At 31.2% G+C, this 72,089-nt stretch overlaps 1 protein-coding gene across 1 annotated transcript; it reads right to left on the bottom strand.

The window, feature by feature from the left end:
- Positions 1 to 27,956: 27,956 nt before the first annotated feature.
- On the bottom strand, positions 27,957 to 68,701 carry LOC129216356 (lachesin-like). The gene is made up of 9 exons (XM_054850569.1): positions 68,632 to 68,701; positions 64,353 to 64,474; positions 50,833 to 51,043; positions 48,015 to 48,185; positions 45,128 to 45,256; positions 35,013 to 35,300; positions 31,374 to 31,442; positions 29,604 to 29,693; positions 27,957 to 28,057 (listed from the first exon to the last, which is right to left on the bottom strand). The coding sequence occupies exons 1-9, from the start codon at positions 68,699 to 68,701 to the stop codon at positions 27,957 to 27,959; spliced, it is 1,251 nt and encodes a 416-aa protein (XP_054706544.1).
- Positions 68,702 to 72,089: the final 3,388 nt, after the last annotated feature.

The raw sequence follows: 72,089 nt of genomic DNA, 5'->3' as shown, positions 1-72,089 counted from the left end.
GCGAATCCCCACGTAGAATTTTCCCCTTAACTCATCATCAACCCCTCCCTGCTCCTTTTCATTCGATATAAAGGTTCTGATATAAATGCGCCATTCACAGTTCTATTTGCATAGGTGGTACATATGAGGGGAAGCAAAGGCTTCGAGCATAAAGTTTTCGCTCGGTAGTTTAATTGCTTTTTTTTTCTCCACCCCTTCTTGTAAATTTCTCTTTTCCTACTTTCTTTGCACCTACTTTCTGAGCTCAGCAGCTAGCTTTAGATTTTCAGAATTTCTTGATTTTCATTCTCCTTAAAAATATTTCAGGCGAGGAATTAGAGGAAGAATTCCGGGAAAGGTGTAGATTTGTTTATTTTGTGTTTCTTTGTAATATGAGCGAAGTTATGTTTCATTATTAAGGGTTTTTTCCGATGAGAAATATTTACACATCAATTTAATTTTATCAAAGCAATTAAGTGTACTTACTTGCTTTGATAAATGCTAAAATTTGTGTAAATTAAGTAAATGTATTACTAAAAATATTTTAATAATTATTATTTGTCTAAAAATTGTGTAGTAAATATTCTAATAATTCTCTAAAAAGTAAATTTATTCAAGTTTGAAATAAAATTACTATTGCTTTAAATTAAAAATAAAACTTCAAAATAGAATGACCTATAAAAATATAGTATAGTAAAAAAATATTTTTGAACCACTAATGAGTTAATCCTAAAACTAATATTAATCAGTACTGCCAAAACAAGGTTAAACGTGTATATTTATTTATTTTTTGATCATATTTTAAATCATATTTTTGACAAGGAATTTGCTTGTGTTTTTACAGCAGTTATTAACCAAGTGAAGATTAATATATTTTAATTATATAGTAAATATTCTTATAACTCTCTAAAAATAAATTTATTCAACTTCAAAATAAAATTGCTAGTGCTGTAAATTAAAAATACAACTGTCAAAATAGAAAGGCCTATAAACATATTGTATTAAAAAAATATTTTTGAACCGCTAATGAATTAATCCTAAAATCAACCTATCTGTACTGCCATTAAAAAAAGAAAGGTTAAACGTGCATCTTTTAATCATATTTTTGACAATGAACTGATTTGTGTTTTTTCAGTTCTTAACCAATCGATGTGTAATGTCTCTATTTTTAACCGAATTCAAAAAGGAGGCGACTATCAGTTCATACCGTATGTATGTTTTTTTTTTTTTTTTTTTTGTCCACTCATAGCGTTTCACCTAGGGAACCGATTTTGATTATTCCTTTTTTAATGCATAGGGGATGGCTCAACTTAGGTCCCATTACTTTGTTTGACCAGATTTGTTCTTTAGAAAAAAAAGTTATGGGCAAAAAAACAGTAAATTTCATGCAATTTTCCTATTAAATGATTAAATATGAAACCCATTGCTATAAAAGTTTGGTGCCATTTAACAGTAACATTAATAGTAATTGTCATGATAGTTTTGAATAAAGGCTTCTCTGAAGCAAGCATCAAGTTTCTTCAGTGTCATTGCTCCATAATGGGGTAAACCTAACCTGGAAGCGAGGTGATGCAGCGATTAGGATCTGCTTAGTCTTCACAATACTACCAGGTTAGGTTTGCCTCAACTATAAAGGATTGCATCACAAGCAACTTGTATGCTGTGAAATGCAAATTAGTTAGGGAAAACGTAATATTTAAATGGTTGTTATTAAATTAACACACCAACGAACTCCAGAGAGAAAACAAAGATAATTTTTAGTGCCAATCGCTTAAAATTTAAGGCGTGATTAAAGTTTTTTTTTTTTAGTATGGAGCATTTTTATGAAATAAATAAGGTGATGTTTCCTGATGGTAACTTCTTACTTTCACTGAAATACCTACATTTACACTAAAAAAGAATGAAATAAAAAAAATTTTGAAAAAAAAAAAAAAAAATAGAACCGACTTTAAAATTGCTCTAAAAAGTGAAAAATAATTTTATTCTTTAAACACCATCGATAATACTTTTAAACATAATTTTTGAAGTTGGCGCAAAAACGATAGATAAGATCATTCACAGCCATAACTCAACTACAACTATAAATTTAACCAGGTCTAGTTTCTTCACTACCACATACATTATGCATTGATGACAGCATATTTGAGTAACGATATAAATGTTTCGTTCCTAACTTTGGATGATTTTCTGAAAAAAATCTGAACGAAGCATGGTTTCACTGGATTTTACTTTTTGTTTTTGCGCCAACTTCAAAAATTATGTTTGAAAGTATTATCGATGGTGTTTAAAGAATAAAATTATTTTTCACTTTTTAGAGCAATTTTGAAGTCGGTTCTATTATATATATTTTTTTAATTTTTTTTAATTTGCATTATTTTCATTCCATTCAACACTGAAAAACAGAGTGTGGAAACGTCCAAGAAGATATCACAGAGGCAAAAACATAATCCTTTAATTGCGGATACAGACAAATAACACACCGTGCAGTGGTTGGAAGTAGCGACGCTACTGTAGTAGCTAAATTGTTTAGTAGTTTGTAGTGTAGTGCACTACATTCTAAAAAAAGTAGAGTAGCGAGTAGTTTGCTACAAAAAAAAATTCAAACTACTCGCTACAAAAAAGTAGTTTATAGAGATTTCTGAAAACTACTTTTAAAAAAAGTTTCAAAAAAAAAAAGAAAGAAAAAACGAGGTTTTAAACAATCTGACTGGTGCAAGCCTTACACGGCTACACCAGTCTACTTGATTGATGCAAGCCCCAACTTGCATCAATCAGATTGGTAAGACTGAAAAATACGAGCCGACATGAGACATATTTTGATGCCATACGTTCTATCTCTTTGACGCCATTAGTTTTTTTTTTTTTGCATCGAAATTCTTATATTTCCTTAATATTCGCCTTTAGTAGAGCATGGCTTAGAAAGAAAAGAATAAGCGATAGCTGCCTAGTAGTCATACGTGTTTGTTTTCTGTCAGGAGAGAATGTCCCGTGGATGAACATTTTAGATGTAAGTTAGATTATTGTGCCAATATTCTCTAATATGGAAGCTACTTTAAATGCTATGAAAGAGGATGATATTTAACTGCTTTGGCCGGCTAACAACAAATACTACAGTGTTATAGAAATTAATTTCCGTTATTATTTTTCCGTTTCATGCAAATTATTTTAGACATTTGAAAATATCTTTCAATCTGTTTTAATCCATTTCTTAACTTCCTATTACCGAATTTAAGCACTGAGAACTACAATTTTACTGTATTTAACAAACACCTGTGTTATTGAATAAAAATACGGTTAAGATGCACAAAATTAACAGGAAATAATGACATAAAATGAAACAGCACGGTCCGTATAATATGTAGCAATAATAAAATGCAGCACTACAGTAATACTGTACAATAGATACAGTAATTATATTCGACGTACTTTTTAGTTGTTCAAGCATATCGAAAATCTTTAAATTTCTTTAGTTGTCAGAAACTTTTTTTTCTTCCATTTTAAGACTTTGATAAACAGTTCCTTATATGAAATTATGTTTCATCAACTTTATATTTGGAATGAAAAATATGCGGAGTGGTAATTTGCAAATTAACAAAGCGATATTTCGACTAGTACAGTGCGGAATACTTTTGCTTTTAGAGTATGCTTTATTCAAGAAACTAATATTTAGTTAGTAGTGCCCAACAAAGAAGGTGAGATACTTAAGCCTTGCGATCCGAAAATGTGGTTTGTTGTGGGTTGATATATGGGTCATTCTCCAAAAAGTGTAACTTTTCAGTCACACGCCTTTTGCAGTAAAAACTTTAAGGAACAATTCAATTAACAATGATTTTTAGTTTCATCAAAAATTTATTTATATTAACCTGCCAATATGTTTTTAATAATAATTTTCATTTTAGTACGTTTTTGGTTCACAACATGTGAATTCTCACCTCCGTGGCATGTCGCACACCTCGTGTGACTATTTATGTTGCTTAATAACTTGTTCAATTTCAGTTATATATTCATTTATTGATTATTCCTTTTACAAGTGTCTTTAATATTAATTGTTTAAGTTCATTTTTTTTTAAAAATATTTTGTCTTAGTTCGTTTTAGCAGGACAAGGATTCATGTCACACAATAAATTCTCACCTCCGTTACCTAAACACAAAATGCAATTCCTCATTAACACATGGCAGCAATGGCATCAAATTTTATTTTCCATGATACAAGAGAGCCCCCTTGTTTTTTTAGCAATAGCTGAAGTTGAGAGTTTTTTGTCGAAAAACAAGAAGATAGATTTTGCTGAAAAAACTTTGTATGGTTATTCTGACTTCTCACCTCCGTGAACTTGAATTTCATGGATGTAAATTAATTTAAAAGCAGAAGTGAACATGCTTTCATATGCTTAACATGTGCAGATTGTAGCAACGAAGAAAAAAAATCCTTAAAAAATGCATCTATTAGGCCTATATTGATGGAAAATTCCTCACCTTCGTGACAGACCTTATCAATGGCATTATTTCTGAGGTGAAAATAAATTATGGAGGGGAAATACACCAATAATAGCCCTTCTACCAAAATTATAAATTGCCAGTATACCCCCGAATCTACTAAATACTATTTTTAAATTTTTAACATATATTTAAAACTACTAATTAAGACGTACTTTAACTAAGACAGCTTAATATTATGTTCCCACTAATCATAAAAATAACTTAAGGTTAACAATAAACAAAATTACTACTTTGATATTAAATTGGCCTGGATTTTAAATATTAAACGTGACCAAGGCATTTTCTAGTTTTTTTTTTTTTTTTAGTATATATATTTATTTATGAGTAAAATAATTTGAACTTGGCTGGGCCATCCTTTATGGTTAATTCTAGTAGGTATCACTTTCGTGTAAGAAAGAAAAAAAAAACGAAAGGTTTCGAAATTAAAAAAAATATTTGCGTTCAAAAGTTACGTTTTCTGGAGAAGGACTCATATCAACAAAATAAAAGTCAATTACTAGACACTGCATCGTTTTGAGGTCATTCGGTAAAATTGAAAAATGCATTTATTTCATTTTATCAGTAGCGTAAGAAAGGAGATGGTGCCCGGGTCCGAACCCCTAGCTTGAAGTTCAAAATTAATTAACTAGTTAATACAAAATATAAGTACCTATAAAATTAACTGCTATTATGAAAATTAATGGTTATCTCTTTTGTTTAAAAGATGTTTGTCATCATATAAATCAATTTTATGTACATATTATGTATGTATATATAACATTTGAAACAAATTATGAGTGCATCTATTTACATTTTCAAGCAGCCGAGTTCGTGAATGAAATAGTGACTGTCAGAAAATGATTAAAAACTTGAAGGTTGAATTCCTTCAACTTTTTAAATCCTTTCTTGCACCGAACATTCGTAAAAATCGTTAAAAAAATTAGATCGACAACTATTAACTCAGTAAAGAAATGAAAGAATAAATAATTCTTAGCAATATTCCATGTTCAAATGAGCCAATTTGCTAATCTTAACAACTTTTTGATTTTTTCGTTCAATCCTCAAACGGTGTGTATGTGTATGCTTTTCGTTTATTATTTTTTTAAAATGTAGCGAAGTAGCAACTACTTTTCATAAGTAGTTTGTAAATGCTACATTTTGAAAAAAGTAGTTGTAGTTGTAGTTAACTACATTTGTAATAAAGCAGTTGTGGTTGTAGTTCGCTACAAAAAACAGTTGTTTTTCCAACCACTGACACAGTGACATAAAACAACATGTTCACGGATCGAGAAACATTATGATCTTGGATTAACACTTGCGCATAACAGTATGAGGTGGTGCTTCAGTCGATCGTATCATATTCCATAGCAGTTCGAAGGGAATCTTAAGACATTGAATCGGTACATAATTAGTACAGAAAACACTCCTAACTCAAAATAACTTTCTTGCAATATTGTGTTCCATTTTTAATGACATTTCATAGCGAAAATATAAGTTAATACATATTTATACAAAATTATGAGAGTTAAAGTACAGTTAACTCCCGATTATCCGCGGAATTGGGTAGCACCATTGTCGCGGATAATAAAATTGCGGATAAACCGCAAAAAGGCTAAAATGAGGGGAAAATAAGGTGAAAATTGTTATTACTTTTAATTAATACACTTTCTATGAATGAGTGAAAATACATACAGTACAGTAAAAATGTTTTACACTTTTGCACAACGGAACTTAAAATCAATAAAAATTCAAATTATGTTTTTCGCAATCACGAGTTTGTGTATGTAGGCGTGTGTGTTTGTGTGTGGGGGGTATGTGTGTTTGTTTGTAGGGGGTATGTGTATGTGTGTGTAGGCATGTGTGCTTGTGTCTGTGTGCATGTGTAAGTGCGTGGGTAGTTGTGTGTATGAATGTGTGTGTAGGGGAGGGGGTATGTTTATGTGTGTAGGCATATGTGTTTGTGTCTCTGTGCAGGCATGAATGTGTGGGTAGTTGTGTGTATGTATGTGTAGGTGTCTGTTTGTATGCGTGTGTGTATGTGATTGTGTGTATGTGTTTGAGTATGTGTATGTAGGTGTATGTGTGTGTATGTGTTTGTATGTGTGTGCATGTGTGTGTGCGTAGTTCTGTATGTATGCGCGTGTGTTTAGCATATGGATGCAACTTGGAGACGGTTTTCGCTTAGGAGTAGCATCGTGAGGAGCCGGTCGACGGTGATGCTGCAGAGGGTGCTGGCGGGAAAATAAAATGATAGCACATCAAAACAGTCAAATGAAAGCAAAAGGCAATCGTGATTGCTTAAAAAAACAAATAATGTACTTTGAAGAAAGCCCAAAAATAAATAAATAAGTAAAACAAAAACAACTAAGTTTAAATTTACAATTTTTCTACAAAAAAAAAAAAAAAAAAAAACAGCTATTAGTATTTGCTTTTTTTATGCGAAAATACATATTGCTGACTGTCGATTGACTCGTGGTGAATCCGCCCCGTGGATAATCCGCTCGCGGATAATCGGGAGTTCACTGTATCTATATTTTGTCAAACTCTTGAATTTACTTTTAGTCTCCACCCTAGGAGAGTATCAACCGTAAGGAACCACGTCCTCCTTTGTGACATATTGGCTAATCTGTTTGTAGGTTTTTATTTTTTCATCGCGTCACACAAAACGAAAAGGAAAGCTTATAATAGCTTTTAAAAATTGTGTGAAACACATTTTGAGCAATTTGCTTGGATTTACTCACAGCTAAATTTGTAGTACGAAAAGCAAATTTCTCAAGCACTACGTACCATACATTGCTGGGGTTTGGTAATGACAAGAGGGGCTTCTATGACAATTTTTTTCTTTCAAATGAAGCACACTGCAATACTGTGTGATTTTAATATTGCAATTTCATTCTTTAAAAACTTAATGAGAATTGATTAAAAAAAACAGTAATTAAAAAAAATCTTAGCTGGTTACATTTTTTTCTAGCGTGAGCCAAAGGCGAACGTGTAAGTAATGAGGATTTTTCGTAATTTTTTGGTTAGGTGTATTTGGCTGAAGGGTTCTATTTTTAATTTAACACTTATATGTAGCACAAATCAAGTGCATGCGTTTTTAAAGATAAACCTTACCTTTTTTTACAATACAATTTAAAAATTATAGCTTGAAGGTAACCTTAATAGTAGCGTGTTCCCAAATTCATCCATTTGTTGAAATTAAAAAAAAAAAAAATACTATCAAACAAATTTATCTGAAAAACGAAAAATTATTATTAGCCCGTAACATTTTTAAAACTATTGTTAATTACTTTTAACGTGGTAAAAGAGAAATAAATCATTTTTGGGCAAATGTATCTTAACTCAAAACCGAGGAATTTAAATACTTGTCCTTTTGAAATACTTTCTCTCCTCGCTGCATACATTGACAACGCATCAAAATAATATCTTCAAATTCGGCCATTTTCACTGAAGATACGTGTTTTAAATTGCAGTACCGCCGATTGATGTTAATTAAATTACTTCTACATTTAGCGTGGTCCACCCTAGTAACATTAAGGTGAACCTTCGGTGGTGTAAGGTGGCACCTCAGGTGGACTTGGTGACACAAAAGACCAGACCCACCTACTTTATAAATAGAATATGTTTACCGCTCTGTGCGATTATCTTTAGTGATTTCTCAACATTTCTGCAGATCCTCAAATGAAAATTATGAGATATTTTCTTATCGTGCTCTAAAACGAAAACGGCAACAATGAAATCGTAAATTATGATGGTAATCATAAGTAATGCAATCGTATTATTCGGATGAGAATGCATTAGGAACAAAGAAAATGGTATAAATAAGGCAGACAGTCTCCCATATGAATTTCAGTAAGGCAAGCAAAACCAATTTCTTTCTCATTTAAAACCAGTCCCTAGGTAGATTTTAATTCAAAATCTTTTCCAAAAACTGTACAGCAGCACCTGTAACTACTTAGAAAATTTCCTTCTACTATTTTACTAGTTACCTCAGAATTTGTAATGCTGGCCTTTAAATCCCTTTGCTTTCACTGCCTTCCATGACTTTATATTAGCTAACAAAACACGGAAAATTAGAGAATAATTTCTTCATAGATAAATTCTTAAGGTACAGCTCTATACTTGAATATTAATTAAAGGAAAAAAGGGGAAACTGTCAGGAAACTGAGTTAGGACTAAACAATGCCTTCCTTGAGCAACGTTTCATAACTTTCCAATAATTTATAATGTGTTAACATGTATGTATCATTTTTGAATTTATTAGTTATGTAAATTTTTATTTCAATTAACTCAATGACTGTCACTCCGTATCATGCATATGTATTTCGTTTTAAAACATGAAATGATTGAAAATAATTACAATCCAAAACATCCTGACCGTACGCCCTGCTTTGAACGGGACAGCAACTTTTTTAGGTAGCTTCTTCCCCCTCCTCCTCCTAGCACGGTTGAGAGACACTCAATCGTCGCGTTTTCTGAAACGATTAGGGGGGGAGGTACAAATAGAGAGACATACCGACATTTTTCGGTGTTTATTTAATTATCTATTTATTTTAGTTCGTCACTATGATTTAAAGACGCATCAATCCTCCATTGATGCCTTTTGTATTAATTTTTCTTTTACGGGTAAATCAGCTAAAAAAGGTATTTTTGCTTATGAATAATTTATGGATTAGGGATAAATTTCAGTTGGTAAAGCAATGCTGATTTTAAACTTACATCGTATAAACTATTGATAAGAATAACGCTTATATTAAAAATTATCACCAAATGTACATAGTACTTACAAAAAATTACACACTAAAATTATTTTACTACACCAGTTATTAATTTTTGTTTATATGTGCAATGAACACATACTGTAAAAACTATGCGGCTTAAAAAAAAACGGTTGCCCAAGATTGTTAAATTTCCATTTTGAGGGAAATAACAAACGGTAACGTTGTATTAAACTTATGTGGTTTCCATGCGTTTTATTTTTTTTTTCAAAATGTTACTGATAAAAAATTACTGCAAAAGAAATTGATTATGCAGTTTCTATTCATTTGCTAATGAATTCAAAATTTGTGCTCATTTTTTTTTTAACATTAAAGTTTGGAGGTAGGATATAAATTTAGATGAAAAATCGCAATAAAGAAATTTGTTTCATTTTCGAAATTAAATTATTTTCATTGCTCGTCGATAGGTGTCACTAGTGTACTACCATTTGTGAGCGTCGAAGTTTTCATCGGGACTGTCAGATCCTCGTAGGCTACGCGGAACATACTTGATCTACATAAACATATTGACAAACGTTTAAGAATAATGGCATAAAAGTTGAAAGAAAACACAAAAGTGGTAGAAGATTGAGCTACATTAAAAAAAATATTGCAATTTTTATCAATTTTTTTTTCTGCTTTAGTGCTTTTTCAGCTTCATGCCAACATTAAAAAGTATATAAACCCATTTTTAATGAAACCTTTTTTGCTTGAAATATTAAGTATTTTTCACAGAGCTAAATAAAAGAAAAAACTTGCAAATTTATACTGTAGTTCTTAGAAAACTATTAAACTTTAGTCTACTTGAAACAAAAATAAAAATCTTATACCAGAAACTTGTAATCACTCTTGGATTTAAAATAAGGAGCTTTGAAGAAGGCTTACTACTCGTATACAGCAGATAGCCATAAATCCGAACTCATGAACTCAGTGGGACAATGGGTAGCTTGGATTTTAAAATTATTCGGATTTTCAAAAAAAACCAAGAAAATGCCGTTAAAGAAAATGGCATGCCATTTAATGAAATTAAGTGACTATTCAATATACTTAGGCTCTTGCTAGATTTCTGAAATGATCAACCGGGACACGGAAATGCCCCCCCCCTCAACGAGTTGCAAGTACAGTAAAACCTGTTAGTTGACCACTCTTGTAAGTTGACCACCTGTCAAAGTTGACCGCTTTTTTCAAGCACGGAATTAGCCCTTATCATATAAATCAACCTCTGTAAATTGACCACCTGTTTAAGTTGACCACTAAGCACCGCAGGTGGTCAACTTAGACAGGTTTCACTGTATTAAAAAGGGTACACACCTGTGGCTGATTTTTGGAGTGTAGGGCAGTTTATTCTCAATGCTATGAATAAATGGTTGCTAACTATGAACATAAAACAGATGTAATAAAAAATGACATAAGCAGACACAATTTGAACATTTCACTTTTTAGAAGAAAATATTTACAATTTATTTTAGTTATAAAAAACACTTTGAATGAGGAAAAAAAAGGGGTTACACTATTGAGAAATACTTTTCATTTTATCGAACTTTTTTGGTTTAAATCTTGTTGTAAAAATCCACACAAACTAATCCGGTTTTAATTTTATAAGTCAGTGTTGCAAATGATAAATTAATTACGTTAAATAATCCTTCACACTTGATTATCTTTAATCCTTTTTGATCATTTGTATTTAAATTAATTTTTTTCCGGGACGTGTAGTAAACTGGCCGGGACGCTGGGATTTTGCCTGAAAACCGGGATTGTCCCGGTCAAACCGGGACATCTGGCAAGTCTAAATATACTATATATACATTACATACCATACAGTTCATAACACTGCTTATTACATCTTCACTTTTTCAAAAAGGGTACAAACATTTACTATTATTCTTTGCTGAATGTACAGGAAAAAAAGAATAATAATTACAGTACTATATGTGATTGGTTAGAAATTTATAATACTGTTACTAAACAAAGATTAGATTAAACTCTGAAAAATTCAAGTCTTCACTACGTTTTTTGTTACTCTATAAATTTTCACTGCCGAACTTATTGTTTCTTTATTCCAATTTATAATGTGGTGAAATCCGTACAATTTAGCATAGTAAATATAACACTTAACCTGTTTTACATTTGTAGTTAGCATCATTTAATTATTCATCACGTGTAATTATTTATTTCAGGCAATGCATCTGATTATTATCAGCAGTTGTCTTGTGTGTGTTTTTTTTTCCTATAAAACTTCATGGGAGTGCGTTCGGATCCTTGAACTTACGGAATTTCGACAGTCGGATTTTCGTCATTTTACTTCATTTCATTTCAGTTTACATTTTCAGAGTAACAACCCGCACAAGATGGTTTCAAGATATATTAAAAAATAAAAATAGTAAATGAAATAAAACAGATAAACTTTAAACAAAATTTTTAACAGTTGTCAATTTCGTTTCAAAGTAATTTTCCAATAAAATAAAACAAATAAAAGAAATGGGCGGGGTGGGGGCTATATTTATTTTTCTTTGTATGAACAAAATACATGGTCTTTTAGAAAAGAGTAAACAATTGCCGAAATAAGCGACTCTGGCAAAATCCTAAAATGATATTCAAATTATACTTGTTCCAACTACAGAATCACTTTTATTCATTTTTTTTTTTTTTTTTGAAAGGAAAAGGATTTGTTAAAAAAAAATCAGAAAAAAATGAGTATAGTAATTTTAAAAGTGTTTAGGGACATTCCTACAAAAAGAGTATAAATCATTTAATAGAAATTGGATTTTTAAAAAATAAATTCCAGAAATTTTCACTACTACCTTTTTTTTAAACTAATTCTCTACTCAATTTAACGTAACCATGAGCAAATTGTGAGTAATAAAACAATTTAGAAAAGGTTAAAAATTAGTTTTCTTTGGAACAAAAAAAGCTCACAACAACAGAGGTTATCAGCACACAGTAGATTTTTTAAAAATAGAACAATCAATTTGTCATGAAACATTACTCTAATAAGCGGGATATTCCGTTATCCGGGATAAAAACGACAAATTATAATATTTTATTGCATTGAAAACTTTTCACGATAAGCCGGATATTCTTTTTACCGATATTCAAATAAGTAGGCTCGAAGGTGAAATAACTTTCACATAAAAATAAAATCACAAATCGACTCGGTTGAGTTGTTAAATGTTCCAACATTTTATATGTTTGCTTTAATCCTCTCTGTTAGTGCCATTTCGAAAGAAAAAAAAACAAGCAATTACATGATTTACGTCTTTTACTATGCTGACAGATTGGTGTAGTAGTTAAACGCTGGCCTCTTGCACCCAAACACGCAGGTTCGATCCTGGTTCCAGTCGGTGGATTTTTAAGATGCAGAGTCCATTTCGTATGATTATGCCGCATGTAAAAGTTCCGTCGTGTTCTTGTTTGGCTTGGATTGCTTTTGATAAATTTGGATTCCTAGTGCAGTTTCGTATCTAAGAAAGTCCAGGTGTCTCCATCTAGTGGGAAAACTGAGCATCAAAATTATCGTGAAAGTGGCAACTGCCGATAGTTGTGTTACTTCAAATAACGGATGCTATTTTGGAGTGTGTCACTAGTTTTGAAAAATGTTGCGCTTCTAAAGCAGACTCATTTGAAGAATGGAAAGCAAACAGTCTCGTAATGTTTTGAAGAAGTTTAGTAATATAACTTTGTAGTAAACTACATTGAGTTCTACAGTAAGCACACAAGGTGAGACTAGTAATTTTGTCTGCTGTTTTTCCACACGAAGTTTTTAATTTGAAGTGTTAAAAGTCCACTTTGCTTCATTTACATTAACGATTACAATGTTGTTTTCTTGAAACTAGCGAAGGAAACACAGTTTTAGAATAATTATATCATTGTATGCTTTTTTTTTGTCATTGAAACTTATGTGTGATTAGAACGATTTTTTATCGGCTTATTTGTTCTCTCTGTTACCCGAAGTAATAAAAATGACTAAAACACCTTTATGTTTTTTGTAAGAAGTATTGATGCTATTTTTTGCACAAATAGTTGGAGAATCAATTTCCAAAAAAAAAAAAAAAAAAAGGTTATTTATCTAAAATTATTAGATTGATGCATCAAATTCAACAGTGATTTCTACTATTACAGGACTAAAGAACAGCTATAAAAAATGATCGATGTTTCATGACTATTCCTTAAGCTGAAATAATTTAAAGTTGCAAACTTTCTTAATCCGAATATTCAGCAAGATAAAATTGGCTATATGTACTAGAAAATAGATTGAGTTGAGCCGCTGATAATATTTTCAGATTTCAGCAGCACTGTACATAAATGTTCAATTTTTGCATTAATAGTTCCTCTTAAAACATAATTAGCTGCGAATCTACGCATTTTACTTAATTTGCAGTAAATACTATTTCATTCAAGCAGGAAAATTTTCTTTTGAAAAAGCTCAAAATATTTTTTTTTTTATTTTCAGTTCGGTAAAAGTTCACGCAAAATCAATTTTACGTAAATGGATGGCTTGTTTATCTTTTAAACCAAGTGCACCTAATAGCTAATGCCCTTTTTTACGTTAATAAGTAGTCCGCTTCTCACGTGCAACAATCCAAAACTATGAGAGCAATGGTTTTCATTTTCTGCTTGAAAAATGAAGTATACTGCAGCATCTCTGGTTTTCTATTCATATTATTGCCGAAAAAAACAAATAAACATTGAATTTCGTGAGTAAATTTAAACTGTATTTGAGAAAATTTAGTTTTTATAAACTCAACTTAGTTATTTTTCATTGATTTTTTTTTTCAAAATATTCTAATTGTAAAAGGACAAAATTTATTTTTAATCTTCAATGCTACATAAAAAGCTATTTAGTTGTGGAAATGCGATGCACAATATATATTAAATGAATGAATTACCAACGTTTTAATCCACAAAAATAACAAATTACTGTAGACGCGTGTTTCGGCGTTATAAGAAAACCTTTTGTCAATGCAAAGAAGTGTGAGCTTTTGGATGAAAAGTCATCCGAGGAAAGCAACACGTAGAAGACAGTATAAAAAGCAAAAAAAAAAAAAAATGGATGTAAACAAAACAAGCAAGGCAATATGACGCCTAAAGCCAAAATTATTACATCATTCCATCAGAAAAAAACTATTATTAATAAACTTTTAAGAAATTCCATAAACAATGCATATTGTCCAATCAATGAAACTACTCCGATTAAATTACTAATACATTAACTGGCGGGAAAAAGTATGTACCGAAACAATGTAACAAATAGAGAAATGCAGAAAAAGAACATAGTGAAGGATAAACAAATTGGAAATAAATAAATACCTTTGTGCTGAATAGAAAAGTCAGGACAAACAACGAAAGTAGAAGCACAAATTTGTAAATTACAGCTATTTACATGCATTATTTTAAGGTTAAGCTGTTCCAAAAACTGCAGTTTTAATTTTATGTTCGGTATGTTGATGATTGTTTTGTTCTAATGAACCAGAATCAGTTTGAGAGTGATGAGGTTTTATCTATTTTAAACTCCATTGATCCTCATATTCAGTTTTCTTGTGAGAAAGAACGGAATAATTGCATTTCATTTCTTGATGTACTTGTTTCTCGTACTGAAATTGGTTTTGAAACTACTGTTTATCGCAAACCTTTTGCTGTCTCTTTACCTCCTCATAGACTATCGTCTCATCCTCCAAATCAAAAATATTCTGCTTTCAATTCTTTTGTTTATCGCGCAATTAATATTTGTTCTTCGTCGGAACTTTTTAAAGTGGAACTTAATTATCTTAAAGCTGTGGCAATTGATAGAGACTATCCGCCAACTTTGATTGATTCCATTTATAAAAAACTTTCAAATAAATCCCAAACTAATGTTCTTAACCGAACCTTCATCAGAAAGAATTTGGTTGTTTTGCCATTCTTTCCATCTGTAAGCTATCAGGTTGCTAAGATTCTAAAACGTTTCCAATTCCAGGTGGTGTTCTCTCCTATTAATAAACTTTCATTCTCTTCTCTTAAAGATCCTATTCACCCTCTTAATTGTTGTGGAATTTATAGAATTAATTGTAGTTGTAAACTTGCCTATATTGGACAGACTCGGCGTGCTTTAAAAATTCGCTTGAAAGAGCATCAAAATTATGTGAAAAAACAACAATTAAATATGTCTAGTATTGCTCAACATTGTTGGGATTCGAATCACTCTTTTGATTTTAACTCTTGTCAGATTATCCAAAAATGCCCCAATTCATCAGATCTTGACTTTTGGGAATCCTTTCATATTTTGAGGAACAGTTCTAACTTAGTTAACGATCTTTGTGCAGTTCCATATTTTTCTAACATTTTGCTCCCATATCTTTAATACTGTCCTTTCCCCATCCCCCCCATCTATCTTCCTTTGTTTATTTTTACCTTTTTGTCTTGATTGACACCCCCCCCCCAGTTTTCTTCTATTTATCTTTATTTTTCCTTTTTTGAATATTTTTTGTTTCTGTTTATTTTATTTCATGGTTTTCCATTCTGCTTTTCCTTTCTTGCGGTTCACGGTTACTGACAATTTCTTTTCTTTTTGTTTAAGCTTCGGCTTAATCCTTGTCCAATTGAATTCTTTCTTTCTGGGTTCGTACCTAAGAGAAAGCTCCTTGGCCTTTGCTTGCATTCCTATTGGTTCCTGATCGGTTTATAACTTTGTCATTGGTGTTTGGCTAATCCGCTGTTTTTATCTTTTAAGCTGCATGCTTATCTGCTCTTGGCTTTTGTCGGATGTCTTTTCATCCATAAGCTCATTATTTTTTGCATTGAAAAAGGCGCTCCCTGTAACGCCGAAACACGTGTCTGCTGTAATTTACAAATTGGAAATAGTTGATCACAAAACATAGTATGAAAAAAAGAAATGAAAAAACAAAACGAAGAAATGTACAACGTTGAAAAATGGGTTCCCTGTAACTCCGAGGCACGTATCTGCAGTAACCCGAATCACATTTGTGTAGTTATCGCAGTAATTTTCAATTTTTTTCGCATTAAAACGTTGGTAATTCATTCGTTTAATTTTCTAGCACAAAGGCATTTATTCGTTACAAAATATGTGGTTAAAATTAATTATATGCCTGTGTATTTACTATATAACGATATGTTAACTATTTGTTGTTTACACACAGATTTTTTGATGCTGAATTGGATGTATTACCAAAAAAAAAAAAAAAAAAACTCATGATGAAGAAGCTTCAAATCTTTCTGTTTCTTGTGTGCATTGCCGTTGATAGGTAAACAGCAGTATCTGCATAAGGGAGTTTCGAGATAAAAGAAGTAGTGTGTGTTGGATTCAATACTAATCATTGGAAAAGATTGGAACTAAACGTTTTTTTTCATCGGTACCAAATAAGCAAGCTTGTACAACAAAGCTAACGTACGCTAGATGACAAAATGCAAAAAAAAAAAAATAAGTTACTGCCTTTTACCTTTCCATTTCAGTGTAGAACTCTAAATTTCTGGTATTTGTGACAAAGATTAGTTTTTAGTGCCAGTTGTTTAAAATTTTTAAAATTCAGGATTTGTTTCAAAAATAGGGTGAAGTTTAGTGATGGTGACATACTATATTTGAAAGAAATACATTTACACTAAAAAGAAGGAAATACGATTTTTTAAATAAAAAAATAGAACCAACTTCAAAAACTGCACCTGGAAATTGCTCTAAAAAGTAAAAATAATTTCAATCTTTGAACAACATCAATACTACTTTCTGGACATCATTTTTGATGTCGGCGCAAAAATTATAGGGAAAATGATGTGGTAAGACACAAATATGTTAACATTGTTGTATGCGAATTCTAATAAAGAACCTGTGTCCATTAAAATTTACATTTGTAGTTAAATTATGTTAAAGCTTAATTTTAACTACTGTTTTTGCGCCGACTTCAAAAATTATGTTCAAAAAATAGTATATATGTTGTTCAAAGAATGAAATTATTTTAACTTCTTAGAGCATTTTCCAACTGCAAGTTTTTGAAGTCGATTCTATTTTTTATTTATTTATTTTCCTTTTTTTCTTTTTTCACTAAATTAGCTGAAGACATAGTCGTGAAAAGGAGATTCTGAGTGGGAGAGGGGGGATATTTAATGTGTTACGCACCGAATGTGCAAACACGTGAACTAAATGTAGGGAAGAACAGAATATGTTTGGGTTATCGTTGGATAATGGTTTTTGACAATGAATTCCTTTCCCTTTAATTTGTCCTTTATTTCATCATATTTTAAGTCATTCGAAAGCATTTCTTTGTTTTTTGGGGTTGACCTATAGTTGCACTCCATTTAATTTGCTGGTGTTTTAGAAGCTTTATGTAACTATAGTCCAAAAGTTTGTGATTTAAATAATTGATATTATTGTTTTTTATGCATCTTTTCAATTACGAAACTTTTGACGATTAGCAATGAAGTTCAGAAGTCTGCATTTTTTTTAATGAAAGTAATTTCAGGAATTAGAGTAAAAATTAGTTTAAAAAAGAAACCATATGTACCGCGTCTCTACTGCTGAGTCTGGTGTTGTAAAACGGTCAATGGGGTAAAAAAGTCATGCATAAAACAAAATACTTAAGTACTAACTTTTAGTTAGTAAAAGACTTAGTGTAATAATCGTTTTGGCACACACTTAGCAACATACATATGTGCATGTATATGAAAAGTAGTCTTTTTTCTACGTGAATACTTGCCTATAGAGTAAACTTCTTTAACGAATGTAACTAGTCGCTTTAGTTTCCCATCTGCCGCTAAATTCTACGTACTAATTTTCCCTCAACAAAAGACTTCTTTTCATAAAATATTTGCGTACTACAAACGTGCATGACCACGAAAAATATTTTACAATTTCTACTTAACGACCTGTTTATGTTCCATATATATCGAGTTTTTGTCTGTAACTAGCCGCTTTAAGAATATTATTTACTTACTAATATTTCGTCAATTAACAACATTTTTTATTGTTTTTTTCTTACTGATCAATATACATACGTGCATGTCTATGAAAATTACTATAAAGTTTCGGCCTAAAGACATTTTTGTGTTCCATACAACAAGTTTTTGTCTGTAGCTAGTTGCTTTAGCTATAATATTTACTTCTCATTTGTAGCTAAATTTTACAAACGCTGATCCTTGTGATTGCTTTTGTTCAAGAAACGAAATGGCGGCTTCTTAATGTGCTTCATTTCTAAGAGATACTCAGCAATAGTTTTTCAAGTTTCAGTGAGAAAATAATTGCTTTTAACCGATCGATATACAGTCGGGTGTTCTTCGATGGTAATTTGCAACGGTCGGTCGACTCCCAGTGGACTGCTTTCTGAGGTGTTTATGTACGAAACAGCGCCTGTGTCCGACCACGCTTGAAGGATACGAGGCTAATGATAATAATAATGGCCAAAGATAGCACTAGTATCTAAGGATGGATTAGCAAAAAAACTTCGACTTCTTTATTCTTTGAGAAATTTGCTCAGCTATGCAGCATTAATTATATGCATGATGGGTTCTTTTTATTCTTCTTTGAAGTAAAAAGATTCAGTGAATGAAAATGATCGCACTATTGCTGTGACTAGTACGTTATTAATTTAGTTTTTTGACAGGAAGAGGAAAATCCTGTTTTGATCAATAAACCACATTTGTGACGGAAAATTTTGAAGAAATGTGCAATAATCATACACGAGAGCATAATTTAAAATGTTATTCAGGTTGTTAGAACCGTGAAGAATTAAAAAATGAATATTAAATAGGCAAAATGAATTTGATCTTGATTAAATTATGTAGTCCTATATAGAGGGAAACCGTAAAAGAATTTCGAAGTTTCACAAGTAAAATGTCGCTGTCCTTACATTTTTATAATAACATTTTGTTTTCTGTTTCTTTATTTTGACCGGAACACTAAGTCCTAGCTTTTAAAGGTAAAATTTTAATCTACGTAAATACGGGACGTTCTGTGAAGGATGCGTTGTCATTTTTTTTTTATTTTACAAAATAGATGTTTTTCTAAGTTCTTCTTCTGAAACTTAAAAAAAAAAAATGAAGGGAGGAGAAGGGGGGTCAATATTATATTTTTAAAAAAGCAGGAAAATGTTTTTTCTCCATTATTGAACGTGTGTTTAATACTATGGTCCAAGTATATGCTTGCAGTTTTAGGTGTTGAAATCGATTTAGGACAACATTAAGTGTTCTTTATACTGAATATGTTCCTAAATTTAGTTTTTTAGTAATTATTATTTTCTTAACCTGCCTACGATGTACGGGACTTATTTGACCAATTTCAAATTTGCTTCTTCTTCACCTAATGTATTTCTCGGAACTTTTCCACAATATTTTGTGACTTTGTTTCTAAAGTCATTGTAAATATTCAGTTATGTGCAGTTTTTAAAAAATATATAATATTTTTTCCCCAGTAAAAACTGTAGCACTTAAATTGTTCGGGTCATTTTTGAATCATGTCAAATTTAATGAGTAGGAAGGTAAATTAGCACAATTTTCAATATATTTCTCAATAACTATTGCTCTGGCAATACATTCCTATTTTTGTTTGAGTCTTTTGAGCATTTTTAGTGCCCCTCGCGCGACACTAAGTGGCGCTAGAGATATTTTGCAGTTCTCAGTCTCGTTCGTTTCTGCAACTGAATTATATTGACGTCTTGGTATTGTTACGTGTTCAGTTCGAAACACTTCAAAGTTTACGATATGACATATCTTAGTCGCGGACTTACAAAAGGTAAAATCGAAGAATTGTTGCTTACAGTGTCGGACGAAGAATTTGTGTCAGAAATCTATGATCAAGTTTTTGAAGCCAACTATTATCGGACGACGACACAGATGACGGATGTGACCAATCGACGAGTCAGACGACAAGTCGTGTTAGCGAATATGATACAATTGAGCGGAATTCAGAACCACCGGTGTCATGTGGAAGGCGTGAAGTAGAAAATATTGTGAACATGACTTCAGCACCAACAAGATTCGCCACATCAAAAATCTGCGTTTCTGTTGTTTTTTCCTCCAACTATTGTAAATATTATACTAGAAAATAGGAAGGAAATAAAATGTTCGTTGACAATTGGAAAGATTTGAATCGCACTGATCTGGACGCATTTATTGGCTTGTTTCTGGTGTCAAACCAACTAAAAAAATAAAAAAAAATGCAAAAAAATGTACTTCTCATTGTATTGCCTGAACTTTTACAGTAATTTTCAGGATTGAATGTTACGAGCAACAGCATTTTTTTAAATAAATACAAAGGGCTCATTAAATTCATACTCCGTTATGGTTATGAAAACTTATCTGAAAAGCAAATGTTCAACAATATAAATACATTAAAATGTTTGGAAAATGTAATATAAATGTATTATTATGTCACAATTATAGAAAAAGAAGGTTAAACTTTTACATATGTATTTCAATTGGAAGATTTTAATATATCACACAAATATGATGAATCTCGGTGTCCTTACATACAAGACAGCGTTTTCAACGTGTCTCTCCATGATGAAAATATAGATATTCGCAAACCATTAAAAGAGACTGTAGTAACTTATAATTTGTATACAAATAAACCTTTTGTTTTCACTTGTATGGTATTAAGATAATAAAATATCAATTAAGAATACTGGAAACGGGGAGAGACTGAAAAGATTATGGTTTATCTCTTTTTCAGTATTACTACATGATTGAAACATTACTGCATAAATGAACAACAACATATTCTTCCAAAAGAGATTTTATTAAATATAACTCACGTGCAAGACAATTTTTCTTCTTTTTTTACAGTATCGTAACTATGAAAATCAACAAAGTTATAGTGAGCGGCAAATAATGTTACATATATACACAACATATGACATAAGGTCACCATTTTTTTCAAAATTTTTATTTCATTTTCACTGCGTTAACACCAAAAGTTTGTTTAATGCAAATAAAATATATTTTTTTTAGTGATTGCGTTTTGAAACACACATATCATTGTACGCATTTACGATTTGAAAAAAATAAATAAAAATAAACCAATTCCTGATAAAAGGCTTTGCGTTTCACACATTCTTTCCACATTCTTTCCAATGTTGAATTCAACCGCGTTCACTTTTTTGTTTTTTTAGTTTTTCTAACTTTAAGTATCAGTTTTAACCGTTACATTATGTACATAAAATTGTCAATGATGTGCAAATGTTATATTGACTTTAGACCGTATTTCTATTGTGAGATGCGTTTTGACGCAACAATCAAAATTTGTGTAATATTGTTAAAAAATGCAGAAAATATGCTTTTTGCATTTAAATCTCGATGGTTGCATTTATATTCGTAAAACAAAACTTATGGGGCGGAACTTATTAATTTGCAAAAGCTTCTCGCATTTTTTTTTTTTTTTTTTTTTGAAAATTAAGTTCTTTAACTAAATGTGGATTATAAGAATGAAATTCTGGTAAGGTATTAACTTCAGTAACACATGAAGCATACAGCTGCAAAAGAAGGTTGCTCCAAAAAAAAAAAAAAAGAATCGCAAGGAAAAATTTACGAATAGGGTAAAAGTGGGGGAGACGCCATATGAGGTGAGACGCAATACCTTCGGAAATTTAGTGATTAAGAAAGAGAGGCCATATTTCTCACTATGTTTAGTTACTCATAGACACTTTCTTCTTAACGAGTTAGTTATTGTTCGACTGTGCTCGAGTGTGACGAGTGTACGACGAAAAGATCATTTTAATGCGAGCATTTTTCGACGAAAATTCTGAGTGGCTTTAGTTTCAATGAGTGTTAAATGTAAAACAAAGACACCATAAAGTAAGAACTGTTTCTTTCTTTTTTTTTGGATTTAGCTTTTTTTGAAACTTATTTCAACTATGTTTTGCAATATATCTTAATACTTACGCACTTTATACCTATGTGACATCTCTCCCACATAATGATGAGAGATGCCAAACGTTTAAAAAGTGTAAATGAAGGGGTGTTTTGTTCTTTTTATTTTTTGTTTTTTTGAATGCCGAGAAAATGCGCGAAGAAGCATATCGTCGATTCAGAGCAACACTAAAACATCTAATACCAGAAATAACACTAAGATATTCTACTAATACGATATGGCAATCAGGGGGGAGTGGAGTGAAGAGAACTTAATTCTGGCTATTGAAAAAGTAAAAAAAGGAGAAATATCGAAAAATGAAGATCAAATACTTCATGAAGTGCCGAGGGAAATGCTACATCAAGTTTTACAGCTTCTGGAATATGCCAGGCCCATTTTTTTGCTATATCTGATTTAATTGAAGTAGCTGCTCATGGCATTCCCATTGAAAGTGCTGTCACTCCCAGCTCTGTCTATACAAAAACCACCAACTTCCAGACGAACATCCATTAGTAAAGAAACTCCTTCAAAGAATTTTGAGACATCTCATCCTTTCGCAAAACTACCTTGCTTGACAGTGAAGCGAAAACAAGTTGCTTGTGTGCGCGGAATGTTGGGAAAATTATTTAACAAAAAAAATGAATATATTAAATGTTACTTATGCTGAAATTGGCTGCATGAGCCATGTACATGTATAATGTACTGTAATAATTATGGCAGGCAAATAATCCGCAAAAAGATCAAAAACAAGAAATAATAACATGAATGGCATATCTCCCACAGGTTATGGGAGAGATGGCCTATTGTCAACTTACAATTTTTATGTTTCATTTCGTTCCTATTTAAGTCTAAACCTCGTTAATGGTAATTTTAATACTTAATAATAGTGTATCTTCAAAATAAAACATAAAGGGTTGATTTACATTTCATTTTAAATTTTTTATCTAATTTCTACAAAAAGTATGGCGTCTCTCCCACTTTTACCCTATGTTGCTGGAAAAAGATATGGGGTAAAATAATGTTTGCAGTTTAATTCAAAAATGCAACGACCAATAAGTAAATATAACCAACCCCCACCCTTTCCTTACTTTAAATTACTATCCAATCTTTTCAATTTCAATGTGCTGTATTTATTGCACTACTTTTTCTTTCTTTGTTTCTTTTCGTTTGAATTTTTTACGACATTTTTACGATATATAAAGCCTTTTTTTACGCATAAAAAATAAAAAATTAAAAAAAAAAGCAGGAAAGTAGATTCAAGCGCAGTTCACAGTCGTAGATGCAGAAAACATATTCATTAACATAATGTTGCAACCATAGTTTCGTTATTAAAATTAGAAGTGAAACACGTTTTGGCTTGTCAAATAAAAGTTTAATGCATGCAGTATAAAACTATTCTCGTATGTTTACTTTATTAACTTGAATGACATTCTGAAAAAAAAATGAACACATAAATATGAGGGAAAATCAGAAAGTCTTTGCGCCTATATTTTTAAAGCCAAAATACGGCTGTGAATACAAAGCGAACGTACACATTTTCAGCAGTGATCGTTTTTAGACTCGTACGAGCCGCTTCTGCCTATTGCTACGATGAGCGGCGCTGCTATCAGTCATTTAAACTATCGGTTTTTCTTTAAACATCCATAGCTTACGAGCAGCGAAGTGTTATTCGTTTTCTATGCAGCCCCCACTGGAACACCCTGTAGTACAGTCCAAACCTTGCCCCTAGTGATTTTCTCGTTTCCGGTCCACTGAAGAAGTTTTTGTCTGGACAGAGATTCACATGTGACGAAGAAGCCAAGATCGCGGTCCGACGGTGATTCCACAGGCAACCGGAAGAATTCTACCAAAAGGGCATCTCTAATATAGTGCTGCGATGGGATAAAGGTCTGAACCGATGTGGTAACTATGTGGGTAAATAGTGTAAGATGCGTTGTACTACGCATATTTGTAAATACCATTAAGTACCTGTTTTTGGCGAATAAAAAATAGGCGCAAAGTCTTTTTGATTTTCCCTCGTAAATATTTCAACTACTTAATTTTGTGAAGATTTTCCAGCAATATTTCCACAAAAAAAATATGTAAATGTCGTGATAATATTGTTACAAAAAATATTTTACATAAAATATTAGTACACGTTTATGGTAATTTCAACATCATAAAGATAATAGAGAATTTCAGTATTTGTTGAATTTTTGACTTTATTACTTTCTCTGTACAATGTTCTAATGATGTTTAGCTGGAATTTGTTGGAACCAATATTTTAATTAAGAAAAACTGCGTATTATTTCGCAATTTCAGCTTCATTATAACTCTGCAATTCTTCCCAATTCTGCCCACTTTCGTCAGTAGAAAAATTTCAACCAACTGAACAATGAAAAATAAAAAAAAATCTAAAAAGTAAAAGGTGTAGTCAGTTTTCTGTCAATAAGAAAAAACAGAAAAAAAACCCCTTGATTTTAGTTGGAATAAGTCGTTTATATAAATCAACACTAAGAGAAAACAAAGCAAACGTCCTGTATCGTCCTTTAAATAAATATTTTGCGACATTGCTTTTTAAACTAAACATTTAAAAAATATATCTAGCATTCTTTTGAAGTTATGTCTATATTTTTTGCAGTAGTTTACGTAAAAAATTACAAATAATATTACAAATTATAAACCACATACCTTGCATTTCAATAATTTAATAGTTTGTAAAATTATCTTGATTGGTTTTTATTTTCTTTTTCACTTTTTGAAAATATCTACGCGCCTTCGAAATTAAACATAATTATTATTTTTAATTTTCGCAATAAACTAGCAGTGTTTTCGGACGTCTAAAGAACCCTCACTGGGTAAATAGTTCATAAACTTGGCACTCGCGTAATAAACGCTTTTTTCATGAATAGAGGGCTTATATATTACATGTGTACAGTTCATATATAGGAATACGGAACTAACTGTATGCTGACAAAACAATTATCTCGGAAAATAAATATTGGATCATTACAATCGACAGTGACTGAAGAATACTTTATTTTCTGTTTTCAAACAAGTACTTATTCCAATTATTTGGCATCTCACATTTTACTTTGCAATAAGAATTTTGTTTCAAGGCGTTTAGTAATGTTCAGAACATATTTTATAATAATAATAATAATAATGATATTAATAATATATATATATATATATATATATATATATATATATATATATATATATATATATATATATTTATTAAAATTCATTCAGTCAAAGAAGTCAATTAATAAGTAACAAATCATTTGGTAAAGGGTTTGAAAATAAACTTAAATTTAAGAACAAGGGTTTTTCTCGAAATTGGCGTATGCTATCATCAAAAAACATCTTCCTTTAATTTAAACATATGTTGATTTTAAACGCGTTTTATACTTCTTTGTCAATTTTAGTTATTTTAGTTTATATATTTTCCAAGAGATTGTTTCTAAGCTCAGTCAAATCGTCTCTAATTTCCGTTTCTGAAAAGAATTTCAATCTGGCTGGTATTATTATCAACACCTTTCTGGATTTCGTTTCTCGTTTCGTTACCCGCATCCAAAATAATGTGTTCCATTATGTAGATTGTACGTAAATGTACATTATGCATGCGTTCCTAGAAAGACGCTTTTGTTTATTAGTTCCATCTTCCCTCAAGCAGATTGTGTTTTTAACCAAATGAGAAGAAACACCAGACATGAAACTAGATGAAGAAATACTGAAGAGCTCATAAAAGAAGGTGAGTCACTGGAATCTGTAAAAAAAATGAAATATCAATTTTCTAAATTATACTTTTATTTTGTGATACATAATTTTAATAATATATTCATAGACACAATTTTATAACTAATGGTTTTTTCATTCTAACTCTTCTACTGTGTAATTTACATAGACATAAATATCGCTTAAGAAAGTAGGTTTGTCAGTTCTGTTTTATAAGGATTTGCAAGCAATTGAATAACATGTTTAATGACGTGTTGAGTAATTGCGTCCTTAAACAACACTATGTACATCATTGCCTTCAGCGATAGTTCTTTATTGCCATCTACATATTGGATCTAACCATTCCATAGAACCTCCACATTCATGGATGGCCAGATTTAAGGTTCATCACATGCCTTTAGTGTACACGAGCGACTTTGGTTGACCAAAGATCTCAAAAATACAATCACGAACCCAATTATCATCTAACCAGGCTATCTTGGCCCATGCTTTCAGTGTACACGAAAGGTTTGGATGGCCAAATATCTCAAAAATCCAATCTCGACCCCATGACAATTTAACCAAACTATTTGATCCTACTCATACATGGGCAGATATAAGGTTCATCAGATGATTTTAGTGTACACGAGGACTTCGGTTGACCAAACATCTCAAAAACCCACGAGCAAAATGATCATCTAACCAGGCTAAGTCGGCGCGTAAGTAAACATAAATTTTGAAAATAGTACTAGTCGTAACAGATGTTAAAAATTTATAATTTATGTCTGTTAGTACTTTTTCTGTTTGAAATTCAAGCAGTTTATCGTTATGCTGTGACAACGTCCTTTATTATTTTCCCTTTTTCCTTTACTTTCCTTGTTAACACATTCAATTAGCAAGAATCGTATGGAGTGTCTTAAATATTAAGGAATAAAATAACACACCATTTTTTTTTGATAGAGTATGTTACAATAAAAATTATTATAAGGTATGTTTTGGGGTAGTACATAAAATGATGTACAAGTAGACATGATATGAGGGTGTTCAAAAGTTGAAAGGAAACACTTTTCGAAAAAAATTCTTAAGAACAGGATGTTATACAATTTTAAAGGTTTTAAAAATTCATGATTATCCTTTAAAATCTCACATGCTTTTAAAATATCGGAACATACTTTAGACTAATTTTATGTACCTCAGGGAAAAAGCTATTTTTAAGAAATGTCCTTTAACCAAAAAGGAAAATACAATACTAAAACGGAATTCGGTTTTTAATTATTATTAATTTATCTATCTTTTTTCATATTTTGTGACATGTGGAATAATAAACTGTTACAATACAGGCATCAGTTATGCACCAGCATAACTGATGCCTGTATTGTAACATGACAATATATACATGAAAGACATTATATACATGGTGAATAAAGAAAACACTTAAAAGACGAGTATACAAGTAACAGCCTAAAAGCAACAAAGTACTTAAAGAAAAAATATATAAAACGAAAGCATCTTTAAAAAAAAAAAGAAAAAAAATAATGTTTGTTTCTTCTAGTTACATTTTTGATAATTATAGTAATTGTTTGTCTCATCAGTATCTTTTTATGCGCTTACGCGTTTCATTTCCGTCCTATTACGCGCTATGTCCGTATATGTGACTATTTCAAACTATCCTCCGAATGACTTTTTTTTAAACCTACTTTGTGCAGAAAAAACCTTTAAATAGTTACATTTGACTACATAGGGCCATTCCACGAAAAAGTCAATCCTTTGTACCGCAAGTGACAGTTCATATATTTCATTAAAAAATAATAATTTTAATGGGTAATGACGAAATTTCTTGCGAAAGAAATCACACGTAAGTTTACAATTTGTTAATCAGAAAAAAAATGTTCATTAATACTTAAAATAGTATTTTTATTGAAACACATGAGGCATTATTGGTGGGAAAAAATTGATCGTTTTCCGTGGACTGGCTCTATAGCTTGTCACAAGTTGATAAAAGTTTGCCGCAGTCTAATGCTTGGTTAACTCAATCAACCAACAGTTAAGAAATTTTTTAAGGTATAATGTTATTACACATTTCCCGACGTTCTTCTACAAGAGGTACCAGCATTAGATGCTCAAACATAATTGTACATAATAGTCACCATCTCCTATGAGCTTTTAGTATACTAAGCAGCACAACTTTTATATTAAAATATTGTAAAGTATTATTATTACTATTTACCATCTTCGTTTCCAGTTGTTGGTATTTGATTTTGCTTCCATCGGAGCTTTTCATCCTCTACATTGCTATCTTTGGATGAACTCTGTTTTTCTTCTAAAATAAATATATAATTTTAACAAAAACATATTTAAGCGTAAATGAAACATGTATTTTCGTTAAACGTAAAGCGATATTTTTTCTCATTGATACTATTAATTTTTTCCTTTTTTTTCTAAATTCTAAAAGTAAGAATCATGTTCGTTATTATTATTTTTATTATTAGTATCTTATTTAATCTTTGATCTTATATTAAGCAAAAAAGAAAAAGTTTTAAATCAAAAAAAGTTAAAAAGAAAAAGAAAAGAAAAAAATGAAGATATGTTTAAATAATTACGTTTAATTAAAGCAGAACTAGAAACAAACTAGCTGAAGTAAATCTCTCGAAATAGTTTTATATAAACTATTTTATAGAAATTAGTTTTTGTGCCAGCTGCACCAAGGATTTTGCCGCATTTTAACCTTTAACTCTGACGTTAAAGGTTAAAATGCGGTGTTCCCAAAGTGACCCTAGAATTCGCCTTAACCTAGATGAAAACTTGTGTGATTAGGTTTTGACATCAAGTACCTTAAGGTAAGAGTCAAAAACTTTTTTCATGGGAGAGATGCTTAAAGACCAACGGATGTATGCAAGAACTAAAGCGAAATTGGCATGTTCATTCGGATTTAAATGGATAATTTTACGTTTTCCATTAAACAGACAAAATAGTTTCCCTTAGCGAAAAAAAAAACCTTTTTATAATTGTTTTATTTTGCTTTGAGCTAAGAATATATGCGGAAGCAACAATCATTTTGGAAGCAAACATCTGTTGTCACGTGGTGAAAATGAAAATTTTCTGCAGAACGAAGAACTGCAATGAGGATTTCGTAATAATTAAGTGTGAACAGAAAAACAAAAATGACAAGAAAAAATAGATATTTTATGCGTATTATAAAAACAATAAAACACTATTCATTTCACTAAGAATTAAAACAAAATGCCGGTTTTATTAAATTAAAATTTTTAATGCATATTTGAAGCAAAAGTTTAATTATTTAGTTTGGTTTCCTGGATGTAATTATCGAATACTTTAATATGCATTGCAAGTATGTGTCTTAATTTTGCAAATATGTGCCTTTGTCTATCGTAAATTCCTATGCATATGCACCCGAACGAGATCGAGTTCTACTTGTTTACATATTGACTTTAATAACAATTGATGTTGATTTCTTTATAGCGTCATTAGCACCATTGGTGCGTTTGGGAGAAGAACGTTTTCCTCACACGCAGAAAGGTTTGCAGATATATGGATATAGTTTGCACACAAATGTACACTAATATAAATTGGTTCGCAGAACTTTTTAACGCCTCATATTTTGTTGCTAAAAACGAGTAGTTTTATAAGATATCTCTTAAAAGAATTTTAGGGCTTATTGTTACTTCAGGAAGTTATGCCAGGCTAAGATTTGCACATTGACGTAACTTAATAGTAGCGCCACTCTCTTAAATATTATTTTTCATCTTTTTGGATTCAAAAACTAGTATATTTATATGAAAAAAATATAGTAGTAGTTTTTCTAATTTCCCCCATTCACAAGTGTTTGCATAATTTTGTTTACTTACCTGAAGACAGATTTTGGGATTCATCTCTAAGGGAATTGGGAGCTGGTATTCCGTACCCTTTCTTGGAATCGTTTTTTGGCTCATTAGCTCCTGAAAATGAAAATCAAAGAATACTGTCTTCAGTTTTTAATTACCTTAAAATATACAGAAGGAGTAGATATTGAAATTAAAATAACAATAATATGAAAGCTTCATATTAAATTACTCAAATTTATACAGCGGAAGTTTTAGCAGGATGGCTTGTTTATTTATTTTATTAACTTGTCACTGTTAAATTTATTCAACAAATCAGTATTAAAACTGATATGAACTTACCAATAATTAGTATTGATTCATTTAGTTTGATCAAAAGAAATTTCGATTTTTTTTTTGTTTCTGCTCAAAGAAAACATAATTAAAGCATAAAATAAAACACCTGGAAAGTTGTATGAACTATTTAATGTTGTGTAGGGGCCTACATTTCGTATAATGAATATATATATATATATATATATATATATATATATATATATATATATATATATATTAGAGAAATATTTTAAATGGATAAAGAAATCTTGAACAGTAGATTGCAGTAAGGTTTAGAAAGTCGCAACAATTATTCGCAAATATCGTTACAGTAGAATGTATGCATAACGTGAATGCGTTTCAAAATGTCTTTTATGTCCTGCATAATCCAGCTTAGCGGTAAGTCTTACGGCACATTACATGTAATACTACATCAGACACATATTTTTTTTTCCAACTCATTGTTTTTTACTGACGGAATGAACTGCATCGGTGCGGCGTGTGTAACCGACTTTAACCTTCCAACTGTCTCACGTATCTGACAGAAACGCTAAGAGTAAGTTTCGTTTTATAGCTTTAATCCAGATAGCGCTACAAACGTCTAATTTCAGTTATTTCCCCTTCTCCCCTAGATATATTGATAGTCATAATTAGAATTTTTCTTGCCTCAGTAGTAGTCTGTCGTCTGCTGATCTTATCCGAGAGATACGCGTAACTATAGAAGAAAAATTTCGTTGCATTTGATTTTCCGTGTTTTTTGCTTCTTTGTACCGAAATAATGAAATACAAAGGAATCACATTGTGTGTGTTTGTTATTATACAAATAGTTTTAGTCATGCATTTGAACCATTTTGTAGCTAGTAAAAACCAATTTTTCATAAAAAATAATAGTTCTGGTAATAAGTTTTCTTCTTGAGTGTTTTTTTTTTTTTTTGAGCAATAAGTAGCTGATGCACGATTGATACACGCTTATCTAGCACAGTTTGTTCTATTTTTGTTTTACACGTTTTACGTCCGTAATGCGATTACTGAAATAAAGTACTTATACTCGAAGAAATCTGGATCTCAAAAATCCAGACTATGGAAAATCCGGTCAAATATTTTAGTTTTATTTATTTATTATTATTTTTTAAAAGTAAAAATCGGTTAAACCCACGGGTTTATTCTGCACTGCATAAATGAACTGTGCTGTCTACCTTTGGAGCTCAAGTTTTCAGGCAAATTGACGTTGTTCATGATTCGGTTCCCCGACCTGATGATCCGGATTTTTGAATCCATTACTTTTTGATGTCACATTAGCAAAAATTCTAACTACTAAGAATACACAAGTACAAGCTGCTTCCTTGTGAATGCTGAGCAAGACAAAAGAAACCAAGAGAGAGTCTGAATGACGGTTTGAGTAACAAAACCTTAATAATCTTTAAATTAGTAATGCAAGATTATTTAACAATTTTAAATCGTTTCTAAATTTAAGGAGTTTACCTCTTTGTACTGGAACGTAGTATTCACTAGATTGAGTTGATTGAGGGATACTTGTTGGAGGATTGATTTCTGGAATGTAAACAAATATTTTAAAGGGCAGTCTTAGTTATTATGATTATATTACTTTAATTCTTCAAAATAAAAAAAAATAAAAAAAAAACTTTTCACTGAATTTGAAGTTTCACAAGTTTCTAAAATTACAAAGCCAGTTGATTTCTTACTGTCATGCGTTCATTGTTTTTACTAGAATCAAAATATTCGTATGTAGTAAAAATTCAAAAACTAATTAAAAAAAAAGAAAGAAAAAGAAAATGCAGAAAGGAAGTTTTTCATAATGCCTTTTTAGTATTAAATAATTTATGAAAAGTTCAAACGTTTTCATTGTAATTAAACTAACGCAACTTTAAAATACTTTTAACATTACAAAAATAGCAATGCCGTTTTTAATTGGCATAATAATCATGGCAAAAATACATTACATCAGGGAAAACTTACTGTTAGGTTAACGCAAGCTCTTTTTCGCAGGTCTACATTTTTCAATAAACATAATAACTTATTTGATGAGAAAATATGCATCGTAATATGGTAGTAAAATTTTTAAAAAAAAGTAGAATTTCATTACAATGACTAACATATACATGTATACATTCGTTTACCTATTTTCAATTACTTTTGAAAAAAATTTTAAACGGAAAGGTTTAGTATCCTATCCAAATCTCAGCAGGACTTACAATTTTCAATATTATTTTCCAAAAAAAAAGGCAGTTACAATTTTTCCTTCTTTCTTCAATAATATATGCAGGTTAAATGACATAAAAATGGAGCCGCGGTATTTTTCAACTTTTTGCCAAGAGATCACACATTGGGTCTCACGTGATTTCCGGACGTTAACGTATGCTAGCGGCTAAAGGATGTGAAAACTTGCAGTTTAAGCACCACTTCTTATTGTACATTTTGCACAAATATGTACTACTGTTTAACATATTTTTCAAATTTTAACAAAAAAAAGCGGATTATTTTGAATTGTTTAAAACTTGTTATTTTTGACTACGTCGTTCAGACTCACCTCGGAATTAAAATATTCGAATATCAATAGTACTAATTGAAGTTTCTCTGTACGAATCGTAATGTATTTAATATTTCTTATACACACGCTAAATGAGATTATAGGGGAAGGGGGAGGACATGCGCAGTGCATGTGTAAATGCGCTATCCATCTCCTCGTGCTAATAATATTCATGCAATGTATTTTATTGTCAATTTAGAACTTTTTCCCCTCAGTTAATGGTTCATATTAAACACGAGAACACATTTATGTATTTTTTTCCTGTTGCATGGGATTTGGAATCTTTTACACTGCTGATTTCGAGTTTGCATTCGTTTCTCTTAACAAGCGGCGGTTTTTATGCAATTTAGTAATCTAGACCGCAACGAGGTTTTTGGAAAATCACTCGAAAAAAAAAATATAAAAAATAAACGTTTACCTTTCTGTATACCTTCGGTTTCACGAACAAACAAAGATCATAACAGCGACTGCGACTTTTGTAGCATTCGTATTAAAATAATGTTAGCAAGATATATATAACTCCGCGCAATCAATATAATACTTCATTCAATACTAGATCTATTGACTCGTCTAACGTGCAGTGCATTGACGGTTAATTTTGGATAACAGCAAAAATGTATAATGTAAACTCATGGCTTTGTGCACTCGGAAAAACTAACTTTACTGAGCTTTATTATTTGAAGAAGAAATATAAGTAGATTTTGGAAGAAACTAGTTGCAGGTTTGAAATCAAAATTCATTCTATACATGCAAAAAAATTCCCCTATGGGGCCAATAAAGAAGTATTAAAAAAAATGAGGACAGCAGATTTTTTTTCCTCCGAAAGCTCTACTCGCAGCTTTTGTACAGTCAAGAGCTAAAAATAAATTTGTAGAGAAATACTTAGCAGTATGTATTAAGTTCCAGTTTAGAACCTTCCTTTAACGTTAGAGTATCACACAAGGCAAAAAAGGAAAGACAAAAATACATATTAATGCTAATAGTTGAAAACATTATTAGTGTACTAATTGAAAAATTTACTTATTTGCAATCCATGCTGTTTTTCGTATTACACTGAAATGCTCTATTTGCATATATATATTTATACTTGAACTATTACTATATATATTTATACTTGGAATTTGTAGAATAATTTGCCAAGTGTGTGGGCTCAATAGAAAACTGCTGACAAATCAAGGAAAACAACGTGCAAGTAAAGTCTTAAAAAATAAAGACACTTTAATAATGAATAAAAACTTGTCTTGATGTTTTTTTACGAATCACCAGAAGATAAGATAGTCTTGAACACTATGCAAAAAACTTTAAAAAGCAACCCCCCCCCCCTACGTATTTTTTTGTAAATTTAAACAACTGTGATGATCAGAAGAGTTGTCAAAAGAGCTAATTGTTCAGAGAACTTGTCCACATAAATTCCGTGAACTTGTACGAGAAGAAAAATCGTAATTTTTTAAAGAATTCTGCAAGTTCCATTTTTGTAGCCCTTGCCACCTAGCTCAGATTTCGATTTTGTTTCTAAGAGGCATGCATGCTTTTTAAGCGTTTTATAATCCATGATAAATAAGTGTTCGAAATGCTCATCCTACAAAACCAGAACATATTGCTCCGTAGATTCGAACTCCAAGTATGAAAGCTGTCAAGAACGGTACGTTAAAAGTTTTTAGAGCTTTAGAATGTTTTTGCAGTGAAAATATTTCAGCATATGCCGAGATCTCCTTCAATTACAATCTATCGTCTGTTATCAGTACAAAATTATATATACTTAATGTAATGAAAAGTGTGAGCAATGAGCATTCAAGGAAAAAGAGCCTTCAAGTACTTATTTATTTATTTAAAAAAAAAAAAAAAAAAAAAAAAAAAAAACTTAAATTGCTTTAAAAAAATATATATCAAATTTAGTATTCCTTACAAATACAGTCAACTCGAAGTCCCACGGAACCGGCTAAAACGAAAGAGTTATTGGTAGTTCGATTAATGGGAAGTTTCCAAAACAGTCTCAAGAGTTTGGGACCCAAAAATAAAAACTTCGAGATAAAGGAATGTTCGAGTTATAAGCTTCGAGTTATCGAGATCCGCTTGTAGGTTTTTCTTTTATTTCCAGAAAATTAAAGTATGCTGCATTTTTTTTTGTTAGTCGCATTAACAGACATACTTCGTCATTACTTCTCATTTCTCTTGCTATAGAGTGAAATTGTAACATTGATGGAAGGTCCAATACCGCAAATTTTTCACTCGTTATCATTAAAGCTTTTCTCAAAATGTGTTTCATTCATAATATTTTTTTTTTTTTTGGAAATGGAATTGTGTGTAAATCAAAGAAAAAAAAATGTATGAATTTTTCATTGCTAGTTGAGATGCAGTGTTTTTTTAATGTTTCTATTTTGCTATTACATATATTCAAAACCTATAAAATAGATACTCTATTTTAATAAATATTGACTAATTGTTTTGTAAAACAATGTTTCTAAATGGAGTGAAATTTTTAATATATGTGTGAGCAATGTTTGAACTGAAAAAAAAAAGAAAAAAAAAATGGCGATATTCATTGTAAAATGTGATACAGAAAATGTACATACCTATAAGTCTCACGAATCCCTCTTTATCCCCGAGAGTATTTTTTGCTACACACTTGTAGTGACCAAAATCTTTCTCATCCAGGTTTTTAATTTTTAGCTGCATGTGGATTCTGTAAGAATCAGCTTCTTCCGTGATTTCATACTTTTTATTATTCAAAAGAATGACACCGTCATTCCGGATCCATGATGTAAGTGGTCGAGGAGAGGCTTCAAGTCGACAGCCCAAAATGACGTCATTGCGAATTACAGCTCCCACCATTTGATTGCTGACTCTAATTTTCGGTTGAACTGAAACATCAAGATATGAACACTTTGAATATATACAGTTTTCTTTGGAAAGAATTTGTAACTAACTTATAATACTATTGCTAACAAAAATATAACAGTTGCATTTAATTTCCCTTAAACCCTTTTTTTCTTTCTCTTTTTGTCCATAATTCAATTTTCTTCTCCCTAAGGCCTTCTTTTAAATTACAGAATTAAAATTGTTTGTACGGAGATGCATCCATCATTTTAGCAATATTTTTAATAGTAATTTTTAAGAAAAATAAACGAAATAGCAACGTTTTATGAAAAGGAGAAAGATACAAAATGTGTATATAAAGTTTAAAAATGCTTAAATATACGATACGGTTTAATATTTGATGATTTTTCCAGTATATTACGTTTAAGAAAAATACATCAAAATATTTCATTGTTTCAATCTTAAAGCCATCTTTATTGTCTTATCAGTTCTTGCCAATTAAAGCATTCATTATCTGTAGATATTCGAACGAAAAGAGCAACAAAACAGAAATAACTTATTAAAATGACAAGCAGAAGATAAAGAGTTTAGAACAGACGAAAACAAAAAAAGGCAAAGATCCAATGCGGGCCAATTTAATGCAATCGGAATCAAATTTCAGTCTTTCTACGACGCTTGAAGCCCATTCATTTCAGTAAAGACACTATCGCGTTGCGAAGGGGTAATTCGAATCCGGTGCTTCGAGTAATAATTACCCTCATTTGCCAAAACGCGACTTTACAAAAGAGGTCTGCTGGAGTGGATGTGGCTGGGTCGATGCGGATAAATGCACAGTATTAACTTCCCCAGGGAAGCACTGGAGAGTTTAAGGAAGAGAAAATAAAAGATTTTTAACTCCATCCATTGCTATCAATGATGCCGGGAATAAGTGGTGTGCAAAATTGTTCTAAAGCCGCAGAAACCTAAATGACATTTTTTTTTTGTTTTTATTTTTACCCCATACATCTTGAAAGAGGAAAAAAAGTCAAAATAGACAGATAGATGTAAGAAAAGGCTTAGCTTTGAAATGATGCAAGTATTTAATAGTTTTTCTCATTGTCACGAAACCAGTGCATGAGGTCGGGGCAAAAAAAAAAACAAACTGTTTACACTGAGTGATAGGTATATACACATATTTTAGTCGATCAATACACCGTTTACTGAATGGTCCTTTTGAAAAACATTATAAAACTAACTCAATCATAAAGGCATACCTAGGTTATGATTTCATGTTATTTATTAAATGTATAAAAGTAAGGTTCAAAGTATCATTCAATGTAACTATTAAATCATATGTTTTAAAGATACGAATTTCAAGAAAAATGCTTTGTAAATAATCTCGAAAACAACAAGCCGTATTGTGAGTCTTGGATCAAATGTTCTAGTAGTAGTCCTAGTGGTAAGTACGACACTGAAGATAAAATAAGAGAACTAGAATGCAAAATACGTGAGTTGATCCCTAAATAAGCTTTCCAAAGAGCTTCAGCGGAATGTTGCGATGAGAAATCCGGATTCTCCCCCTAAAATAAGACTATTTCCTTTTTCGTGCCTGCCCTGGCCGCGAACCACTGCGCAGTTCAGTCTTTTGTCAGCAGCGGTCCAAGATGGAGATTATCTTTGTTGATCATGCCAAGTATGAAATTCATTCGGTAATTCACTTTTTGCGCGCCAATAGAACTCTGCTTGTAGATATTCATCGTCAGTTCACAGCGACAAGTGTATGGCGACAAGTGTATGCCCAAGACATCTAAAAGTGGTGCAGGTCGCTCGACAACGGCGGTCGAAAGGCAGTCCATGATGAAGAGCGGAGCAGAAAACGACCGGCCTTTGGGTGGACTGTCATGCCCCACCCCTTGCAGTCCGGACCTGGAACCTAGTCGTTATCATTTGTTCCCCTAGTTGCAGGTGCAATTATGAGGCCAACGTTTTCAGAGATGAGGCAAAGAAGATGCGAAACGCTTTCTCAACAGGATGGCGGCGGAATTCTACACATTGGGAAACAGTAACTGGAGCACCGTCTAATAAAATGCGTCAGAAAAGATGGATGTTATGTATAAAAGTAGAGCAAAGTTTCTCCTTTCCAACTATGTAGTTTTCAAGGAGAAAAAACAAAGTTGTCTACTTTTAAACCTGATATGATCTGGATTTAGTCGGATTTCTTTCATCCCTAAGCTATTTGTTTTTAAAAGGGAATCCTTGACACCCTAACATACGTGACTTCGTTTTTTTTATGTGTACATAGTCAGCTGTTTTATTACATTTTTCAGTTTCACCCAAAGATGTTTATTTATTTCGTAAAATAATACGATACGTTTCCTTAAGTTTTTGATTTATCAATGCAGATAGTACTATCAAAATCAATAATCTCTTTATAAGATCAATATCAATATCAATAATCTCTTTATTTTATTTTTTAAGCCATAAATGGGAGATTTAACTCTTTATGTAAAATCACGATGTCGAATAACTATTATTCAATTGACCAACGTAGAAATAGTTATCAGATCAAAAGGTAAAAATGTGAGTATCTGTCGTATAGGAATAAGTTAAAAAGAATGCATTGATTATTAAAACTATAGTGTGAACTAATTTTCTATTAATTAATTGAAGCACGAGGTCAGAATTACGTTATAAGTATATACTAATTATTTTAAAAGAAATAACTTTGATGCAGTATTATCAATACAATAAATAATATGTAAATATTTTGAGTATAGCATAAACGGAAAAATGATAATTTTATGAGCCCTCGGGGTGCACATGTAGTTAATAAAACAGATGTGAGCTGTCTTACAACATTGAAGATTAAATACAACTTAAAGAAAACATAGTTTATTTTCTGGTTGTGTCATTGGTGAATAAATAAGAATAAAAACATTACTATTCGTGAAATGTGATGGAACAGATAAACCACAAGGTGAAGGCCAGTGTTGGATTGACAAACCTTTAGCATATGTTTTGTATATCCTAAATCTTTGAAAAGCACTCCAAAGGGACGTCTTACGCAAATTCTGATTTTTCGCTTAAGGCAACGTTTCCCCATTATCACAATTTAATAACATCTTCTATTTTTATTGTGTAAAAGATAAAGATAGAATAACACTGCCTCTCAAAATTTTACTACATTAAGTACTTAGGGCATCCATTAATCTGGTGCCTTTTGCGGAAAGCATCATTTCATTAGTTGACAGAATTATTGTTCTGAAAATAAGATATTGTCCTTTGTTGAAGTTAAGTCCCCGTTTCTGAAGCTTAATTGTCATTTTCGAATAATGGCTACATTTAGTTGTGAGTCCATACTTTTCGTTCCAAAATGTGAGCATCAATGCCTCCCGGCGTGGCACTTCATTCTAAACAATTAAGTTGTTTACAAGAAAGCTGACAGAAATAGTGTTGTTAAAAGCACTGTTCGAGTATTTTAAATTAGTATCTCCAGGCAGATGGAATTATGATCAAAACGTTGAGTGGACATTTTGTTCTGAAGTTGCTAATTATTAACAGAATAACGTTTTTGCAAATGATCCTTAGACATTTTCCCGTTGAGCATTGTGTTTCTAATTGCCATTTTGGCAGCTTTATTGTATTAGTTGAAAGAAGCTTTCATGAGCTTGATTGGTGTAAGTCAATTATTTGTTGGTGCAATCTCTGAAATTTGATCGACTGATGTGCAAGAAATTTTCTCAATGTAATGTTCAATACTGTCAATATTGTGTACATATTTTAGTTCATATGAAAAATTTATTGAAAACGATATTGAGTTATAGTAGGTGTCTAGTAAAATAAATTAAAATAAACTAATAACGAGTCATATATTTAAAGAAATCTCAACTTTTATTGGCGTAACAGAAGCTTGAAGGATAAGAATGGTAACATATGCAATAGTAGATGATTGGCAGAAAACATACACAGGAAAGTAGTTTTAGTTACACGTTGTGTTGAGCTAAACGAGTGTTTCTTAAAACTATTGCGTGCTGTAACCGATCTTTAATCCTTAACTGTATCATTATTGGTTTTTGAAGGATAGAAGCTTAAAAGATACAAATGGTGATAAATGCAATAGTAGCTGATTGAATTGTACCATAAAACACATAAAAGAAAATATTTTTAGTTACATGTTGTTTCATCTAAACAAGAACATATTTCTATTAAGTACTGATGTAAGCAGATGCGTGATGCATGTACTTTGATAAAACTTTCGATACGTTTTAATTTAAATAATTCCAGCTAATTGTCATACCATTTTATTGATCACCAGGTTCATTCAGTTCTGGTATAATTGTAGCTCATCTATCAAAACATAATCTAAAAACGGTTGCCTAAAAACGTCAGCCTATTTGAATACATAAACCTTTTGTGTAAAAAAAAATATGTCAGTCATTAAAACTTTAAATGAACAAAAATATTTTTCTTTCACATACGCGATTTAATGACAGAATTTGACCTAAAACATACACAAATGCAAATAATACCCACAGTCCTGCTTAATTTTCAATAATAATAATAATAATAATAATAATAATAAATAAATAAAAATAAATAAATAATTAAACAGAGATCTTATTAAAATAAATACATTGAACTTTGTAAAATTTTATGAATATCTAAAAAAAAGGCATTTCTATGTGTTTTTAAAAATATTTTTAGCATTATTCCAATTAATTACAATTCCTTGTAATCAGTAATGGTTATTCCATAGTGACTAACGTAACATTCGCAGCTGATTTTCTTACTCCTTTTACTTACACCGGGAGTATAAATACTTTTTTTTTTGGTTTAATATGCAGATTTAAAATGTACAAGGTGGCTATTTTTCATTTCTACCAAGAATTTGAAGCAAAATAAGCGCTGGCAGGTATTTTCTCACCAAAAAAGGCATCGTGACTAACGTAACATTTTTGAAACCCTGAGAAACAATGCTTATGTTACGAGGCAAATTTTTCTGATAGTTATGCAGGCTTTTAAAATTGGATGATATATTTGTGAGAGGTAATCAGTCTATTTTAAAATAAATACTACAGATTTAATACACATGAATCTTTTTTGGCAATTTTTTGGCAATTAACGGTACGTTTAATAAAAACTGTGTGACTAACGTAACGTGACTCAAGTAATCATCGAATAACAAGCAATGAATTCATATAAAAAACCTTTTTATAATTAATCTCTTGCTCTTTTATTACTTTTACGCTTTTTAGGAACCTTTCATTATGTTGCATTATATGGTTCTTTCTTTACTTTTTTTTCTATATTAGTGTAAGAAATTGAATGGAGGGATTCAGCTCAATTAACTCAATTTGAATGTGCGAAAAAAAATAAATAAAATAAAATAAATAAAACTGCTTTTACGAACTGAATAACATCATTTTTAGGCTAATTAAATCCTAAATATCTCTCTTTTAAGAGTTAACTTTATACAAGTTGATAGTTTCACCAAATTCTAGTATTCTGCCGATATAATAGTTATCGTAATAAGAAACTCCGTAGTACTTTTCAACTGCATATTATTTTTTAGAGGTTTACTGATTCGTCGAACGAATAGTATTATGCATCCTGAATTAAAATGTAATATTGAAAAAAAAAAAAAACTCGAACATTTTTGCAGAATGCATTTTAATTTCCGATATCACCGCAAATGTTTAAACTTCTAAATGATCATTTATGCATTTTCTGAAATATGCTGCAGCAGCGCTTATTTTCACTGTATCATGTAATATCTTCAAATGTTTTCCAACGAGCTGCCATTACTTCATTTTAATAATAAGTTGAAATATATTTTCTAAAAAATAGAGACGTTCTTCTTTGTTAAGACTGTCTTTCTATTTTCTTAATTCTTTAGCTTGAATTCTTGTGTTGAATGCACATTTAGTTTTAATACTCATTTTGCTTTAATCACTTTTTTTTAATAATAATTTTTTTAATTGGATGTACCTTATTAAAGACCTGTAAAAAAGTATTTTTCTAAGAAGACAGAAGGTCTACAATGTAATATTGCAGGTATTTTCCACCCTAAATATTTTTAATCAATGTATAATACCTACTTATTCAAAATTGTTCTTGAAAATTTACATTAAATTAAATACGTTTTAAATATTAGCAGTCATTTTTAAAATGTTACGTTAGTCACAGCTCAAATGTTACGTTAGTCGCACTAATTATTTTATACCTACTGATACTCAAATAAATATTTTGCACTTTTTAAGTAGATATGACACAGATATAAGAAAATAAAAAGTGCTGTTTGGTTCAATTATCTAATTTAGTTTTCAAGCAGAAAATAGTTCATTTTCGTGAATAACGTAACGTAAATATTTTCAGTAAAATAACCAAACTAATTAAAATACTTATCTTATATTGTATACAAAAAAACATTCAATTTTATTGGGCCAACATCTAATCTTTTAGAATAAGCATAGTTCTTTTACAAATTTGCAAAAAATTTTACAATACACAAGAAAACTTAGAAGCATGTTTTTTTGCGTATGAGCAATTTTTGCCTTTTCTACAACCTCGCACGTTTAGACCCAAAAGAGAAACACCGAATGAAATTTTTGCAAACTGTTACTGGATTTATGTACTAGAAAGTATGCTTAATGAAATGATTGGTCACAATTAAGTCTTTGTGGAAAAACAATTTCTGAGGTTGAGGTTGACATTTCTATGGAATGACCCGTAACTAATATTTTAATTGATTTGTATATGTAATTAATCATTAAATATGCTTACTGCAAGAAATTTGTTAAACATTTAAAACGCATAGCAAGTGTCATAACAGCGAAACTCAGAATATTATAAATGACCTAATTCTAATGTGGCTCTTCATTTAAATGAATTGAAAGCAAATATAACTTATTCTTAATAATGATACTACTACTCATGAAATAAACATTGCATGAAACGAGCAAACAATCGGTTTGCAACAAAAACCACAGTAGTGCATGATTTAAAAAAAAAATAAACAAAACTTTTATAAAAATAATATTTCAATTTTTATAAAATTTTAAGCATTTCTTTTTGAAAAAAAAAAAAAAACAACAACTTTCATTCTGTTTTTTAATGTTTTTTTAGCATTATTCCAATTAATTACAATTCCTTGTAATCAGTAACTAATATTTTAGTTTGTAAATATATTTAATAAATCATTAAATATGATTACTACAAGAAATTGGTTAAACATTTAAAACTCATTAGCATAGCAAGCGTCATAATAGCGAAACTCGAAATATTGTAAATGCTCTAATTCTATTGTGGTTCTTCAATTAAATGAATTGAAACCAAATATAACTTATCCTTTATAATGATAATACTACTCATGAAATAAACATCGCATGAAACGAGCAAACAATCGGTTATCAGATACATGCAAAAAACAACCACTGTCGTGCTTGATTAAAAAACAAAACTTTTACGAAAATATTATTTCAATTTTATAAAATTTTAAGAATTTTTTTGAAGAAAAAGTCAATTTTCTGTGTGTGTTTTAATGTTTTTTTAAGCATTAATCCAATTAATTACAATTTTTTATAATCTGTAACTAATATTTTATTTGATACATATATGTAATAAATCATCAAATATGATTACTGCAAGAAATTGGTTAAACATTTAAAACTCATTAGCATAGCAAGCGTCATAACAGCGAAACTCGAAATATTGTAAATGCCCTAATTCTAATGTGGTTCTTCAATTAAATGAATTGAAAGCAAATATAACTTAACCTTCATAATGATAATACTACTCATGAAATAAACATCGCATGAAACGAGCAAACAATCGGTTATCAGCCACATATGCGTCGATCAATTTTGTGCGGTATATAACTTACAATCGAACCTTGAGACTATAGACTCAGGTGAAAGCAGAACATTCGTTTTAGGGAGCATTAGATTAATTTAAATGTGAATTCTAGAGATGCTCAACTAAATAATTGACCACTGTTATCGAACTGGTTCAGACGCGGGTATATCTAAAGCGGAAATTGATTCTCATAGTAATGTACTAAAATGTAAGGCAATGGAGATTACTATGATAGCAATTGCTTCAGGAAGCCTTTCCGAGTGGTGAATAGTAGCAAGAATTGAAGGAAATGATTGTTGTTTGTGGTATAGATTTAAGGGGAAAATTATAATAAAAGTTTTTTTAAAAAAAGTTAGAAAAGTTTTATTTTCTTGGCCTCTAAAGTGATGGTTGGTTGGTTGATTTGATTTTAATGGCGCAAGAGCCTTTGAAGGCTATACTGCCCCAAACGATTCTTTGTTTAAACTATTTTTCATTCAAGTTTACGTTTAGGAAGTGATAAAAATAACGTATTTTGAGGTAAAAGGAAATTTTAAGCGGTTTAAAATATAAAGTCGTTAAAAACATGTAAAAATTAAAACCATTTTAAAAAAAGTATAAAACCATATCTTGACAATACTAAAGTGATGAATTGAGATTAAAGTGATGAATTGAGATTAAGGAAAAGCAATCAGCTATTGAAGTTGCATTTTTAGACTTTAAATTTGATAAAATTTGGGGGATTTCATTACTTTATGTACTTGGACTTTTTTATCATGTTAAAAAAGTCAAACATTTGAATTAAAGTGTGTATTCGAGACAAAGATATTGTTTGTAAAAGTTTTTACTGTTTGCATCCAAGAAAAATGATACAGTCGAACCCGTTTAGTAGAATAGCCATTTTGCCACGAAAAAATATTCTAATGAGCGGAATATTCCATTACCCGGGGCAAAAATAACACATTACGGATTTGGCTGGGTCAATCAATTGCTAATTGTTAGGTTTTCTATTGTAGCATCATACGCTGCCGGAGTGTAGCGTTTTCGTTTAGCTACATAAAAAACGACATACATGTTTAAAATAACAGCGATATACTCAGAAAAATATAACTTTGTTTTCCCTGTCTCAAATGCGTATTGTATAGTTTTATATACCGGGTTTTCCGTTTTAACCTGCAAGACTTAATTTTCGCAACTGCTAGTCCAAGATGTATACTTCGAGTGCAAAAATATTCAAAATCAAATGCAGAGTTAAGGTATTGAAAATTTAAGTGAAAACAAAAATGTCAAAAACTAAAAGAAAATCAAGTTTTTTATCGGGCCCTAGGGTCTCCTAACTTATATTTAGGGACGTGATCTCCATTAAAAATATATCCAACACAAAAAGTTTGAAATTAGTAAGACCAATATTCTCCGAGATATGAAACGCAGCGTTTGGGGCTTAAACTACTTTTCACTGGCTGTCAATAACGCATTTTGGGGGAAAATATAGCGGTTACCAAGTGTTAAAAATTATACGTGTGCATAGAGTATGGTTTTTCAAATTGATTGCGGCTTTGTAGTGTGTTCTTCCGTAACATGACGTAACATTTGCCTTTATCTTTGAATAACAATGAAAAACATAAATAATTTGTATTTTTATTTCGACAACCTGTCATTCTTTTGAAAGGGCGATTAGTTCCAATCTCATCTTCAGTATGGTCCCGTAAAACCCGTAAACTGGAATTTATCCTTGAGTTTTAGTCACGAAATTGTCAAGTTTTTTGTGTCAGTAATCGTTTTTAATGGAAATTATTTTTCTAAATATTAGTTAGGGGGCCAAGGGCCCGTATTAAAAGTTAAATTTTGTATTTTTCTACGTTTTTTATTTTTGCTTCAAACTTTGAATGTGTTAACTCAGCACCTGATTTTGAACTTTCATTTTTGCAATTAGAAGTATACGTCTAGGACTCAAGAATAAATAAAGGTCTTGCAGGTCCAAACGGAACACCGTGTATAACAGATCTAAGCATGAACATTTTATTCCGATTTATTGAGAGAAAAAAAATACTTTACTTACAGTTTACTTGTAAAAGTATCCTTTTGCTCACCGATGGTGGTACGCCGTTAGTTGCAATGCATAGATATGCACCCATGTCTTCTCTCATAACTTGTGTCAGATTTAAGAACTCCCCTTCCACACGGAGCACTGCAATTATAATTGGATATTTAATATTTTATGGTCACCAGAAAAAAAAATCTTTTCTTCTCAGAGTAAAACATTCATTAAAAAAACATTTCGAATTCAAACATAAAAGCAAAACCACGCTTTTCTGTTTTCGAAAATGCTTTTTTCCAACTTTCAGCATTAATATATCATTTTAAAGTTGATTCTGATATATTTTTGTTTAGAATGAATACTGTACAATCTTAATTTTTAAATCAGTTTTCTGAAGGTCAAAATATTAATGAAATAAACTGAAAAAAATATTTAATTCTAAAAAAATAATTTTAAGTTTTAAAATTTGAATTATCGTTTTAAGATATACATATAGAAGAGTGATCAATGTATTTAAATACACAACTAAACGTCATTAAATTCAATTCTACATGTACAATGGTTTTAGAGTAACTTTTGCAAGCGTGCAATTATCTATGAACTAAAGACATCATTTTCATCATTTAAATGCTTATTTTTAAATAATTCATTGTTCAATATTATCATTTCCCTGCAGAACAATTATGCTTTGTAGAGAAAGTAAACTCATCTTTTTTTCAGAAAGAAGGTCAGGGTTCCAAGTAAACAGAGGTGGGATTAAATGTTCAAATATATTTTCACATAGAGATAGGCTGTTTAATCAATGTAAGACAACAAAGTTTTTGTTTCAAAACCAGGTACCTTCGTTTACATTAGCAGCTCTGACAATCACAACAAGATTTTTAAAAAAGTTTTGCTAACTAAAATGCATTCCGTAATGAAAGCTTTTACATAACTCATGGAAATTATTTTGTAAAATACATTGCACGAAATTTTAACCCTCCCCCCACACTGCACATATTTTATATTTTTTGTCAAAATTCCTAAAGTGAAACATGTCTTACTTATTTTACCCGCATACTCATGCGCTTCGTTAAACTTATCATTAATAATAAATGCTTTAAGCAAAATGTGCCTAATAATTATCTAAAGTGATGTGCCAAAGTTCAAGTAACAACATGCGGTGCTATACATGGTTTGATAAATTTAGCACATTGCATATTTCGGTTAAACAACACACAAGGTTCAGCATGTATTGTGAAAGTAAAAACCAAATAATACTTTAAAACCCTCTAATTTGCTGAACATTGTATGAAGCATTCATAACTAAAGTGGATCAAGTTCATTTTGATCGAATCCACATTAGCTCTAAATGCATCATAAGTTTATTTACTGTTTTTTCTCCGCAACATAATAACACAACTGAAAAAAAAAATCATTTTAACATTACTTCAGAATTAAATAATAATTAATGCAGATAAGCAATGCAATGCTTTAACAAAAAAAATGCATATGCTTATTACTGTTGATCCACTTCTGGACAAATGCTTTGTACTGTCTAGTCTGTATCAAAAGAACAAATTTTAAACCAATTCATCTGAAGTTCCTTAATCCATTAGACCTTCTTGACTATTGACGGTTTTAAGAAAGCTTGATGCCGTTATCCACGAAGTTCATTTAATTTGGTTCTTTTGAGTTACAAAACCGACTTTACGTTATTTAAAAGAGTTTTTCCCATCTTTAGTACATCACAATAGAGTTATTGTTTAATTTTGTTTGTATGCCAGGCACGGCATAAGTCCCTCACTGGTCAGGCTTTTTTTTTTCCTGAACATACGAGTCACGCATTGCAGTGTAAAGGTTTTGAAACCAAAACGAAAAAAAACAAAAAAAAAACAAATCTTTGTAGTACTCATGTTGTTTGATAATCATTAAATAGCAAAGCATTTCTTTATTTTTGTGCATTCAGGTATTTTTTACAAATAAAAGGCGGCTCAACTCCCCCCCCCCCTCACCTCCGGATTTACTATAACACATTTCAATTATTCACGGAAAAGGCAGACGTATCATTAGACAGGGATATATGGGTGAGTCTTTGTCTTGCCTGTTTTAGCAGTTCTTTGTCTGAGTCTGCAGCGTCACCTATAGATTTTTTGAACAGTAAATTAAAACGAGTTGATGTGTGCATCACATGACTTCCTTTTACTTAGGTCATTTCCCCATTATTCGCTATTTTAATGTGATTCAATTGTTTACTCTCTAAATATCACCAACAGTGGCCAAATTGAAACTAAATTTAAAAAAAAAAAAAAAAAAAATCAGCAAAATTTGTTGCCGAGTTGGCGACAAAACTTGGCGACCAAAAGACTGGCGATATATCGCGAAGTGTCCGACAAATTATAACACCACTAGAATTTACATCGAAATTAACGATGATTTCCCTCCAAAAAGGGGCAAAAGACCCCCTTAGAAACATCCGAATGCAACCAAAAGGGAAGGTGCACAACTAGGCTCCACTAGGAATCTACGTACCAAATTTCAACTTTCTACGACATACCGTTTTTGAGTTATGCGAGATACATACACACATACACACATACACACATACGCACATACGCACATACGCACATACATACGTACATACAGACGTCACGAGAAAATTCGTTGTAATTAACTCTTGGGTCGTCAAAATGGATATTTCGGGTGTCTGTAGGTTCTTAGGCACTAATCCACGTCTGGTCGGGTCGAAAAAAAACCTCAACATTTGTTCGGGGGTGAGAAAAATGGAAATTAAGGTTGATTTTTGAGTGAAAATTTTTTCGCGAATACAATACTTCCTTTTTTGTAAAAGGAAGTAAAAAAGGAAAAAATCTCATAAAGTCGAACCATCGATTTCAGCTTGTAGAGAAAATCCTTGAAATGTTCATACCAGAGGTTTTCTGTGCACCCATTGGCCCAAGGTTGATTTCTTTGCCATCTTCTCGTCTCCAAGATACTCTTGGCGCAGGATAACCTGCAGCTCTACATCTTAAGCTTACTCTCGACCTCTCGTCAACGGTCATATCAGTTGACGTAGATTCTTCCACAATCGAAGGAGGAACTATTTCGAGAAACACAAGCAAATGATTAAGAAAACAAATTGTTTATACTTTGTCTTAAAATGTTTGTTATTTTTACTTTTTTAAATTTCAAAATTTTGTGTAGTATCGTGCAATATGATTACAGATACAGTAGACACATAAGTCATTGAAACTTGGTATATGCAGTTCAAGGAAATTTAATTTGAAATAGGAGTTTAAATGCTTGAAAGTTTACTTCCAGGGACCAAAGAGCAGTGAAGAAAGTTATACCAAAAAATAAAGACAAAAAATGATTAATTACACAGGACTACATTTTTTTCTTCATGAAAAAATGTTTCAATTTTAATACGTGCCCTATAGTAAATGGGGTGTGCTGATCACGAATCTGAGCTTAGTTTTTTTTCAGCACGTCAGGTTTTCAAGAAAAGTGTGTTATAAACTTTTCAGAGAAACTGCCAAAACTACTGAGAAAATATTAATTAAAAATGTATTTAATAGAAAATATCTATGATATTGAGTTGTTCATTAAAATAATCGGTTAGCCAGTCGTAGACTGTTTTTTTTTTCTTTTTTTTTGAATAAAATCTGTGCGTTTTCGTTTTTTCTCTTCGTCGGTTTTATCGTTTGAACTTTCATTTGATGATTACTGTTCGATGGTTGGAAAAAGTGGAGGAATGGGAATTCCTGGTCCATGAGGTACTGGCCGTGTAGCAGACGTTAATTTAGGGTACTGAATTTTAGGTTTATTTTTCAAATTGAGACCCTTGACATCGCAGGAGCAAAAGTAATAGTCTTATCTATGTTTTTTTGGTTCCCTATATAGCATAGAAATAGCCAAAGGGTAAAAAGCTACGTGTACCTTTTTGCCTATTGTCTCAATAGCTAAACACACTTTGTGTGGAGCCCAACGTTTGCTCTGATCACCGAGCTTTACCCCAAAGTAAGCGTGATAAGCTTTCGTGATAAATACTGTTATGTTTCGTTGATGCTTTGTCATCGTTAAATTACCACACACGTAACAAAATGTATCAGGACTGTTTTTACACTTTCTTGATGGCATTATGACGCCCTAAACACTCAGAAAACAGAACACAACTCGATGCTACAAACAACTGAAGCTAACTATTTCGTAAACAACTGCCGATGCCGTCAAATTGACTTTGACAGATGCGAAAATGAAAATGTGTTACCACTGAAATAAAATAAACATAACATTATACTAAAATATTTTTAATCGTCGTATCAAGGCTTCGTCAGGGGTCACTGGAGATTGAGTAAACCAAAAATTAACTCCGGTTGATCTTCATGGAGCTGAGATACAGAGGGGTGAAAAAAACCAACTTGTTCTGTCATGTAACTTGTCCTTGGTCGCGTGTTTATTTTATTTCTTCTTGCTTGGCGATGGATTTTTCGTTTTGTTGGTAGCCGACATTTGGTTTTCTTGACGGTAGGACATTTTAAAGAAATAATTTCAATTCAATTCAGGAAATATCAATAAGGTACTTTTTTGCTTTGATACAAAATATCTCAAATGTTTTTTTTTTTCAATTTTGTGCAAAATTTTGACGTGATGAGCTCAAATCAAATTCCTATTCAGAATCAGCGTACTCGTATTAGCTAAAAACACTTATCAAATTTAAAACCTCAAAAAATGTAGGCCTGTGTTATCAAACATAAATGGGGTTTAATCAAACTTTTTTCCATTTTCTTCAACCCCTTGTTCAAAGTATATCGGAGCGGGTAGAAGAAAATATTTATTTGTCAATCGCAGCAAATGAGTGAAGATAAATGCAATTTGTAAGGGCTCCAAGAATCTGGTTGTATACGTATTGAACAAGTATTTTCTTCCTATATATTTATGTTTACCTCAATTTAAGGTTCACCAAGTTTCAATTAAATCACGAAGTACCAAACATTACCAAGCTTCAGAGACATTTTTTTTTAAAATTAAAACACTCTTTACTTTTAGGGTAACGATACCTAAAGAGAGAGTACTTATCCTATAAGCTCAACTTTAGTTACAACTTCTATGTATATGGAATAGTAAGAACATGGTGTCCCAATTTTCATTGTGTTAAAGATTAAAAATATATTTTTAATACCGATATTTTCAGAAAATGTGCATTATATAAAAATATATTTTATATAGTTAGAATATGCTTGGTAAACATAAAGGATAATCTAAGAAGTGAATCAATATTTTGTCCACCCTTCCCTGCTTTGATTGAACACTTAAGCATTAACAAAATAGGTACATCTATATACGCACATGACAATAAATTTGAATGAGTTGCGCATACTTTCGCAAAAATAATGGAGAACACGATTCAATTGCCAAAAAATGTTCGTCAAAGACCGTTATTGAAACAAAAATCTGCGTTTTAGCCAACAATTGTAAGATTTCCAATAGAATATTAAGTTTCATTGTTGTATTTGTAAGTCGTAGAAGAGGTATATTAACACCATAAGATTAACTTCAAATAAAATAAATATATGAGAGAATTTGAAAAAAAAAATTATTTTAAAATATACTTCAATAAAAAAAGCATTTATAAAAAAAATATATATTTCTGCTACATATGTACCTCTTTTTTAGTTGTCTTGCAGACAACTGCTGCGCATGCGCAATGTTCACAATGATCTGATTCTAAAAAAACATTAAGTTACCAGTGACATCCAGGAATCCTTCTTGATTAATCATTGGCTCTGTATTTATTTGGCACATGTAGAAACCTCGATCCGAGACATCAACATTCCTGATATGTAAGTCCCATTGGCGATCACTGTTGCTATTAGAAACTTTTAAGCGACTGTCTCTTGGTATCACGTATGTGTGGTAACTTAGAAGAGTTTCTGTGTCCACTTTTATCCATGCTACCTGTGAAAACGAAACAGTTTAATATGAATGTGTTTACGATTACAGAGTAGAAATTAGTCGATTATAACTGTTAAAAAAACGTTTTATATTGTTATGTGGGGTATGCAGAAAAAAATTGAAAGTTACATTTAAAATGATTTGGTTTAGCTTCATAGAAAGAAATTGTTGTGCAGTGTGCCAGAGTTATTTATTTAAAGGGAATAAAAAACACATTCACTTATTTTTGTTCTCAAAAAGCTCAAGAAGGTATTTAGGATCTAATTTTACCCTCCCAGTGGCAGGACAACGCCCATTCATTGTTCAACTTCATAGCCTGAGTATAATCTGTTGGGTGTAAGTAAATATGACACTTCTTGTTGGGCCCGGTTCCACTTGAACTTTTGTAGCAGAATAGAATATGGAGAAGGGAAAAAAAGAATTCAGAAGTCGTAAGCAATGAGTTGAAACTTACTTCCAAAATTTAAGATACTAGTATAATGTTCAAAACGTTTTACTCGCGCACTCCGTCTTTTGTAAGTAACTTTTATAAATGGTGACAGATATATTTATCAGAAAGTTATAGCTCACGTTAATCTTAATCATTCATCAAATAGTTAAAATAATGTAATGAATGCTTATTGCAAGAATAATGCAAATAAAAATAAACGAACGGATACCAAATCATGAAGAAGAAAAAAAAAATAAACAAAAGAAAACATCACGCTTTATGAAATCTTTAATTTAATACAGTTAATCAGGCCTGGTAAAGATATAAATGATGTTAATGCGATTTCTTGTATGCTAAAAAGTATAATGCGCGGTTTTAAGGCAAATAAGGCTGCTAAAATAAACCTCTATTAGGATAACAGATAACTTATTTTTAATGAAGAAGCTGTCAATGTAAAGCAACAATCACCAAAGGAGTTTCTCCTCTTTTTAATTTGAAAATTTTCAAACTGATAGCAACAATCATTAGTTAAAAATGCGGAAATGTTTGTACAGAATACAAGTTATTGCCATGATATTATACCATATAGCTTTCCATGAAATGCCATTTAATGAAACAAAAATGCAAATACCTTACCTTGAATTAAACTAAAGCAATAATGTACGCATCATCTAACGCATTTTTAAAAGCAAATACTTATAACTATTTTGAAAGGAAAAAATGTATTAGCAGGATATTTGTTCAACAATGTGTTGAAAGTGGTGCTAAAAACATCGAAAACTTAAAAAAGGAAGCATGAAATTGTGATGCTACACGATTGTGTTTGTTCATATTGTAGTTCACATTTTATCAATGGGGTTGTTTCCATTAGTCAACATTAGTCACTGAACTTGATAGAATGAGCAAAAAAATAAGAATAATAATAATTTGAATTTTGACATCTTGAATTCAAATTATGTTTTTCACAATCACGTGTTTTTTTGCGTATGTGCAGGCATGTGTGTGTGTGTGTGTATGTGTGCATGTAGTTGTGTGTGTGTGTTTATGTGTGCATGTAGGTGTGTGTGTTTATGTCTGTGTGCGAGCATGTGTGTGTGTATATATATGTATGTCTATGTGTGTTTGTGTGTATGTGTGTGTGGGTATGTGTGTGTGGGTATGTGTGTGTGGGTATGTGTGTATGTGTGTGTGGGTGTGAGTGTGTGTGTGTGTCTGTGTGTGTGTGTGTGTGGGCATGCGTGTGTGTACGTATGCGTGTAGGATATGGATGCAATCTGGAGAAGGTTTTCGCTAGAGGAGCAGCATCGTGAGGCCGGTTGACGGTGGTGCTGCAGAGGGAGGCGGGGGGAAAATAAAATCATAGCACGCCAAAAAGAGTAAAAACAATAAGCAATCGTGATTTCTCAAAAAAAAAAAAAAAACATGGAGCGAGAAAAATCTCTTAACTTCCAAACGTTTAATATTTAAGTAGATTTTTTAAATAGCCGATTTTTTTTAATGTGGCGTAGTCTATATGGTGTTACAAGTGAAAGTTTTGGCGCACACTCCACTGGCACGCTGTATGTTTACGCATGCTGTTACCGTGTTTCCACGATATGATAATTCAGAAGCGAATTAAATATAGTGCTCTGCGCTACATCTGTGAATGACATTTTATCACTTGTAATGTCATACGCAAAAACGCAAAAAGAAAAAAAAAATGTCGCACCGATTAAAATAATTTTTAAAAATAATTAAACTTTTTCCAATTATTTAAAAAAAATTTAAATACAATGTTTTAAGGCGTCTTCATAAAAAAAAAATACTTTTAAAATTTCGAAAACGACCCCATTGTTGACAATATTTTCTCCTGATATAACACATATTTTTTTTAAAACAACCACCTCTTTTATCACAAGATTTCACAAACGCTTTCCTGATAGATGCAGTTTGCCCAAGAATCTGATCATATTCCCATTTTTTCATCAAGAAGCACTCTTTTATACAAAGTTGGGGGTTCAATACATCATAAAAAGTTTATCCATACTTCGGTTACTTCTTTAAAATTCTTCGCTAAGCGTTCCACTATCGCGCGAGACAGTTCAGATTGATTAATGACGCTGAATAAATACCACTTAGCATAAAATATTGTTATCACCGTTATTGTATGTGCCCTTGTTAAGATAATAAATAGAGCGAGAATACTTGCTAAAGAAATAATAATAAATATCAATATTTTTTGCAATTTTTAAAGTTGCATAAAAAACTGAGATTAAAGTATTTAATATTTATTTGATTACGTACAAATGACTCAAGATGTGACAACGTACCACTCATCCTGCTCGTTATTATTTTCTTAGCAACTATGTTATTATTTACGGTCAAACCTCGTTCTCACGACTCTTGGATTTAACGACACTCCGAACATAGTACAGCTGTTTGGGTACAGCTGGATTTCAAAAAAAATGCTTTAATAATTTTAACTAAACCCGAAAGAACAACATTTTAATATTGTTCTTTTATTTGATCGGAGTCCAACTAATGTTTGTTTTTTATAATTAATTTTTTAAGCAGTACTACTTTAAACATGGATTTTTTTAGAAGTGATTAGTAAATAAGTTGGAAAATGTTTTAAGCTTTACTTTTGATTAATAGTTTATTGGGCTGAATTTATGATATTTACAACTTTATATACAAGGGTTGTTCAATTGAAATGGTACCGAACGTCACAACCACGTACTTGTTAACATATTTGCATATGTCACTATGGGAGATCGTAGCGAGACATATAAAGATGCGATTGGAGTATCCAGCGTGGATCAGAGCATGCGAGTACGCTCGCTAGCGCAGGAGAGCTTATAGCCTCTTACAAAGAGCGCCGTCCAATTGTCCGTCGTTTCCGACAGGTCTGCCATTTGTTGAGTTTCTTGAGCACAGGAAAGTTCTTAACTCCGATGTCTACTGTGAGGCACTCCAAAACCTACGCAGGTAATCAAAAAGAAAATACCGAGGCTGCTCTCAATGGTTGTCGTTCTTCTCGGTGATAACGTCACCAGGGTCACCCAGGCGGCATTGTCAAAATTCAAGTGGGGACAGCTTGATCATCCGTCTTAGAGCCAGAACATGTCACCCTGCGATTTTCAAGTGTTAGGTCCTTTTAAAAAGCATCTGAAAGGGAAGCGCTTCGACTCCGACGACGAACTCGAGAACACCGTAAAGAACTGGGTCTCGTCACGACCAGACACTTTCTTGCAGCAAGTACAGTTAGAATCTCGAAAATCCGAGTTAATTGGGGCTCATGTCACCTCGGATTACTGAAAACTCGGAGTATCCGCAAAATTCTTCCATATTGAAAATAAACTATATTCAGACGACATAAAGAGGAACAAGTTTTACTTCCTTGTAATTTGTGCAATGAAAAAGAAGTATTTTTTCACGAAAAATTTATTTCTCAAATTTCAACATAAACTTTAGGCTTTAATTGCGTCTAAACGAATTATGACTTTAGTTCTTCACGATATGGATGCGTATTTATGCGAGCACCTTTTTAAGCCACCAAAAACTGCATTTTGACTGCGCCGGATACCATTTCGACGAGTTTTTTTTTTTTTTTTTTTGTATCTATCAGACTGCGTATCTTGCATAACACAAAAATGGTAAGTTGTGAGAGATTTAAATTTCGTTTCTGAAAGCCTGAAACTCATGTGACATCAAGTTTTGCACCTCTTTTTTATTGTAATCAGATACTCCAAAAGGGATGCTAACACGTTCTTTGTCGAAAATCAATTTCAATTTTGCTTATCAATTTATCTCCAAGGCATCTTGGAATACATATCTTATAGTCGTAATACATATCTTATTATCGATTAATATTTCGTGCCTCTTTAGGAGGTGTCGAAACAAATTTATCAATGTCTTATCATTAATTACTGCTGATAGTTAACTAAATTTACAGAACCAAAATTTATATTTTCAGATTTTAATGAAAATATTTTCAGCGACTAAAAAACTAAATTTAAAATTTTAAATGAAACTGCTCAGATTAAGCGAAACCTCGAACTTCCAAGACTCGGATTCTCGAGACTCTACCGTAATCCGTCGTTTAGTTAATCAATGGGGTCGTTGTGCTCAAGCCTAGTTGCGTAATCTGAATAAAGAATTCATTTAGACCCACAGTATCGTTTGGTACCCTTTCTTTTGAACACGCCTTATATATATAACATTTAACTGAAAATATGACCGTTCTTGAAAATGCGTCAGTAAATATGGACTTAATTATCTTTTAAGCAATATATGGATTTAAGAACTCATCTTGGAAGCTGTAGTAGGAATAATATGTTTCTACCTACGAAAAGTATTGAAAAATATATTTTTTAAGCGAAATGCACTTTAATGATTTTAGAAGAAAATAAAAAAGGAATAAAAAAATTTCATCATGAACTATAACCCTACTTTAAATTTTCATATAATAGATCATTTAAATAATCTATTAGTAAGTTTACATATTAATAGATCATTTGAAAATATTTGACGAATTATTTTATTGCGATTTTTTTTCGCTGTATAATATATTGTTCTTTTGATTGGCAGATTGTTTTACTTTAAGAAGCTAAATTTAATTACTGAACGGAATCTTTTTTTATTTTGATAGACATTTTAATTTTATTTCAAGGTTCATTTTTTAACTTAAAAGAAAAAAAAATAGTTTAATCAAATGACCAAGTAAAGTAGTGCATCGCCAAAGTTAGCTGCAAGTTTAACCAAACATGGCAGGAATAAATAAATTGGAAAGTTATCGGCAAAAACAAAAATGAGTTACATACCAATAAGGGCCAAGTACCTCGAATTTATTTATTTTGTTTATTTTTATCATTTAATTGGACCGCTTGGTATGGTTGAGGGACCAATAATAAAAGATTGTCGTGACAACTTTACTATAAATACCCGAAAAAAACCCTTTATTATTAAATCTAATCCAAATTAACGTATTACAAATATTTTAACAACTTTAAATATTTAAAATTCGCGCTTGTATATACTGTATTATTCACTTTTATACATTAAAAAAAAACCTATATTTGATGTGTACATGAATATCATAAGATAAAATCATGTTTCTTCATCCATTGATCTGCTATCTAACTTTCTTAAAGGGAAAAATAACTAAATAGTGTATTTTTCTCAAAAATTCATCTTTTTTCAAAGTTAATCACCCGTAAGACTTCCGATAATTTTTGCAGCAGCGCTGTCGTTAACTTAATGCTTGCTCAATAACGCGAGCAAAATCCGAGTTGAAAAAAAGATTCAAAAGAAAAAAGCAATACTTTATCCTCTTATAAACTGAAGTGAAAAAAATATGTTGCATCCATTGAATGAATTCGAATCTGAATTGTCGCTTTGCTCCACAGACGATGTTATATGTTATTTTATTTCAATTTCTTCCTCATGCGTCCTTAATGACTGACATGGAAGACATTTATGGTAGAAAATGAACGATATGTTATTTTAAATTTTTTTTACTTTACTTATTCAGTCAAACATACATACAGGAGCTCTTTTTTTTTTTCAAAAAGACTTCCGTCTTAGTCTTCATTATATGCTTCGATTACATGTTAGTTTTTATTTTGGAAAGTTCCATTCAGAATGAAAGAAAAGTGGTTTGATAAAGAAGTAATGCGGTTTATTAAAAACTCAAATCATGTATGCTGATGTGGTTTATTTTTACTTCCTTTTACAAAAAGGAAGTATTGTATTCGCGAAAAAATTTTCACTCAAAAATCGATTTTAATTTCCATTTTGCTTTCCCCCGAATGAATGTTGAGTTTTTTTTTCGATCCGACCACACGTGCATATATATATCTAAGAACATATAGACGCTCGAAATATCCATTTTGACGATTCCTGAGTTAATTACAACGATTTTGCTCGTGACGTCTGTATGTAGGTATGTAGGGGAAACCCGGCTAAAGTGGATACCCTGGGCAAAGCGAATTTTGCCTATAACTCCCAAATAATTAGTTGGTCGGCAGCCGCGTTGTCATAGCCACGGTCGCCTGTTGCCGCTCCGTGTGCGGCAAACACGTCGGGACAAGTTTACCTAATACAACGCCAGTGAACGAACAAAGTATGTTTTGGAGAAAAAAAAATATTAGTTTACAGAGATTAGTGTTTCCTTTATAACTTTAATACTATTTGTGACATGTTCTTTGTTATGAGTAGGATTTAAAGTACAATTATGTAGCTTTCAATTATCCGTAGATGACGAGTTTAGATGCTCTGGTTTTCTAGTAATTTTTAGTAACCTCAAAAATGTACCTGAAGGGCAAAGCGGATTCGGCAAAGTGAATACCATATTCACTTTGCCCGGTCATGACACGTCACTTCATTCGAACCTGAAAGTCCTTCAATATTAATATCTCAAGACAATACTACCATTGAAAACCGTCCTTATACTCCCTTGAGATCTGAAACAACAGAATAATTCCAAAGTAATGATGTTCCCGCCGCTTCACTCAAACTTGACAGTTCTACGAACTACTACAGTCCTTCCGTTCTACTACCTATTCCTCATCCTGTAAAACCAATAGCAACACGTAAATAAAAACTACAGAGATCTACACTCCAGGCAAGTACTCCAGTAAAGGACAATCAAAGACAAAAATTTGAAAAATCAAAAAAGACTTTCATGAAGTAACTAGATGATGTTTCGACTAAACCCTCTCAGAAAATTATTAAAAAGACCAAGTATCAAAAAGGCTAATCAAAAATCTCTACTACAAAACATAGGACTGCATAAGAGAATGATAAGAAGAAGGAAATAAAGAAATTTGATGATGTAAGGTGCATTTTCTGTGATAAAATCTTCATTGAAGAAGCTGATCAGCCAATAGAAAACAGGATACAATGTCATATTTGTACTGAGTGGTGTCATAGTGTTCAGCATTCGAAAATGGTAATGATTTTGTTTGTGATAACTGCAGTGATTAGTATTGTAGCAGAAAAATGTTTTTTTTTTTTTTTTTTTTTTAATATGCTCCTAAATTTTGGATGTTGACTTTTTAAAAAAAAAATTCTTTGCTTGCTACAATAATTACTGCAATAATTATTATTGTAGAAAAATGCTTTTTAATATGCTCCTAAATTTTGGATGTTGACTTTTTAAAAAAAAAATCTTTGCTTGTTACAATAATTACTGCAATAATTAGTATTGTAGAAAAATGCTTTTTAATATAAGCATTTAATTTTAGATGCTTATTTTATTCTTAAGTTCAGTTTCTTTGTTTGTAATTTTTTGTTTGTAACAATTAGCACTGCAGAAAAAAAAAATGTTTTTAAATGTGCTCTTTTTATTTTCTACGTTTATTTTATTTTTAAGTTTAATTTCTTTGTTTGCAATAACTGCAATAATTAGCATTGTAGCAAAAAAAAATGTCTTTTGGATATGTTCCTTTAATTTTCGATGGTTATTTTATTTTCAATGTTTAGTTTCATGACAAATAATGTTGTTGTTCGCTTTGTCCTAGTAACAAATCCACTTTACCCGGGGTGTTGGGCAAAGTGGATATTCATGCCATTGTTGAAAAAACTGGCCTTATATCTAATACTGTAATTAATATTAAGGACAATTGTTATTGCATTACGCAAGTGCATTAAGTGAAGACTGATTATAAACATATGTTTTATTTTCTAAAGTTATAACTAAACGACAGTAATCAAGAAAAACTTAAGGTATTCACTTTACCCGGGTTTCCCCTATGTGCGTATGTGCATATGTGCGTATGTACTTATGTGCGTATGTACGTATGTGCGTATGTTCATATGTGCGTATTTACTTATGTGCGTATGTATGCCGCATAACTCAAGAACGGTATGTCCTAGAAAGTTGAAATTTGGTACGTTGACTCCTAGTGGGATCTTGTTGTGCACCTCCTTTTTTGGTTGATTCGGGCGTTTCTACAGGGGTCTTTGGCCCCTTTTTGGGGAGAAATCATTGTTAATTTCAATGCAAATTCTAGTGGTGTTATAATTTGGCCGATACTCGGCGATATATCGCCAGTCTTTTGGCGCCATGTTTTGTCGCCAGCTTGGCGACTAATTCGGCGCTTTTTTTTTTAAATCTGTTTCAATTTGGCCACTGTTGGTAATATTTAGAGAGTAAACTATTGAATCACATTAAAATTGCCAATTAAGGGGACATGACATTAAATTGGTGTTAAAGGAAGTCATGCGATGCACACATCAGCTCGTTTTAACGCGCAGATAAGAAGGAATATCACAACTTATTGAATGGTAGCTGTAAAATTTATGGAAAGTATACGAGAAAAAATCTTTTATTAGGAAAAACCATTTCAATTTTTGACAGAAAAGCTTTTAATAGACTTTTTTTTTAACGAAAAAGTTTCAAACTAAGGTAAAATTTAAAAACATAGTTTCATTAGATAGCTATTATTACAATTTATTTAAGCAATCTAAGTAGGGTCAGTTGGGGTAGTTATGAACAAATTTTCTAAGTTTCAAATTAAACAGCTACCAGAAGACTTTCATACATGCAGAAATTCTGAAAAGTCACCAAAATCGAATGTTTCATTTGCCCTACTTCATTCTGTGAGTTTTTTTTTTTTTTTTAAGTTGCAGTCAGTGACCTTAAAATGCCCATTCACAATTACCCCATATGTTCCTAATTACCCTTGTGTGTTTGGGACTGCTTCGAATCATCATCCACAGAATGATTTTCCTAAAATTCCTTTACAGTACCATAAATTTTACAATTTATCGTGGTAAACCACGGATCTCTTGTTTTTTCCTTGCTTTTTGCAGGAGTTTTGTTTTTTTCCGTGAAATGCTGGAGTACCGCTTCATAAAGCCAATATACCAATCCTCTCCTGGCTTAACATTTTTTTAACGATAATGCAATTCATTAGCTACAACATACTGCTTGACGAGGGTTTTCAATTCTTCTTTGTCACAGGAAAACCCCATTTGAGCCCTGGTAATTAGGCATTTCTCACCAGAGTTTGCTCCACATCAATACGAATACTCCAACTTTATCAGTCTCAGTTTTGCCTGTGACTGTGACTCTGTTGTGCAACTCTCCCAAATTAATACCATAGGTAGCCACTGCATCTCTGTAGGTTTTGTTGCCATTAAAAATTTTCTGCATTGCTGTTCTCTGGAGTAGCTCGGAACTGGCTTTTTTTTTTTTTTTTTTTTTGACGTGCGTGCGAGGCATTTTGTCATTGGAACCTATAAGGGATATTATTAGGCAATGTTTGTTGGCTCATTTTCTTGATGAAAATTATAATTAAAATTTTGACCGTAAAAAATTCCTCAGAAATGCCAGAAAATGCTCTGAAACAAGTGTTCATAATTACCCATAACATGAAAAATATGGGGTAAAAATGAACACTCTTTTGTGAATCAGTGCGAACGAAATCTAGCAAAAATTAATCGAAATCCTGATGGGGAATCAATTAATGAATGTGAAATGTTTAAGAACAACATCTTACCTGGATTTCCTGTAATGAGGTAGTCACAAAATTGATATGAAATCTTATAATAACAGCAAAAGCGTAGTCAGTGCGTCCTACATGATCTACCAAACATGGAACCAGAGGTAAACGTTATGACAATATATTTTCTGGTTTCAAGACATGTTGAAAAATATCAGTATTATTTTTATTTTCTTGTATTTATTTTTTTAAAGGTCTTTCCAATTTGTGCTGCTTTTTTCTGAAATTGTATCTTATTTTTTATATTTACTTTAGAAGTTTTATAAATAAATCTCGTTCATATGAATTTTGCTATTTTGCAATTACTCGGTTTCCTACGATACACTTTAAAACTTGTGCTGGAAAAGTAGAAGCGAACCATGATTTCTGATACAAAAACCAGTAACGGTGGCCACTGTACCTGTTTCTCTGAAGATATAAGTATCGGAACATGGGGCAAAGTGAAATAGCGGGGAAAAGTGGAATGGTGACATATTTACTCTTCTTTTAGCTCAACCTATGTGGTATTGCTTTAACTATGTAGTACCATACGTAGTCTAATCCAGTCAGGAAAAAAATACCTCCAATGAGTAAATGGTAATAGAGACAATTAAAAAATAAATAATTAAAAATTACATTTTTGGCATCATGAATTCAAATTATGTTTTTCGCAATCACGAGCGTGTGTGTGTATGAATGATCGTGTGTGTTTGTGTAGGCGCATGTGTGTGGGTGCGTGTGTGTGTATGTATGCATGCATGTGTGTGCGTGTTGTGTATGCACTGCTGTGTGTGTAGGCGTTCGTGTTTGTGTGTATGTAGGGATATGTGTTTGTGTTTGTGTGCACTCATGTGTGCGCGTATGTGCGTGTGTAGGGGGTTGCTTGTGTCTGTGAGCAGGCATGAGTGTGTGTGTATGCGTGTGTGTGTGTGTGTGTAGGATATGGACGCAACCTGCAGACGGTTTTCGCAAGAGGAGCAGCATCGTGAGGCCGGTCGACGTGACGGTGGTGCTGGCAGAGGGTGCTGGCGGAAAAATAAAATGATCAAACAAGTCAAGTGAGAACAATAAGCAATCGTGATTGCTCAAAAATGGAAACTCATGTTATAATATTTTGTTGTAAGTCAAAACTTATTTTTGCTACTGTAAAATGATGAAGTTATTTTTATTAACATTTGATATACTAATTGAGACCTCCTAACATTCAATGCAATTATAATTTAGTTAATATAGAGCTTATTTGTTTTTTAAATAAATTGTACAAGCAGTGAAGTACATATGGGTCAAAGTGAAATAATTTGTTTCATTTACTTACTCAATCATTTAATATAAATCAATTACGTTTTCATTTATTAATTAATTCATTTGCATTCATTCATTTAGTATTTCACTTATTTATTCATTCATCCGCTTATTTTCTTCTTATTAATTCTTTCTTTTACTCGCTCATTTATTTTTCTTCATACATTAATTGATTTATTCATTTAGTTATTCGTATTTTGTTTCATTATCTTTTCATTTAATCATTCAATGTTTTATTTACTGATTATCTTGATCACAAATATATTTTGTAATCGAATAGGAAACCTTTCATTAGAAAACTGTTTTTATTTTTCACTTTGCCCCATGGAAAAAAAAGTGAAATTGTGCCACTTTTTTTAAGACTTAAATTTACTGCCAAAAATAAAAAATACTGTTTCAACGTAAATTTTGTTACAAAATACAATGTTCTACTGTAATTTTAAAAACAAAATTCCGATTGGTTCATTTTGAAAATAACTAAGTCGTCTTAACCTTCACTTTGCTCCAGGTTCCCCTACTTCATCATTCTGTCCCAATAATACTGGCAGGTATATTTTTCAAAATAAATAAATAAATAAATAAATAAATAAAATAAATAAATGAATAAATGAATAATAGTAATAAATTAAAAAACATTAAAATATGTTTAATGAACGTAAAATTGACTTTTATATGCAAGACAGTGTTTTACAAAATGAATTAAGAAAAAGAGAAATGGCATTTTTATTTATTTATTTTTTTTTTGTGAAAAAATTGCCTTTCCAGCGTATTCGACTCTTTGAAAATGAAAAAAAAAAAAGACTAATTTTCACTTTAAGTACTTGATATCAAAACGTTTTACTTTCAGCACATTAAAAATGAACGTCGTAAATAAGGACCGACATGAGTTTTACTTTTCTCGCTCCTACCATTAACCAAAGTAAAACAATAAGAAAAGTATGAAAAAGAACTCGGTTGAAAACCACTCCAAGCAATGAAACTACTGACAGTTAAAATGATGGCAAAAGAGTTCAAACAAACCCACGTGATGTAATTTATTGAATCTTGGAAATAAGAGATGGGTCTGAAAGGATAATGGGGGATTAGAAATGAAACAGATAACAATAAATTTCGGATAATAATAGGTGGCAGACCGATACCTCAGGTTGTTATTTGCTGACGTGTTCTGGAAAATCGGTGGTGCCTTGTCTTAGGATTGTATATCATATTGTAACTTATCTTGTTCATCGATTAAAAATTTAGATTAAGGATGCTTATAAATTTCATTGGATTTCGATGGTGCTATTAATCACTACTTGCTTTACTGTATGTCACCTGGAATAATTTATATAAGTGTTAAAAATTTATGTAAACATGTTACGCTAAAATTTCTCTAATCAATCAATATGAAGGTACTCGTAACTCAAGTTAAAAGGCAAATTTTATTTTAGATTTGCCGCCGAAAACTTTTAGATAAAGCGGTCTTTCATTTTCGCTGTGCAATGTTGTGTATTACAATGTTATAATACAATTTGATTTCTGTTCTCTATTTCTACAACATAATAATTCTTCTCAACACATTGCATTCATCTAAAAAATAGTACGAAAAATGCAGTTTTAGCTACATGTTGATGACATATTCCGTTAGAAGTTAAAGAAGGAACTATACATGGTTTTGATTTGAAAATATATGTTTAAGTTTATAAAACGTAACTGTGTATTAATAAGAAAACATACAAGTCTTCATTCTGTTAGAGATAGGGAAGGGGTAAATAAGGCACATTCGGAAAGGTTTTTCTCCCTATTTTATGAGAAATACAATTTATTTCTCTCTTATTGTTGTATTCACAAAGAAAAAAAAATTGTATAAGAACATTTTATGATAATTTCGATGCATCGTTTTGTATTTGCTTTGGAAAAGCTTAAAAGTTAGGAAAAAAACGTAACACGGTTAGGAAAAAAACATACATAAATATTTACGTTAAATTACCTGAACGATATTTACTCTTATATCAACACGTTTGAATTCTTCAGGAAAAAAAGAGAATTTTTCCACCGAGAGGAAATTAGTCACAAATTTCAATTTTAGCGTCTCATACTAGGGTATTACTGACAGTAAAAAATATTGATATACCTTATAATTGTCTAAGTCATCAATGGTGCACTGCAAGATTGCTTCTCTTCCAACTGGAACTGTTATGTTTGATATTGGCTCTGCAAAGGAAGGGAGTTTGGCCAAATGTGCGACTGAGTGATCTGAAAACAATAGCAATGAAAGCAAAATGAAGCAACATCATATTAAAAGTATTGAATCATAATAGTTTATGCTTATCTGTTCAATTATCTACAGAAGTCATAAACATTGTATTAACATTGCTAGGTAATACAAAACATGTATTGATAAGGTGCTGGGAAAACTTGGGAGGCTAAGTTTGTTTGAAGGAGAAGAGTTCAAATCATAATTGGTGTTTAACCCTATAGAAGTCGCGTTTCCTTTTGTTACGCTAGTTCTCGCGCTTCAGTCTTTTCCCCGCCGTAGCGATCAGTTAGATGAAAGGAGAATAAAGGAAGTGCCGGGGAGAAAATGACATCTGACTGGATGGCGCGCTATTGGTCTAAATGACCAACATACATTTCCAAAAGCTATGCAACCTTGAAATACCGAAAAAAAATATCAGAACTAAGTGTGTGGGCTGGGGAGAGTCTGACCTTCAGCTACACAGAAGGGCCCCATTATTAGAATAAGGGGTGGTAGGATAGAGCGAAATATCTGACAGCGGGCGGGGAATCGACCGAAGCGCGACTTCTCTAGGGTTAATAGAATGTATTACACATTCTTTGAGAATGGTTGGTGTAAGAAGATATTGAAGACATCAAGGATTGAATCTTTAAGGAAGTAAGATTAAATGACTAAAAAAATTCAATGTTGGGACACAATGACCGAAGTTTAAATGTGGCATGAGTTTAAATGTGGTAAAATTATAGTATAGAAATGGGAAAGTAATGATTATAACGTAAATAGTTCATTCTTGAAAAAACATAAATGGATTTTACTTTTATTAGTTTAAAAGCTTTATTTCACTCTAATACCATCAAAGCAATTCTTATATTTTTGAATCAAAGGGGAAATTTGAGAGGGATGAGATGGGGAGAACGGTGCAGAATGCTGAGAATGGTGCAACAGCATTTATTTCAAAATAAAACGCGAAAAACTATTTCTAGCTTGTCCTGTAGTTGTGGCGAGTTAGAATTAAATCAGAGGCTTAAGTCTAACCTGCCACTGAGGTAGATAAGTGTGAAGTAATTTGCCTTATTCTATTTCGGCATAAATGATATTGCCCTATTCCTTCTGCAGTCCCATTTCTTCCATTTTCTTAAACTTTTAGAACATAATTAACTAACATTAATACTATGCTGTTAAGCCTACCGAAACATGCGTGGGAAGCCATAAACTGTAGACATATACAAATAGCACAATTCTAAGTATATAATTTTAAATATAAGCAAAAATTTTGATTTATATCAGAGTTCAAAGGTAACTGATCTTCAACTAAGAAAATAATAATACTGCAAAAACATTTAATGGAAATCACGAACTTTGCGTTGAATATCTAAAATATATCTCCAGTTAATATTTACTTAGAATAATATAGACGACGTCTTCGAGTTATTTTAACCGGATAATAGGATTCCTAAAGAACGACCCATTCGAAAAAAAATTTGCAGCAGGTAGTTTTATAATTTTTTTTTTTTTTTTGATTAATGTTTGTACTAAATTTTTAACTGGAAGATATTTTCTAATTTTGAAAGACGTTACTTAAACTTCAGAATTTTGAAGTGGAACTAGGACGCACCACAAATTTAGGCATGTGTTTTACCGTAGAAAGTTTCACATTGTTGCTATCACAAAAGGAAATGATTTTAATGTTCCTTCACGAACTTTAGCTTCAACACGATATATTTCTGTAAGTATGAAAAATCGTAATTTCATTTGCTCCATAAAAGAAGTCACTTTATTCGTTAATTAGCAACAGCAAAATTTTTAGGTTACAATATTAAATACAAAGTAAGGGAACAAATGTTTTTAATGGCGGTGTATTGAAAAGAAAATTACAAAGTGTCAAAGAAAAACAGCTTTCCTTTGGTTTCTGAAACACTTTAACGCTGAATATCCAGATGCATTAATTAAAGAGTTGACTAATCAGTTTAATTAAATTTTCTATCATTCCCGAAAAGAAAAGTTGGATTACTAAAACAATACCTATCAATTATTATGCCTTTGTAATAACAACTAAGATGTCGTTTTCTCAAAGACTGGGGGAATTTAATTGATTTAGGAAAGTTTCCTTTCATTATACAGTGCCCAAAGAAAGATAAGTGAACTGTGAACTAAATTTTAGAATCACAATGCTGCGTTTCAGGGTTTAAGGATTAGGCCTCCGAAGTGAACAAAATGTGAAGATAAATTTTGAAGGAAGATTTATATTTGAATGAAATGAAAATATCCCTTGGCTCCACGAAAGTTTATAAAAATAGTACGATAGGATTTTTAAAAAAATTAATTCATGACAATGGTGATTTTTTAAACGATAATATAGTTAAGTTAATAAAGATGAGACAAAATTTCATTGAATTAACTTTTACTTTAGACACTTTTAAGTACACGAGCAAAAAAAAAAAAACATGGATCTTTATGGTTTAATAAAAGGTAACTTTTAGATATGTGAACAATGAAATTAATTTTATCTCGTTTGGCACATATTAGTAAATAATTTGCATGTATGCAATATTATCTTAAAAATGCATAAAAGGCAAACGGAAACATTTAATTGTTCGATATTCTTTTCAAGCCTTTCCTTTCGCCAAAATAAATTTTGGCAAACAAGCCTTCATATTAACAAAAGCTTTTATTCAAGTATTCTTGAACTTTAATTTTCTTCAAATGTTGTGACATGAATTAAAAAACAGTAACACTTTGATGCTTAATCTTTTGGTGGTTGATTAAATAATAACCGACATAAAAGTTATACATCCAATTGTAAAGTTAAAATTTAAAAACAATCTGACTAATATATCTACTTATAAATAATACTTTTCATTTTTTTTCTTATAAAATTGACAAAAAAATCATTTAAAGTATGTGTTGCCAATAAAGCAAGCTAAGTGACAATTAAATATTAATTTTTAATTTAAAGCTTTTGCTTTCGCCGTTAGAAATTTTGTCAAATAAGCCTTCTTTTTATCTAGAACTCTTATTCAAGTATTCTTTAACTTTAGTTTACTTTAAATGGTGTAATATTAAATAAAGTACATTAACAGTTAACTGCTTAAAATTTTGGTGGCTGATTGCATAATATCCACATAAAAGCTATATTTTCAACAATGAAGTTACAATTTAAAAACGATCTGTGACTAATATATGTGCTTAAAATTCATAAAATTCATTTTTTTCTGATAAAAATTGATATTAAAAACATTCAAAGTATGTCCAAAATACTAATTTAACTTTCCCTTAGTAATGCTACACAAAACTCTAAAGAGATTACATCCACGAAGCATTTTGTTTCCCCAAAAAAATACGAAAAAAAGTGAGAAACATATTGTTCATAATGCCAAGATAAAAACTATTTAATCCAATTGCTGCGCAAATAAAATGCTTTTACAGTGGAAAAATCTGTTACAGAAGATTACATCCCCTAATACTCTCAAACAATGCAAAATAAAATAAAATATTGAAAAACTTTTTTTAGTTCAGGAATTTAGTAAAGTACTTTAATCCCCGGCGTGCAAAAACGTATGAAATAAAACTTTTTCCTGATTCAGCAGCAATATTAAAAAGATTTAATCGCGGAGAGAAATATTTGCCAGCATTTTTCTTCTTCTGCCGATTCGATTATCGATTACGCTCCACGAATCATTAGTAAGCGGCAAAAATTTATTTCAATAGTTCATTCTTTTTTATCCGCTCCCCTTCACCGTTTGTTATTAATGTGCCCCGCTTTCTGAACATAATAGGACGATCACGATAGTGCGATCGAAAAAATACGAACTTCTGTTCTCTATTTTGATATATTTGTTTATTATATTTTTATTTTCTCAAAATTAAAAAAAAAATCGCTAATGTTATTTATTATTTTTATCCCCTTCAGCTTATCTCTTCGTGATGGGACCTTATCACGTTATTCTTCAAATCAGTTTTACCTATATGATCGATTAAAAACTTCAAATTCTTATGCAGATTTTCTGTCTGATTAATTATTTTACTAACGTTCTTGAAGACAAGTGACGGGCACTAAAGAAAAAAAAACGTCTTATTTCTTTCAGTAACATACTGAATATATGCTAATGAAACATATTCTCAAACCAGAGTGTATTTCTATCAGAGTTACTTCAAAAGGTATGTAGTAAAATACTTTGAGTACCAATCAATGATGGAGGATTTGAAACTGTATCAATATTTGTTTCAAAATAAAAAGACGACATGGCTAAATCTGCACATTGCAAGTTTTGAAGATTTTGATTTATAGTCGGATGCGTTATTTACTCAAGTTTTTACTGAAAATGGAGACTAAAAGTCGCCACTAACGGATACATTTTTTTTTTGGAGACTAAAAAATGTCAAGGCGGTCACCACAGCTGGCCAACCGAAACTGCCAGATTTTTTCCTTGGATATAAAGCGAAGCAAAATGACTCATTTTGTACGTTATATTTGAACGTTTTACGTTTCATTTGTGTGATGTCTTTATTACTTCTAATTTTAAAATCTTATTTTAAATGAAAATTGCATTTTTCTGGAAAAAAATGCAGTTACAATTAAATGAAGAAGTCTAAGATTATAAGTATATACATATTGTAACGTTGCATTGCAAAATAGTGTAGTGAATTATTTAAAAAATATTTTTGGAACATGGTTCGAAGTGGCCACCAACAGTAGGAAAGTGGCCACTAATCTTTCATGGGTTCACTGGCCACTGGCAACTATCAAGTGTTTCTTTTTTTTTTTTTTAGTCTGATGCATTAGTATTGCTTACATTAACTCATAATTGAATCGTTAACATGAATTTCATCACTGTGGTGCTAAAGTTTTACATAAAAGAATTTTCTTGAAACTAGCAAGTAAAACATTTTAACTTTATGGGCTGTACTACACTTAATTAAAACTTTCTCTCATTTTGTGTAAAAATGAATGTTTCTTCTTACTAATTTCGGTGCACTGCATTACCGTACTGAAGTCTGTCACATGGAAAACAGCAAACTATGATAAATCGGTGGACAAGTTTTTAAATGAACTTCGTATTTAAAATAATTTTCATTTCAAAATTTTCGAAAAAAATTTATTTTCCATGATGCGCATAATGAGAAGTAATTAATTTATTAATTACTTAAACGTGTTTCGGTACACGTTGTTTCATGAACTTTTCATTGTCTACTCTTCGAGTTTACCTGAAAAATGTCTTCATGATTCAATTTATTTAAGATACATTATATCATTTTTTTTAGATTTTTTAGCTATTTTAAATGTGAAGTATTTTTACAAGACCAGGTTAAGAGGCGAGCTCGAAGGGACATTTTCCCAGAAGGCAGCACGGGTAATATTGGCAAAACATCTGACACATTCATTTATTTTATATTTTATTGAAACGTACTTGATTAAAAAACAAATCAAAGATGTTAAATGCTACAAAAACAATTCTGTCTTCTCAAAATACATTTTCAAATGAAAATTATTTTCTAGAAACATTGAGTTTAGAAATCTGTAGTACTAAATAGATTTTTTTTAGTTATATGAAATGTACGGCAATGTTATACCTTTTTTAAAATTAGTTCAAAATTGTTTAATTCTGATGCATTAAGTACATTACGTACTTAATTATTTGTTAACTTGAGTTTATTTATTGCAAACAGCCCTTAATATCCGGCCGTTAAACATTGCCTGCATGTAGATGCCTGCATTTAACTAAGCAAACAAAAGAAAACGTATAAACGACTTAGTTATCGCTTTTCACCACCAATGCTTTAGGTAGCAACTAAGCTCTTCAATCGGATCAATGCCAGAAAATTTATTTTCACGCAGTTTGCAGCCTAAAGCCCATTTATCGGATTCACTCTAACGAGAGTAGTTAAGTAATTAAAATTAATTCTTCTTTTTAACGTATAATCGTGGGCCCAAACTTATGCAAGAAATTTTTCTTCTTAATTTGTCAATTACAAAAGCGCCATTTAAAGTGATGATGAAGCTTTAGTTTTCTTTTCTTCATTATCGGGAACAAAGAACGTCCATGCTATGCTTAATCGAATCGGACGTTTTATTCATTCCTTTTGATTTCTCAAACAGCATTTTCAGAAGGAAGAATAAAAAAAAACTTCTGCATTTTTTACAAGTAAGGCAATTTCGAAGTATATTTGAACAGTTTATTTCATATAATCATTTATTTTACATTCATAAGTTCCGGAAAGGTACATGCAGCCTCAAACAAACCTCTCACCATCAAAATTATATTTGTGCTTTTTGCTGAACATAAATTTTTATTTTTACATTTGCTTTTACCGGAGTGCCTAAGAAGGGGTCATATCATAGACTGCATCAATATACTTTCAGATGTTGTTTTATGCAATCGTAGCCACTTTTTTCGATTGGTTTTGTATGTTGGGAGAGCTCCAAAACACTTGAGGAGGATTCTTCATTGTAAATTCAATTATAAGAGCTCATTTATACTAACAAATGTTTTTTAAGATATCGTGCTATAAAGAAATATATTACTGATAATAAAAGACAAAAGGCAAAGTTGAACTGACATTTTTTTAAAAACTTTAAGAAGCCTTTGTAAGATATTCTAAATTAAATAAATTTTATAAAAAGTAAAAGCACGAGACATTGACTTTAAATAGAAAGAAACAGGCATTTTTTGTCCTTTTATAAGATATTTTTTTATTTTAAATATTTTACACGTTTTCAAAGAATATTTATCTACACAGCATTCCTTCAAATGCACTGCCAAAAAAATATTAAAGTAAATGTGTCATTAAAACTCGAATATTTTACATATGTAAAATTTGAGCTAAAAGCAATAAATAATGTCTTTTATTTCGACTGCCTAAAGCAATGTCAAACGGTAGTTTTAAATTTTATTTTGCGATTGTCCTTCTTCAAATAATGTCTAGGGTTGGACTACTCTTATATTCCCTTGTGAATAAGGAAACTACTTTCAGTTACTGGGGTTATAGAAATTGCATTCGAAAACTCATCATTTTTCTTAACTGGTTGTCTTTCAAAGTGTCCATTCGGAGGCAATTTGAAAAAGTCCGGGCTGAAATATCTTGCTGAACGAAATGAAAAATAGCTGAGGAAAACCGGATTTCTCAGAGGACATACTTGATAGAATTTCTGACGGATGGACTAAAATTGGATAGTTAAAAAGAGTTTCGGATGAAGTGATACAAGTCCTTGACCAATAAGTCAACTTTTTTAACGAAAAAGTTGCGTACTGAGAACTGCTTTTAAAAAGTAAATGTTTTTACCGGCAAGTGTCAGGGAAAAAATTGTTAATTCATTTTCAGAAATATAATTAAAATATATTTCCAATAATATATGATAAATACATCAAGCATTCCATCACGACGCAACGCTATGAGGGGTTGACTAAAAACGACGGATAAGTAATGAAGATGTAAAGAGGGATGTAAAGATAAAGTCTCCGTTATTTTAGGTCAAATTGACTTTTATGGCCAATAGAACAAGGAAAAATACCGAAAGTGATATTTTATTTCTTATTTACTTATTTATTTATTTATTTGTTTTAAGAAGTACTCCACAATTTTCTTTTCGTTACACTAAAACGGATTCCTACAGTAAAAATGTATAATTTAATG

The sequence above is a fragment of the Uloborus diversus genome, chromosome 2, assembly GCF_026930045.1.
Source record: "Uloborus diversus isolate 005 chromosome 2, Udiv.v.3.1, whole genome shotgun sequence".
Taxonomy (NCBI): Eukaryota; Metazoa; Arthropoda; class Arachnida; order Araneae; family Uloboridae; genus Uloborus; species Uloborus diversus.
Note: the sequence above shows the minus strand (reverse complement) of the source record. Positions and strands in the feature narration are given on the sequence as shown.

Bases quoted from the DNA above. Each gene is read 5' to 3' on its own strand.
- LOC129216356 (XM_054850569.1), bottom strand. From the start codon at position 68,701: ATGTCGTCTTTTTATTTTGAAACAAATATTGATACAGTTTCAAATCCT. The intron at 35,301-45,127 runs GTAAGTAAAGTA...TTGATGTTTCAG, and splicing joins GATACTTTTACAAGTAAACT to TTCAACCGAAAATTAGAGTC. The intron at 29,694-31,373 runs GTAAACTCCTTA...TTTCATTTTCAG, and splicing joins CTACGTTCCAGTACAAAGAG to GAGCTAATGAGCCAAAAAAC.